A 71,753-nucleotide genomic window follows, 5' to 3' on the forward strand; every position below is an offset into this window, starting at 1 on the left:
ACTTGCAGACCAGAAAAGCAAAGCATCTAGCCAGTGGTTCTTACCTTGACCTCAGTCTGAAAACAGTGATCCTGCCCGCAGAAAACCTCAGCATGAAACCGAGACAGAACTGTCTCCTCCAGCTGTGTAATCCTCTCGAGTTCTGAGATTAAGGGCATGGACCACTACCACCTGGTTGCTATGGCAAGCTAGTGATGTGGCTGCTGGGATTGAAGGTGTGTGTCATTGCTGCATGGTCTGTAAGGCTGGCTAGTGTTGCTGTGTTACTTTTCTGATCCTCAGGCAAGCTTTAGTTATTAAAATACAAATGAAATACCGCTGCAGAAAGCCAATGGTACCTCAAGGAGCTTGGAAGGACACAGAAAAGCTGGGGTAGAGAGAAAAGCGCTTCTGGTTTCAACCACTCAGACCACCGACCTGACACCAGCCATACATTCTGCTAACAAACAACAGAGGACTTGTGTGGGTCAGGCTTGTGCATGGCATGAGACTGTGAGGAGAGAAGATGGCTGCCTCCCTGACAGGCATTGTGTAGCTCTCTTTCCTCCAAATTAAAACATTCCCTCCTTGAGGAAGGAAGGAGGCTCCTTAAGATGCAGGAAGTAAATGAAACATAAAAGTTCCAGAAAGCTCCTAAAACTTACAAGATCCACAAGGCCCCTCCCCAGGATTACACAAACAGTAATAATTGTTGAGGCCCGGCACCACTAACCCGATGGCAGAGCTGCTTGCTAGTCCTTCGGGGATTTCTGGAGACACACCCTTCCTGAGTCATTAACCATGCCCTGGTGGGCTTTTCAGCTGTTTTGGAGTCTCCCATGTTCTTGTAAGTAACTCTCTGGTTCACTAAGCAAGCTTGGGAGGGATTAGTTATTCCTTTGCTCTAAAGTTGATGCCTTATCTAGGCTGGATAGATTTCTGTGGCCATCTTCCCAGGAAAAGTCAATCGAGAGGCCCTCAGATGGTGAGGCTGTCTGGGACATTCAGGGACACAGAGCCTTGTGATGCACAGTCTTCCTGCGATGAGCTTCACCTTCCCGTGTCCCTCTGCCATGACATGTCCAGATACACCCGAGGCTGCCCCACAGCTAAAGGTGTGAGCAGGAGCCCATCCGTAGGAGTGACCTTCCTCATCGGGTCCACTTGTCTGTGCTGGTCACTGTGGAAATGTTATTGTCTCTAACCACACAATCAGACTTCAGCTCCTATAGTCCCCCCCCCCCCCCGCCCCGTTCCTCTCAGATCCATCAGTCCCGGATGAGGGCTGCATGGCTTTCCACCTTCTTGCCACCCTCCTTCTCTGATAAATCATCCCTTGTCTCTCTTCCTGCTTCTCCTAGGATGGCCAGCCTTCGTTCTATAAATGTCCACTGTCAAGTGGGGAAAGTGGTAGCTGGACATGTAGATGCTATCTGAAGATGCACCTGGCCTTCAGGTGTCCACTGTTGTCACAGGGAGACAGAAGGCAGCATTGGCCCTGGCCGGTTCATGGCAGGCTATTTTGGATGGAAAGGAAAGACAATCAGGTGATAGTCCTCAAATCTGTAACATGCACCTTTCTGGAGAACAAGGCATCAAAATATAAGAGAAAGAAAAATAATAAGGGAAAGTAGTTTGTGACTCATGTGTGTGTATGTACATGCACAGGTGCATATGTGTCTGTCAGTGTGCACATACAAGCATGCATGTGTGCATAGAGGTCACACGTCAATGTTGGGTGTGTCTTCCTCAGCTGCTCTTTAACTTACAGTCGCTGATGCAGCTGGTTGGTGAGGCCAGGGTCCCCCTTTCGTACCCTCAGTGCCAGGATTGCCATGTGTCAGATTTTTATGAGATTGTTGGGATCTGGAGTCACGTGTTCAAGCCTGCACAGCAAGCCTTTTACCCACCGAGCCAGCCCCCCAACCCCTCAAGTGACCATTTAAACAAATGACCTGCCACACTGTCAGAGTCCAGAGGAGAAGAGGGGCTGCATCAGAGCTGGAACAGGAGGTCCCAGAACCTCCCATCTGTCATCTGACAAATCCTCAAATCACCTAGACCGGAATAAGGCTTTAGCTCCCACAGAGGCCAGAGGAAGCGTCTCACCATCCAGGGAGTTTATCAGCTTCACCATCTCCTCCTGGGAGCGAATTATTAATGACTCAGATTCATTCCGGTGATGCCAGCCCTGAGTCCCTCTGCCGCTCCCACGCTTATGCTAAGGCACAGTGGATAAACAGCTCCCCGCCTGGAGAGGAAGACAGTGTCTGCATCCCTCAGACGGAAGATCTCCAGATAGGCGCCCACGTAGTTATTACCACGCTCCATTAGGTAAAGAGAGTCGAAACCGTTCAGAGCCCTCGGGACTGTGATCCTGCCGCAGTGGCGACAGAGATAAAGCCTTTCTTCTTGTTTGTTTCTTTCTCTCTTCAAACTTAGCTTACCTGCTATGGCCTGCACTAAAGTTTCTTGCTACAGGATGGATCCAAACTGCACGCATTGACTCGCCAGCCACCCTAGGATTACCTTTCTCCCTGCTACCCAATCACCCTGGCATTGCTTGCCCTCAGGACCATGGGCTTCTCCGTCCTCTGGACTCCAATCTTCTGCTACTACCCTTGTCCAGATGCAGTAGAGGAATATAGGTATTTTTTAAATTGTCACCCCTCAGAATGATTAGCTAAGGACTTCCTGGGGGCTTCAGTATCACATCCCCACAGGCCACGTACTGAGCTCCACAGACACCCTCCCAACATTATGTAGATATTTAGTGGTGTCTAAGTAGCTAAATGGATGCAGGCATGGATGGATAGATGGGAACTTCACTACCGCTGACATTATCCCACCATCATACCGTTATCCTCAGTAGTCCCACCATCATCTCCACTGTCACTGCCAGCATCACCACCACCACCATCACCATCATCCCTACTCTTCCCATCTTTACTGTCATCCCTATCATCACCCATAGCCACCACCATCACCACCATAGCTGCCACCATCACCACCACCACCATCACCATCATCCCTACTCTTCCCATCTTTACTGTCATCCCTATCATCACCCATAGCCACCACCATTACCACCATAGCTGTCACCATCATTACCATCATCATCACCACCACCATCACTATCATCCCTACTCTTCCCATCATTACTATCATCATCACCACCATCACCACCACCATCACCACCATAGCTGCCACCATCATTACCATCATCATCATCACCACCATCACCACCACCATCGGCACCACCATTCACAACTGCCATCACCATCATCACCTCCTTCTCAGAGGACTGACCTAATTCAGCCCTGATGAGGTGAAGGCACTATCTGGTTGTGTGGTTGAGATGGAGGGGAGAGTGTCATAGGCTCAGGGAAATCAGTGGGCTAAGGGAAAAGTGACTGGTAGAAGCAGCAGCCACATGACTCAAATCAAATCACATGACCCCAAAGTCAGAGGAGTATGGGGAACAATGGGAGAAAGCCATCAGAGGAGACACACTCATGCATAGGTTTATGTATGGCTCTAGAACCTCCTCCCCAGCCGGCCAGGCTCTGTGGATAAATCTGAAGAAGTTCTCAATCTCCCATGGAGGAAATGAGGACACAGGCAGCTATTTAGCACCCAGCAGCTCTTCCCAGGGATGACAACATCCGACATCAGTGCAGGACCACACACAGGGCTTCCACAAGGCTTTGCTTCCAGACAACAAAGTGTTTACATGATTTATGTCATCAAATAGCCTTCTTTCAATTTGTGTTCCAACCTCAGTGGCTCATCACAGAGCTGGTGTTTTATCTGAAGGCCATCAAGAGCCTGAAGTGGGATTTAGGAGCACCAAGCCCATCAGGCCTCAGATACTTGCCTCTCTGGCTCTAATGCTGCCTGGATTAGAACCTCTTTACCCCAGATCTTCTCTTTGGATTTGAACCCTGAGGATGTAAATAATGTCTAAGTCTCCTGGTAAGTTCCCAATGACAAGCCAACATTTTTTCCATAAAGCTCATCCTGGGGAGGTAGAGAGTTTACAGGGCTTGTGTGAGGGAGGGGCTGCCTACAGGAGCATGGAAGAGCCTAAAGCAGCTGGACTGCAAAGTCTTCATCACGCATAGAATCAAACCTCTTCAGTGGACCTTCCCCAGGCCATGGGCAGTTAGGGTAGAGCTTCATTCAGAAATATGAGAGGAGCAGCCTCAGTCTTGGGTGATGATCCATGCCCCCCCCCAATTCTCTCTGTCTCTCTCTCTCTCTCTCTCTCTCTCTCTCTCTCTCTCTCTATCAACATTCAACAAGCCCAATCAATCATGATGGACTCTTGCAAACAGGCACAGCTGATCTTATGAGGAAAGAGGCTGTTTTGCTTGGAGGACCACGTTCCACAATGCATGGACTAATAGCAGAAGAGGCTCAGAGTGTGTCTGGGGGGGGGGTCTCTCTGCTTTGGAGTGTACCATCCAGCAGGGATCCTGGCTGCTGCCCTGTCACTTTGCCACTTGACTCATCTCCCTTAGAAAAGGCTCTAGGTGGGTCATCATTTGGTGGGCTCTGGAATCCAATGGGCTTGCCCCCACATCTGGAAGCTATCACCCTACAGTTGTCCCTCACCCAATCTGACCTCATTCATCTTGGAACAACAAGGGCGGGGAGACCATCTGCCCCAGGAAGGTTTACATTGGAAGTTAATTATCAAAGGCAACTTTTCTGATCACCAAAGGGTGTATCATAAGTCAGACAAGGGCTGAGGGAGACTCACATCTCCTCTGGTCCAGGGCCCCCGCCTCAGACATCACCAGTCACAGAACACTGTTACTAACGCCCCTGTGAAGAGCTAGCACTATAGGGTGCCCATGTCTGTCTACAGAGTGGCAGGTGTGTGATGGTGGTGTCAGCATGCCCTTTCTTTTGAACCCACATCTTAGACTCAGCCATCACCCCATAGCAAGAGCCCTAGATCCTAGGACAAAGCCCTCATCCTGGCCACAAATCTACCTCTTTGCTCTTCCACATTGGTGTTGCACCCTGACAACCTTCTGTTGCCTGGCTCAACATCCCTGTCTTCTGCACCCCTCGGGCCCTAGGCAGAAGCCTCCAACAATTCCCACACCTCTGCTTCTAGGACCCCTGGAGCATAACTGCTACCGACTGGCTGGTCACATCTCCAGAAACTCTTCTCAAATCCCCAGCACCTCCTGGCCACAAGGCCTTGGCGTGAGTTCTTGCTGCTTTTGGCCACCTCTTCCTCTTTGTTTCCAGTCACAAGGATAAGGACCGTCTCCCCTCCACTAGATTCTCATGATGTCACATCTTCAAGTGCAAACCTTATCACAATGATTGTGGTATTTGAAGTTGGAATACCCACCCCAAAAGTGATGGCACCTCTGGTGGCAGCCCAGATAAAAGACGTTAAAGGCAAAACCCCTTGCTTCTTGCCTGCTTGTGCTCACTCTCACTGGCAAGTCCGTCTACTCTGCTGCTGTGGTCTCCTCCGCTGGTGTTCGAACTATTCTTAGGGATTCCAGTGTAGAATGAAGACCAGTAGCTCTCTAGGAATCTTCCAGGCCTCCAGCACCAGACTGAAATTGCTGAGACATCCAGCCTCATGGACTCAACCACACCTCAGCCTGTGGGACCACATCCTGTAAGTGAACAAAATAAATCTCATTTTGCTATGGGTGTTAGTCTACGGCTGTGTGGAGATGCCATGACCATGGCAACTTATAAAAGTATTGATGGAGCGGTGGGCTGTGTTCTGCCCAGCTCCCAGCCGCCAGGCTAGCTTGTGCCCTGAAATAATTACACGGAAACTGTATTCTTTTAAACACTGCTTGGCCCATTAGCTCTAGCCTCTTACTGGCTAATTCTTACATCTTGATTAACCCATTTCTAATAATCTGTGTTAGCACCACAAGGTGGTAGCTTACCGGAAAGGATCTTAACCTGCGTCCATCTTGGAGAGGAGAACTATGGCGACTGCTTGGAGAGGAGAGCCATGGCGTCTGGCTCACTGCCTTCTTCCTCCCAGCATTCTGTTCTGTTTACTCCACATACCTAATTTTCTGTCCTATCAAAGGCCAAGCAGTTTCTTTATTAATTAACAAATGAAAGCAACAGATAGATAAAGACATTCCCACATCATAAAAGAAAACATTTCATTGGGCCCTTGCTTACAGCTTCAAAGGATGGGTCCACGACCATCTGGGCAAGGAGTATGGCAACAGACAGGCAGGCCTATGGTCTTGCAGAAGTAGCTGAGAGCTTCTACAAACTGGAGGCAGAGGAAGAGTGACTGGGCCTGGTGTGGATTTTTGAAGCCTCAAAGCCCACTGCCAGTGATGTACCTCCTCCAGCAAGGCCACACCTCCTAATTCTTTTAATCCTTTCTAAGAGTGCCACTCCCTGGTGACTAAGGACTCAAATCTATGGGTCTATGGGAGCCATTCTTATTCAAACTACTACACTGGGTGAGGAACCTAACCCCTGAGTGACAGCCTCTGTGTTTAGCCTAGAGCTGAGGTTTCTGGGGGCCTTGAGGTCTTCACAGACACCAGAGTCCCACCAAATGGGCTTTGCTGCCGTTCCAGTCAGAGCTGCTTTTGGACTCACTGTCTCTCTCTTCTCTCACATTGCTGAAGCCCAATCTGTCTCCAGGAGCCAGGAGCTCCCGTGAGGTGCTAAGACACAGTCTATGTGGCAGACATGTCTAAATGTTCTCTTGCTGCTCAGCTTAGGAACTCAGAAGAGGCTCTGGCCACACAGTCAGAACCAGAAACTTCTTCGTCTCCTATTTTAAGGCTGCTACCCTGGCTGCAGCATCACGGGGATTGGGTCCATGAGAATCAGGATCTACGTGCAGGCTTTTACACTGGTAAAATGAGAGGACTTCTGGCCACAAGGAATGGACACAGTGGCACAGATCCACACCATTCCTCCAGGGGAGCCTGGAGAAAAGCTCTCTCTTCCTTCCTGACCTCCATTCAGGCAAAATGGGGATTTGTGGCCGCACTACTGAAAACAATTTTAGGATGAGACAGGACAAGTGTTCTGGAGTTTATTGAAGACAGTTTTTAAACACAGAGGATAAGATGAAGAAAGGCATTCAGGAAAAGAAGTAGTGCCCACTGTGGAGGTGGGCTTCTCAAGGAAGAGTGACAATCAGGCGCTTTTACACAGAGGGGATTAATGTGACTTCGGTGGCCTCTCAACTTCCATCTTTTAGGGCTGCTAAGACCCGCCAAGACTACTTTAACATTGCTCAGAGAATGCAGATTGCAGCAAGGTTTTTAGAAGTTAAAGAGCTGTTTCTGAGCCGTTTATGTATTTATGAAGGGAGCTGTTGGGTTTCAGGGACAACAGGTATAGGGTAGAAACTCAGTCACATCGTTTTGGCCCCAAGTAAGTGCGCTTTAGTTACCATCACTGACAAAGATGTCTCTTGTCTCCATGGGTGACAGTGGACTCGGCAGTCATGTCTGAAGATTTTTGATTCTGTCAGGAGGTCATACAAGTCAGACCCCCTTTATCATGGCTTCTCTTATGTCCCCATAACTTCTCCTGTCTTTCTATCTCACCTTACTCTGAGCCCACTTGTTGTGTACCAGCCAGCATTTGCTGGGTAACAAACATGTCCATATGGCTTATGAACCAAGCACCTATTGTCCATGAGGCTACACAGGTCAGCAGGCTTGCAGATCTCTAGATCTGCTCATTAGTCAGTGGCCAGCTGCAGTTTGGAAGAAAGGCTCTGATAGACTTCACCATCTTACATGTGTGGGATTTGGCTGGTTATTGGATGGCTGTCAGCTGACTGTGGTAGCCTTGCTGGGACTGCTGTGCTCTCCATGGGGCTCCTTGTCCTTTGCAGGTAAGGCCAGGCTAGTTCTCAGGGCAATGGGGAAGACCTTTTGCTTCCTGGGATGCCAGGATGACCAGTAATATATTCTGACTTATTCTATTGACCAGCGTCACAGGCTCGCTAGCACTCAAGGGTAAGGAACAGTTGGGAGAAGCCACACAGTCTCATTGCTATTGTGAGAGCAGGAGAAGGCACGCAGCCAAAAGTAACCAGATGGTATAGAATGATGTTTATCCTCTGGCAGAATATTTTCACCTCATTGCCATCTTGGGGTAGAAAATTCGTTGGCTGGGTAACCACGATACTAATTAGCAAAGCAATACAGTGGTCTGTGGTAATGATAACAATAACAGAGCTATCCATACTCCCTGACAGAAAGAAGGAAGGGGGCTATTAGTTCTTTCTGCCCCAACCCCCACTCCACCTCCCACCCTGTGCAAGTGAACTCAGGAAACACTAGGGTAGATAGCAAGCCTGAAGACTAACAAGCAGGGGTCCATGACGCAACTCTATGAGGTGCCATCTATGATGGGGTGGGACTCGGCAGTGATGTAGCTGCTTGGGGTCACCCACCCTCCTATAAATAACCCCTCCCCATGTGCTCTAAGCAAATCCAATAAACTCATGGCTCCCCAAGCTGAATTTTAGCAGAATGATGGCTTTGTTCTCTTGCTGGTGTCCTATCTGAAATGAATTGATGTTTGTTGATAGCACCTCAAGAAACTATGGCTCTGGATATCATTACACCTGTGGAAGTCTTTGCTCTCCCCTGTAACCGTATTGGAGAATTCCCTTTATGTATTCATAACACCATTAAATAGTTCCACTAAAAGTCTTGGTAGCCCCTGGCCTAGAAACTGACCCGTGACCACTGTGGTGGTTTGAAAGAAAAAGCTCCCAAAGGGAGTGACACTACTAAGAGGGGTGGGCTTGTTAGAGGAAGTGTGTCACTGTGGAGGAGGACATTGGTTTCTCATATATGCTCAAGCCATGCCCAGCGATACAGACCACTTCCTGCGAGTCAAGATAAAAGGACTCTCAACTCCTTCTCCAGCACCTGTACTGCTTGCAATGCCACCATGTCGCTCCGTGATGAAAATGGGCTAAACCTCTGAAAATGTAAGTCAATTAAATGTTTTTCTTCTTTATGAGACTTGCTGTGGGCATGGTGTCTCTTCACAGCAATAGAAACCCTATCTAAGATGACCACATGGCAAACTAAGGGTAGCGTTAGAGAGCCTGGCTGGACCGTGTATCCTCTGACCTCATCAGCAGCTCTCTCATCCCATTGCCATTGCTTGCTGCTTCCCACAGCCAGACTTAGGGGGAAGTTTCCTTGCTCTGGGGTGCCCTGTCTGGGGTGAGTATGTGTTCCCAGAAATCCATACAGCAGTCCTCCAGGTCAGGAGCAGGCTGGAGAACCCAAGAAACTGCATGCAGACACTATATGTCATAAAACCCAGCATGCCAATGCACAGCTGTAATTCTAGCCCTCGGAAGGAGGCAGCAGGAGGATGGACGTTCAAGGGATGCTCAGCTAGACAGCAAGCTTGAGGCCAGTTTGAGATGTGAGACTCCCTCTCAAGACAAAGCATACGGGGAAGAAGTATCTTTCCTGAGCTCCCTTGCCTCTGCCTGTGTTAGACAAGTTCGCTTTTTCCTTTAAAACATTTTCCAGAACCTAAGACATGTTTAAGAAATGTGTTCATGACTATGGCCCCAGGTGACTGGTAGAAGGCTTGTCAGGCATGCACAAGGTCCTACGTTTGACTCTTGTCTCTGAAAAGCAAAAAGAAATAAAATCGAAAAAGTGTATGTGTGGTTACATTAATTCCTGCCTCCACACAAAATCAAGTGTCTTGAAGGCAGGGAGCAGGGAGCCTTGTTCCTGTGAATAGCAGTGGGGAATGACTCCTGGTCAGTGTTTTGATGACACCATGGTGGTATGGATGAGAATGGCCCCACAGGCTCATCTATTTGAATGCTTTAGTTTGAAGTCAGCAGAATTATTTTTGGGAAAGATGAGGAGGTGTGGCCTTGTTGGAGGAGGTGTGTACTGGGAGTGGATCTTGAGGCTTTAAAAGGCCCACACCAGACCCAGTCCCTCTCCCTCTGCCTTCAACTTGTAGAAGCTCTAAGCTACGTCTCCAGCACCATAGCCCTCCTGTGTGTTACCATACTCCTTGCTGTGATGGCTGTGGACTCACACTCTGAAACGGTAAGCAAGGCCCCCATTAAATGCTGTCTTTAGAAGTCTTGGTGTCTCCTCGTGGCCACATCGAAGGAACTAAGACATACAGTGTTTTCAACAGTTTTTTGAACATATTCAATAACTCATATTTTCTGGCACTGGGATGTTTTGATGTTATGACAAAAGGCACTGAGAGAGGCTATAGATGTGGCTCTGTGGGAAGAATATTGTCCTCGCAGGCACAGGGCCCTAGGCTCAATTCCCAGCACTGCTGTGGGAGCATATTCTGCTCCTTCAGCCAATAGCCTTTAAGATACCAGCCTGCTTGGGTGTGGTCTCTTATACTGTAAAAGCAGTGGTAACCATGCACCTGCTCCGCTCTCTTGCTTCTAGCTCCCACTTCCAGCTGCTAGACTCTGTTCCTGTTTGTGCAGAGGACTGTTGTCTAGGACAGTGATCTGTAAGTTTTCCCCTTAAATAAATAACTCTTTTATTATTCATAATTCTGAACTGGTGTGGGATTGTTTTGTGAGTTACATCATCATCTGGCACTCAACACATTCTGCCCCTTCAGCCCAGCACTGCTCAAACAGGATGTGATGGTATGCACCTGTAACCAGAGTACTCTGAGAGTAGAGGTAGAGTGATCAGAGGTTCAAGGTCCAATCTGGCTACACAAGTCGTTCAAGGCCAGCCCAGGTGTGGTGGTTTAAAAGAAAATGATTCCCAAAAGGAGTGGCACTCTTAGGAGGTGTGGCTTTGCTGGAGAAGTTGTGGCTCTCTTGAAAGAAGTGTCTCGTGGTGTGTGTGTGGGGGGTGGGCTTTAAGGTCTCCTTTGCTCAAACTATGCTCAGTGTGGTAGACAGTTCACTTCCTGTCGCCTACAGATCAAGATGTAGAACTTTCAGCTCCTTCTTCAGCCCCATATCTGCCTGAATGCCTCCAAGTCTGCCGTGTTGATGGACTAAACCTCTGAAATTGTAACCCACCCAATTAGAGGTTTTCCTTCATAAGAGTTGCCATGGTCATGGTGTCTCCTCACAGCAATAGAAACTCTAACTAAGATGCTGGGCTACATGAGACCCTCCTTAAATGAAAGAATGAAAAGAAGAGAATAAATTGTGCTGCTTGTTCCTCACCTGGGATGCTTTAACTCGGACTTCAGATTCCTATCATCCAGGAAGTGGAAATCCAGAGTCATGGAGCAGGTTGAGCTGCTTCCTCCTATGGGTCCTTAGGAATAGACCCTCTTGTCAGCCACGTCTCTCTCCACTCCAGGGCCTGCAGCACCCTTCAGTCTGTACCCTCCCCTCTCAACACATCATCACTCCAGTCTGCCTCCAACCTTGTGTCTGCAACATGTCCCTGCCTTTTCTGCTAAGAACACGCATCCTTCAATGGAATTGGATACCTTTGTCTTTTAACGGTGACCCATGCTATGGAGTCTACCCAGCTCTTGATCTCCCCCCTGCCGCCATGCCTGAGTTCCCTACCCCAAACACTCAAAGCCCCTGGACCTTGGTTAATCTCTCCACCTGAATATGACCCAAGGTTTGGGACAAGGGCATACAAAGGTGTTGGAAACTTGTTTAAACACCTTTCCCAAGCTCGCTTAGGCAGAAATGGAACAAAACCCAAGTCAGATGGACTCAGATAGGAAGACGAGTCAGTTTCCAGGTGACCTTTGCTTCCAATTTGGCCCTGGCAGGTAACAGAGTCTGAGAGCATGTTTTCAGGACATTCATGTCTGATGATAGGCTTAGACAAAAGAGGTAAGCCAGAATATTTCTGAGTTTCTCCCTAAGGCGCCATGGACGTTGCCTCAAAGGGGATATCTGGCAATATCAGGAGCAAGTTTTGGATGTAACAATTGGCCAAGGATGCTGCTTACCAACCTGAAATACATAGGCTGGCCACACAGTCTCCTGGGTCAGCAATGATGGTCTAGAGCACTCGGGAGGACAGAGCAGTGAAGGGCCAAGCTTGTGTTCTAAAGACACACATGCATCCTTCCCTTCCACCGTCAGACTACTGAGACAATGGACCTCTCACACACACCCCCACCAAAACTGTAATTTCCCCAGGAATCTCATGCTGGTAGAAGGAAAAGACTGAAGACTGGGACAGACCTGAGGAGCTTATTTCCCAGCGAGAGATTCCACCCAGTGCCCATAACTTGTCAGACCCATTTGCAGGGGGAACTGGAGCCCAGACAGTGATGGGCGGGATCTGAGACAATGATGGGTCGGTGATGGACAGGACCACACCCTGCCCAGGACTGTAGCAGCTTTGGCCTCCAAGAACTAGATGCTTCATGTCAAGACTGTGGAGTCAGACTTGGTGGGGCGCCATCTGACCTCTTCATCTGCTCATCTTTGTTACGTGTCCCTTTTCTCTGCTTTTCACCTTGACTTAACTCTGCAGTTGAGCTATTAAGGACAGACAGATGATCGAGAGCAGCTTGGGTGGCTGCAGGAGACTCTGACTCTGAAACTCAGGCAGAATGAAGTCAAAGGTCTTAAGGTCAAAGGCAACCTGAGATGTCCTTCAGGATTCCCTCCCTGTCCCGGGTTTCTTCACCCATGGTATGTCAGCCGGAGGAGAGTCACTCAAACCAACAACGTCTGAGCAGTCAGGGGTTGGTCTATAGATCAATCTCCAAGCCCACACCCTACAGTCTGCTGCCCATATGCAAGGCCAGCTCTTGTCAGAGATGACAACTGGCCAACACAAAGCAGATGCTGATGCCACTGCCACTGTCACCCTGATGACACACCCAAAGCCCCTTGTCCTCATTTTTCTTTCTCCATGGTGCAGCCATATGTTGGGAGTGGGGGAGGGGGGGCTGAATTGGCCCAGATGAGAGAAGGTCACATGACAGAACCCAGGGCCATCTGTAGGGATGTCTGCCGCTTCCTCTAAATCACAGCTTCTCTGTCAGATGATGGGCTCATTGTCTTCATGAATGCCCCAGCGGCACTTCATATAACAGAAGACCGTGGGGGCTCTGCTTGACAAGGCCCTAGAGCCTTCTTGGACAGACCGTACTCTGCATACACCCAAGCTCAGTGACAGCCAGTGTTGCCCTACAGAGTCAAGAGAGTGGCCACCAGCCAGACGTCTCTCCTGAGGAGGCTTTCTGTCCTAGCAAGCTGAGTAGCCTGGAGGCCTAGTGGGGCAGCCTCCTCCAGTTTTCACAAGGTCACCTCCTGTCTGTCTAGGCTATTGTCTTGCAACTCTGGGGACTCTGCATTAACCCACCCACACCCTAACACTTCCTGGAGTGTTAACCTAGTTGTCTCCTTCCCTCTGTATGCCCATTGCTTTGAAACTAGGCTTGACTTTAAATCCCATGACTTGTTAGAAAAGCCTGAAACCTTCACCTGTACTCCATGTGGTCACAGTTGCCTGTCCCTTTTGTACACATCCAGACAGACAGACAGACAGGCAGGCACACATGCACACACCTCTCCATCCTCAAGTTCTAGGAGCACTGGCCTACATGTCTGCTTTCCCTCGCTCCCTCCCTTTCCTGTGTGAATTCCCTCCTCTATTTAGACACACCAGTTTATCTTTTGAGTTTTCAGTCAAGATTTCCTTCTCCAGAGAAGCCTTCCCACTTGATGCCTGAACACCAAGGCTGAATAATGGTACCAAGGAGGCAGTGGCTGCATTACCTCAGAAAAACCACACACAAGAATACCAGAGCGCCAGGAGGTTGAATAACCTGCCTTGACCATCAGGCACTCAGTGCAGAGCCAGGGTTTGTTTCTGACCATACTTTCCCTGGCCTAGCAGGCTCCAGAATAGCTTGCCATGCTAGGGCACCATCGTGCTTCGATGCCTCTCAGAGCTCTGATGCCCTGCAATGGGCTTTCTAGACACGTCTACCCATAGAGCCAGATTCTAGGAGCGCTGTCTTCAGAGCCCTGGCCCAACCCTAGGTCTGGCACCCGGTGTGTTTTACATAATTGTGGACAGGAGGTCCTTTTGGCTCCAGGGTCTGTCGAGCTGTCTGAAGGATTGCCTGGAAGACTTTCTTTTCATCAGCTTCCATCTCTCCAACCACTCTCTGGCAGACGCCCCGGGCCGCCATGCTGAGTACAGATGTCCTCCGCTGCCGGCAAAGCTTTTCCCTCACAGCAGATGTGCTCTAACCAGACAGTCGTTAACGTGGGTTCACGGCTCGCGCTCTGCAGATGCAACCGCTTTGGGATGCCTGGCCTAACCTGGGGGCGTTCCCAAAACCCAGAGAGCAACGTGAAACCAGACCTCTTTCCTACAGGGTGTTAGGAAAGGCCTTCTTTCCTTCGCATCTGTTCATCTTGTTTCTCCCGATGACTCCTGCTTCACGGTGCCTGGCCAAGCACTCAGATGCCTTATTTTGTTTAGATGGCATCACTAGACCATGCAAAAGGGTCACTGTCATCTAGCATCACACGATAGGAAACCGAGTCAGAGAGTGGACAATCCTCCAACCCCACAGCTTTGCCATTCAGACTTCCCGGGTGTCTTGGACTGCAGAGGGGCCAGCATTCGCCTAGGACTAAACTCTTTCTGTAACACTCACTTATGGAATGTCCTTCTAAGGCCACCACCCAAGAAGATGGTGCTTGCCTACCTGCCTGCCTGCCTGCCTGCCTGCCTCCCTCCCTCCCTCCCTCCCTCCTTCCTTCCTTCCCTCCCTCCTTTCTTTCTCTTTCCTTCCATGTCAGGTGAACCTTCATGGCCGATCATCACAGTATGCCTGGCTTCTAGCTGGAGAAGTCAGAGGAGGCTGTCAGATTATTGCTGTTACTTCAGCAATGCTTGCTCCTAGGTATTTTACATTATTAAGTAACTTGGCTGATATCTTTGTAATCAAAAGTTGGAGTTTGAGAATTTTTGAGTACTTCAATCATTTTGGCAAACTGTTTCCATACGGATCCTTTCAGCTTGCATTTCTGCCCATACAACGTGAGAGCGACAGCTCCCTCTGTGCTGTGCTGGGGTTAAAAATGCCAAAATAAATTTTAGTACTAAAAAAAAAAAGATGTGTTTTTCATCAGAGAAGGAAGGATGAAGCATACAGGAGACAGATGTCTCTCATGTTATGACGAACAGGGTCCTTTTGATTTAGAATTGCCAGTTAAAAACACAGGCCACCATTAAATTTGAATTTCAGACAGTGAGTGATTACTCAGTATATGTCCCAATTACTGCATGAAACATACTGATACTTCAATTTTACTTATTCTTCATCTGAAATTTAAATTTTTGGATTCGCTCTACTTTATTTGTTAAATATGAAACCATTTTGTGAATATGTGTCTACATTTTAAAAAAAAACCCAAAACTCCAGAAATGTATTTTCTCACAATTTGGAAGGCTGGGGCATTTAGGACCAAGCCCAGTAGGGATGGTTTAAGGTGAAGGTTTTCTTTTTGCCTTTCTATTTGTTTGTTTATTTACTTATTTTTTTAACCAACAGAAAAGGGATAACATTGTTCATATTCATGGGTTATCATATGGTTTTTTAAATTAAACTTTAAAAACTTATTCTATGTGTAGGTTGTTTTGCTAGCATGTATGTCTGGGCACCACGTGTGCCTGGTATAAGCTGAGGTCAGAGGGGGGTATCAGATTCCCAGGAAATGGCGTTCTGGGCACCACGTGTGCCTGGTATAAGCTGAGGTCAGAGGGGGGTATCAGATTCCCAGGAAATGGCGTTCTGGGCACCACGTGTGCCTGGTATAAGCTGAGGTCAGAGGGGGTATCAGATTCCCAGGAAATGGAGTTCCAGACAGTTGTCAGCTGCCACATGGGTGCTGAGAATTGAACCCAGGTCCTCTGGAAGAGCAGCAATTGTCTCAACCACTGAGTCATTTTCCAACCCCCACCCTGCTGTGGGAGCTCCTTCAGCTCCTTCAGCCAATAGCCTTTACGATACCAGCCCACTTGGTCTCTTATACTATATTTATACTATCAATGCAGCTGTAAAGTGTGTGCTCACTCCTGGCTCTTGCTTCCAGAGCACATTCCACCCCTTCAGCCTGCCCCCACGCAATTTAAATGCATATGTTTATATCTATGTATCTATGTCTATATTCATATCTATATCCATCCATCTATCTATGTACTGCCATGTCAAAATCAAGGTAGACTGATCCATTCCAACTAACGTTAAATTGCTATTTCTGATGAAAACATTTAGGACTTAATTACTTGGTTCGTTTTGAGACAGGCTGGCTCTGAAGTCCATCACTCAGCTTTCTGAGTCCTAGGATTACAGGCTCGTGTCTTCACGCGCAGTGAAGTGTCCCTCACTTCATGCCCTTCCCTTTCCTTTTGAGCACGAGCAGGTGTGTGTGACCCAGGCCCTCCAGGATGGGCCTTCATCCTGTGCCACAGCCGTCTAGGCTTCCTCCTGCCTTGGCTTGTTTATCTTCCTGACCCTGTGTGCAGCGATTGGACTTTCAGTAACAATATGTGATCTTAAACATCTGTCTTCTGATATCATGAGGACTTACCCAGGAAGGTCTAGATTGGGATCCTTCATCGTCTTGTGATCTCTAGATACCTTCATCTTCATATTGGTGCTACCTTTTGGCAAGAGGTCTATAGTCCCTTAGCTTCCCCCATTTTACATGTTAAAAGATGGAAGTGAGCCCCTCAACTCCTCCTCAGCCTGCATATGAGTGGGAAGGATTTTGTGGTAGGGATGCACTGTGGGTAGTCATTGCTGGGGCTTTACATACGGTATCATCATCAGCGTTGCTGTTATTTGTGTGAGGTGTGTGTACATTTTCGTGTGGGTCCATGCACACGCACATGCTGTGGAGGACAGAGGCTAATGTTTGGTGTCTTCCTTGTGGAGGACAGAGGCTAATGTTTGGTGTCTTCCTTGTGGAGGACAGAGGCTAATGTTTGGTGTCTTCCTTGATTGCTCTCCATATAATTTTGGGAGCAGGGTCTCTCATTGAACCTGAATCCCCAAGGCTGGATGACTGCCAAGCTTCAGGGATCCGCTTGTCTCCAGCCCACCAACGCTGGCCTCTTCTATTCCCAGCACCCTGCCTGGATTTAGGTGGGTGATGAAGACAAGAACTAGGATCCTTATTGCTGTGCAGTAGGCATTTTACCAGCTGAGCCATTTCCCCCAACCCCTAGGTATGGGTTCAAAATCAGCACGAAGAGAATGCTGCCCGCCAGAGGACTCTCCGGCAATTACCTTATTCCTTCATGACAGAGCAACAGAAGCCCTGGATGGCAGCGGGAGAGTTTGTTCCTCTAAGTGGGCCTGTCCCATGCAAGCAGGATTAGGTTCTTAATTGGTTTTTCATACATAATTTAAAAAGATAATCCTGTCCACACTCTGTCAGAATAATTACAAACTCTGACTTTGGAGTCCACACCACGCAGGTGCAGAGGGTGACATCAGAGGAGGCTCCATCAGGACACATTCTGCTTTTCTGGCCCTGGACTGTCAACCCTGATTTCAGGACGAATGCCCGTCTTAATCCTTTCAGCAAATGGTCTTTGTCAGTACTTCCCTCACCCCCCCCCCCGGAAGGGGGTAAAGGCCTCCGTGATGGGAGTGGGGGAAACTTGGTAAGCAGCGCAGGGGCCTCCTCCTGTGATTGGTTCCAGTTCCAGCCCCACAGCTGTTGCTCAGTGTGAAGACCCAAATTTCAAGTTTTTCTGAGGATTTTCCCACCATCTGGGCTCAGAAATTCCATGAACAGAATCTCCTTCCTAGGCCAAAGTGTCCTGTTTCAGATACCCCAGTGTCCTCAGAGACTCCACTCACAGTCCAGCTAGTCCCTGAGACACTTTAATCCTTGTCCACCGAGGTCCTGCCTCCTTCCACACTTCCATCTTACCTCTGGAAGGGGGCTCAGCGCAGATCCTTTTTCAAGCATCGGTTAGAATGCCTATGGAGTCCTCCAGGCACCTCCAGCACCCTTGGGTGTCTACATGGCATAATGCTCTAACAGGGAAAGGGGTGTTTTGAAGTTCTAAGGAAACTTGTCCTTCCATTGTCTTGGGTTACTCCCTTATTCATAGTGTCACAGCCTGGGCATTTGACACCAGAAAGGGATTACAGGGTAATTTTACAGCAGGGGCAGCGTCTGCACACCGACCCCACACAACCGGAGGTGAGAGGCCATTCCAGCCCAGGCACATCTTGCACCCTTGCCCTAAGGTCAAGGTGGCAGTGACGATGTTGGAAGGAGCAAACCCAATCTGAGCAGAGTCGTAGTTCACAGTGGGGCTAAACACCCCCTTGAACAGGACACACACTGTACATTTTCTACTAGGCTATGCCAAACACAGATAAGTTTAATCGCAGTTCCTCTCTTTCTCCATGCTTTTCCTCTTATCATGTGATTGTGCAGCTCCTGCTATTAGGAGGTACTTTCTTGCCGTGCTTCTTGATTGGGGGTGCCTTGGCGCTTCCGTTGACTAATTCAAGGTGGAAGGATGTGATATCTGCAGCCCATTTGTCCTTCTACTCTCCTTTGCCCCCTGCCTCAGCCATAAGGACAAGCCTGGGCAAGCCTCCTGGAAGATGAGCGACTCCAGAAAGCAGGGCCGAGTCACCCCAGTCAAGACCACATGGGATCACCCAGCAAGCCACCCATTGGCTACAGACACCCAGCAAGTCCAGCAGAGAGCACCCGAGCATGGCTCAGCTCAGCAGAACAGCCCAGGGCCTAGTCTTGGGGGAGAGGAACATAAAGGATGTGCAGCTGTGTTTTCTTCCTGCCTGTGATCGACAATGGCTTCGAATCAGAATACCTACAGTCAGTGAGACGTGACCTTTACCAGATGAAGAGGGAGGGGAGAGGCTCACAGGCAAGTCAATCACCAAAAGACCTTCCCAAGGCCACGCCTTTCCCTGACCTAAGAGAAACTCTTGGGCGATGTAGTTTTCCCTTGGTTGTCATTGCTGCAGTAGGTTGGGACTCACAGCTGATCAGAAGTCATCAATACTTCTGTAAGCAACCCCAATAAACGCATTGTTTCACCAGGATGGTCTTGGATGGAGCCCAATCTATGTTGGAATGGACAGATATTTTGTTAAGTCACCCAAGGGTTTAGTTGGTAACTTTGTCCTTTTTTTTTTCTTTTTAAAGTTGGGCAAGGGCTTCCTTTCTATTAAATGTATTCATTTCCTTTTATTTTCTAAGTGAGTGTTTCAGCTGCATGTATGTGCACCATATGCATGTTTGGTGCCCATAGAAGTCAGAGGAGTCAGAGATGGTTATGAGACACCATGTGGGTCCTGGGAATTGAATCTGGGTCTTCTGCAAGAGCAGCCAAGGCTCTAAACCACTGAGCCATTTCTCCAGCCCCAAGTTGCCCAAGGAAAAGTCACATGACAATTAAAGCCGAGCTCCTAAAGTGTGGGATGCCCTACAGTAAATCAGCACATGACTGACAGAGCAACAGCCGAAACATGAAGCGCTTTGCTTCATCTTCCAAATCTGACCAAGTGCACTGAGGCAACATGTGAACACCAAGCAACAATACTGGCCACCCAGAGCCCCTGCACCCTTGGGCATGTCCTTGAAGGTAAGTCACCATGGCCTAGGAGTCTCTGGAGGTCTGAAATAAATGGAGACTATTGACTCTGAAGTTCAAAACAAAGCAAAGGATAGCAAAAAAAACAACCTTGCATAACAAAATTGAGAAATTCTTCATCAAGTCCCTTGAAAATATAGCATTAAGGCAGCGAGAAAGCTGTAACTCTATTAATATGCAATCATACGACTTGAATAAAATTTAATGCGTATAAGCCAAATGAATAATTCCTCCCTAATAAAATCCAAAATTAAAAGAAATCATGAGGAAATTCAAATTATTATCTTTGCCACTCGTACTGTGCCAAACTCCACTCACAGTTACAAAGAAAAATAATCTACTTTTCAAAGAATTTTATGCCCCTTCCCAGTAGCTGCTCAGCGTGGGTTGTGTGTGCCCTTTCATCCTCTCAATGTGCCCTGGCTGCTGACAACAGGCAGCCCTGCAGACGGCAGTCCCTGGGGCCTCTGGGAATCTTACGAGAAGCCCCTGGGAAAAGTCTTTGGTCCTCACGTGGGAACACTACAAACTTGGGCTGAGGGGAGATAGCTCAATTTGTAGAGGATTCAGCTTGAGCCTCAAAAGTAGGTAAAAGTGTTAGGTGTGGGGGCTCATGCTATGACTCCAGACTACAGCGTGGAAGCTGGAGGATCCCTGGGATCACACGGCCATTCTGCCTAGTCAACGAGAGACTCGATTTCAACAAACATGAAATGGCTCTTGAGGAACAACAATTGAAGGTGACCATCTCTGGCCTTCACAGGCATATACAAACATATGTGTGTATACAAAGCCACCTCACCCCTCACACACACACCCACAGAGCTACACACCCATGCACATACACAGACACAGGCAGACACACAACATTCACTTCAGGTATGAAGGAAGAGGCTTGTGCTGACATTAAGGGTAATTGACCAAGGCCAGCAAGGGGTCTCATCAGGGGACAGGTTCTGTTCTGTACCTGTCAGCTAAGAAACCTTCCTTCATCCTTGGTGCAGAATAGCCTATCAATCACCGAGCCACTGGGCAATGCTCTTTTTGCTTGCTTCCTTTCCCTGTAGACTCCAAGTCCCTCGAGGCAAGGGCTACGCGGGGCTCATCTTTATGTCTTCATTTACTCAACAGATGTTCACTGTGAGCAACCAAGTACCAGGTTCTTATCTAAGCAGCAAACAGAGCACACATCAGCTCCATCCTCAGCAAACAGGGAGGATGAGAAATAGACTAAAATGACAAGTACGTTTGCTCAGGGGCTATGGGTGAATTAGCAAAGGGATCTCTGTCCTCAACTGACACCTTGCTCTCCCCTGTCCAGGGAGAACGACCCTTCATGTCCACCCTGTCGAGGCTACTGTGGTAGAATTGGGCCACTGGCTGAAGACGAGGAGCCCTGTGGAGAGGCGAAGCGCTGTAGGATGTTGGGCATGAAGATAAGAGTGCTGGGGAGATGTGCAAGCTGCTGCAAGGTACCTGAAGTGGATCGAGGAAATAGCGGCAGAATTTCTTCCATGGCTGACCCGTGAACCTCTCTCTCTGCTGGGCATTTGGGAAACCATGGTTGCTGGACAGAGCTGTCTTTGATCCCCGCACTGCTTCAGATACGGTTTGTTATGAGACCGGAATACATAGGTGGTATTGTCACATGAATAACCGTGATGAAGGCTGTTGGGACATAAACCCACAACGCTTTGACCTGGTTGGGTAGGGATGGAATAAATGTGGTCTGGGCAGAGTGGAGCTGGAGGAAGAGGAGAATATTCTAGAAAAGAAACAGTCTGAGACTTAAGTGAAGGTCATGAGATCAGTAGAAATTCAAGACATTGTAAGGAAGGGGGAAATGAAGCTGGGGGAACAGATTGCATTGGACTAAAGCCACCCAGAAGTATGAAGCTGGGAGGGGGGGTGGATTGCATTGGACCTTACAGTCACTCTGAAGTATGAAGCTGGGGGGTGGATTGCGCTGGAACTTACAGCCACCCACAAGTTCCAAACATTCTTTGACTCAAGAATACCCAGGAAAGAGGGGAGTTAAGGATGGCTTTGATTTTTAAATACTGACTTGATACCAAGTGAAGAAATCAAACCCGTCAGACTTCACCCCCACCCTGTTTTCATCCAATGGGATGCATCTCTGTCACCACCAAATATCTTTAAAGAATATTCAGTGACACATCTGGGCTTCTAGATCCTAAGCCTCAAAGTAAATCATTCACTTATTTGGGAAGTATTTCCCCCGGTGTTTGAATGCTAATGAAATCAATCCTTAAGACAGTGAAGTTTTGAAACCCAAGACACTCTGATCCCAGGGGTGACTGGGACCTAACTGTAGATAAAAGGGTTTGGGGTATTGTTGGAGCCCACCATTTTGAATCCATTCCATCTTGACTAAAATTCCGAGGGCTCATCACTAACCTATTCAGGATCCTCAAGGACAAATAACAGGCGCGATATCTGGCCAAAAGTGTGTCTACTGGATGTCTTGCTACTCAAAGACCAGACAAGAGAATGTTTGACTGGAGACGTGGTTACTGGGTATTTGGAGATGTAAGGAGGTAATTAGGCTTGTCTGTTCCTTGCATCATGAGAGGCAGTCTTTGCCCCTCCCCTTTTGATTGGTGTGTATAAGGGCTATGAATAATAAAATTGAAGCTGTTACAGTGTTCACTGGAAGCCCTCCCAACTCTCTCTTCTGTCTCTTGTTTATTTCTTTCCTCAATCTCCTCTCCCCTTTTCTGGAACGTTCAAACAAGTCAGGCTGGATCCAACAGGGTATCCCCCTGGCAGCAGTATCATTGGCCCCCAACTGAAGGTTATCATATGACTGGGGGAGGGGCTGCCTCTTTTATCACAGTGTGAGTTTCCCTGTTGAATATCCCCCCTCCACACACACACACCCCGGTTCTTAAATCATGGGGTGAGGGGAGAAATAAAGATGTTTTGAATCTCTAGAAACCTTGAAAAGACACGCTTGAAGGAAGAGTCTGAATAAGCCTGTCAGGGCACATTTCCTATTGGTAGTCTGGAAATTGATGAAAACCACGGCTTTTATTTTTTTAAGAAGCACTCCACTTAACTCAAGACAGGAATGATGTCTTAATCAAGGCTCTTGTGTTGCTAAGCACCTTCAGTGGGCTCTTGGTGGTCATTTCTGCCTGTCACTTATTTTCTTCTCTGGGAAAAGCATCTTTTGGGCCCAAAGACTGGATATCAGCCCCACACCCTCTCACCTATAGTGACTTCCTAGGCCAGCGAGCAGTTGGACACATGACCCGTCTGATCCAATTACAGTGGAGCCAGAATTCTTTAGAGGCAGCTAAGAGCGATGCTTTCTCTTTGCCCTTGGAAGTGGAGCAACGAGAGCCGTAATTAGTGGGCTCTCTGGTGACTTAGAAGAGGATGCCCACTGGGTTGTTAGCCAGCTACTGGAGAAGAGGGGTCTGGAAGGGCTTCCACATGGGGAAACTCTATTGCTGCAATGAAACCCAAGTATGAAGTAGAGCCCGTCTTGCAGGGCGGTGAACCAGAGGTGAAATGTCACCAAGGACCATGGAGTTTCCTTTCTTTCCTTCCTCCAATACCCCTATCTCTTCCACATGTGTGGATTCTGATGCCCCTTCCTGGTGTTGGAGGTCCTTCTGTCTTTGTGTTGCTTTCATTGGTTAATAAAAAAACTGCTTTGGGCCTGTTGATGGGGCAGAACTTAGGTAGACAGGGAAGACAGAACTGAATGCTGGGAGAAAGAAGGGCGGAATCAGAGAGATGCCATGGATCCACCAGAGAGAGACGCTGGGAATTTTACCCAGTAAGCCACTGCCACATGGCGAACCACAGATGAACAGAAATGGGTTATATTAAGATGCAAAAATTAGCCAATAAGAAACTAGAGCTAATGGCCCAAGCTGTGATTTAATTAATACAGTTTCCATGTGGTTATTTGAGGGCTAAGCTGGCCCGGCAGCTGGGATGAACAAGCAGCTCCTCTTTACAACACCTTCCACTGTGTGCAACGCCAAAGAGAACTAGCTGACTCATGCCTCTACTAAACTCCAAAGAGAGAGAGTTTTGAAGTATCCAGCTTTGGTCCGATTAGATAAACCACAGCAGTAATAACATATAGTATATCCTTTGTCACCTTGTAATGAAGATTCAACCTAGGGGTGGAGTGGCTGGAGAGGAGGGGTAAATTTGGGGGATGTTTGGGATAACACTCGGCATGTTTGATGTCCTTGGATAGGGACCTGGTCGTCTGTGTTCTTGATGAGGAACAGATGTTCTTGGTGAAAAACTGCAAAGGTGTGTGTGTGTGTGTGTGTGTGTGTGTGTGTGTGTGTGCACGTGTGCATTTGTGTGTATGTGTGAGAGAGAGAGGCTGTATAAGTAACTCTGGTTAAATTGGGAATTTACTGTTTAGACGAGAGTTAACCCCTTGCCTTTAGGTCCACAGATTTCACATGAGGTACAAAAGCTGATCCTGAGACGTGGGCTGGTGAGCTGGTTAGTTTGTGTCACTCTGACACAGGCTAGAGCCATCTGGATCACCTCACCTGAGAAAATGCCTCTATCAGATCGACCTGTAGGCAAGTCTATAGCGCACTTTCTTTATTAGTGATGAATATGGAAGGGCCCAGCTAGCTCTCTTCTGGGCAGGTAGTCCCAGATGGTACAAGAAAGCAGCCTGAGGAAGCCACGGGGGAGCAAACCAGGAAGCAGCACTCCTTCATGGCCTCTGTTTCAGTTCCTGCTTCTAGGTTCCTGCTTTGAGTTCCTGTCCTGACTTCGCTCAGGGAGGGACTGTGACCCTGGGGATAAGATAGAATAAACCCTTTCTCCCTCATGGTATCTGTCAATTACAGCAGTAGAAACCTGACTAGGACAAGAATCTTCCTTGCTTCTGAAATTAGCTGCTGTCCTAGACACCCAAACTAGGGAGTCCACTCTGAAAGGTACCTGGTGCGAGATGGGTCCATGCCACAGTGGGGATAAGGATACTTGCCATGCAAGTCTAGTGACCTGGGTTGAATCCCTGGGACCCACATCAAAGTGGAAGGAAATAACTGACTCCACAATGTTGCCCTCTGACTGCCATGCAGGCACCATGTATGTGTGGTATGCAACTCCTATCCTCCTCCACAAATAATAAATAGGACTTAAAATCAAAAATTAAATTTAAACAATTTCACCTCGCTTTAACCCAAAAGCATTTCCTATTCTGCCTCCTCCGTTCCCCGCACGTCCTTCATAATTATCTGCCTCTTTCAACTTACTCTTTACTTAAACCGCTTTGGGGAAAATATCTCACCTTTTGAGCCTCTGGCAGATAACTTACTACAGATAAAGGATGGCAGCGGAGCACTGGTGAGTCTGACAAAGTCTATCTAAAGTGCAGGTGACGTTACCTTTTGATCCATCAGTCTCACTGCTGGGCACAGTCTTCAGAGAGACCCTCACATGCAGAATGGTAGCTCAGGCTTAGTCTCTGCCATATTAATTGCTATGACAACATATGGAGAACAACCCCGTTGGCCACCTCTGGATACCCATAGCAAAACCATTAAGCCAAACCAGAACAGTCTTTTTTTTTTAAATATTTATTTATTTATTATGTATACAATATTCTGTCTGTGTGTGCCTGCAGGCCAGAAGAGGGCACCAGACCTCATTACAGATGGTTGTGAGCCACCATGTGGTTGCTGGGAATTGAACTCAGGACCTTTGGAAGAGCAGGCAATGCGCGCAGGCAATGCTGTTAACCTCTGAGCCATCTCTCCAGCCCCAGAACAGTCTTTTTTTAAAGTATGTATCATGATATAATGTTTAAAAATTCATATTTTAAGTATTTGAGGCACTCACTGTTTGTTGCAGAGAAGCCTGAGTTCAGCTCACATCACCCATGTCCAGCCGTTCACAACGGCTTGTGCCAGAACTTCAGTCCCAAGGGTAGTCAATGTCTTCTTCTAGTCTCTGTGCACACATGTGGACCACATACAGACACACACGCATAACATATACACATAAAAGAAAAACTATATCTTACAAAAAATGTTTATTTTTGTTTCCTGGTTCCTAGCAAGGGCTCCTGAACCACTGAAAGTTTTCAGCCCTTGGTTCGCTAAGGAAAGAACTAATGGTGTAAGATACAGATTTTTGACAAACAGTTCCTCAGAAAGGCCTTGGGTGCAGGGCTGAAACTTTCTGTTCCCATGAACTGACCTGCGAGGTTGAGTTCAATAATCGATAGTTAACGGTGAACCTTTGATGGAGGAAGGTCATTGGTTAAAAAAATAAAGAAACTGCTTGGCTGGCCCTCATAGGTTAGAACACAGGTGGGTGGAGAAAACAGAACAGAATGCTGGGAGGAAGAGGAAGTGACTCGACAGCTCTCCTCTCGGGAGCAGACACCTCAGAAGAGACGCCATGCCCCGCTCCCGGGCAGACACACGCGATGAAGCTCCGACCCAGGATGGACGTAGGCTAGAATCTTCCCGGTAAGACCGGTGCTCACAGATTATTAGAGATGGGTTGATCCGGATATCAGAATTAGCCAGTAAGGGCTAGAGCTAAAGGGCCAAGCAGTGTTTAAAAGAATACAATTTGTGTGTTGTTATTTCGGGTAAAGCTAGCTGTGCAGGCAGCCAGGGTGCTGGGGATGCAGCCTGGCCGCTCCTATCACTACATACCTTGAGGAACCCTTAAACATTGTGTTCAAAGTGCTGCCATGTTGGTGAATGTATCAGGGTATGCCAGAAAGTTCTATGCCATCCTGCCATACCTCATCTCAGAACTCTTACCTGTGTTTATTTCCGAGCTGTCTCCTTTCTAAACAAGCATACTGCAGCCACACCAGCTGGAATGTGCCCAGCCTTGTCCAACAAAACTGAAGCCATAGGCAGTCACTTTCTAGAGGTCTTGCGTTTGAGTGAATTATCAGACATGTAGGGAGGCCTCAAGGAGCTAGGCAGAAACGTGGGTCACATGGAGACTCCACTCGTGGCTGATGTCTGCAGCAGGAAGAGCCTTGTTTTGAGACTTCAGCTGGTGGAATGAGGTGCGACTTCTGGGTAGACAACATCAGAATTGAATTGAGTTGCTGGACACCCAGCGGTGGTGGAGAATTGGTGAAGTTGCTGGACACCCAGCGGTGGTGGAGAATTGGTAAAGCTGCTGGACACCCAGCGATGATGGAAAATTGGTGAGGCTGCTGGACACCCAGCAGTGCTGGAAAATTGGTGAGGTTGTTGGACACCTAGCGGTGTTGGAGAATTGGTGAAGAAGAACAGCATGTATTTGATATCAGGAAATTAAAAAAGGCAGAAGGGAAACATCACGTTGTTAACTTTTCTGTAGTGAGAAACAAGACCAGCTGCCACATCACTTTGTCACTCAGGCAGGGCACCCCAGCAACAGACCAAAGACACCATTCTATCCAAGTCTGGCTTGAGGGATGTACCGGGACATGAATAAGTGGTTACTTACAGGAGCACAGGGGACCCCCAAACAGCTGCATCACTGCAAATTCTCACTCTAGATGACCGTACCCCCCAAAAACCTGCATAGATGGCATACCTCTGCCATCTATGCCTTCAATGGCTGGTCAGGAGAACAGAAAATAATGAACGACTGGAATCTATAGTAAAGCTCGCCAATGAGCATCTATTAACAGACCTCATCTTGCAAGGGTCTCCTGAGTGTGGACAAATGCACTCTAATCTCAAGATAGGTGTGGCCATGCCATGCCCAGAAGACAGAGTTCTCTGAGCCCTGGCACTTGTTCATACCTAGATGATGAGATGGAGATGGTAGACCAGACAGTCATATGATGATGTCTAGAGGTAGCAGGGGCAGGGCTGGGCTCACAACTTCTCTCAGTAGACTTTTAGAGTGGCCGCAATGTTTGAATCATGTAAGGGTTTTCACTGAGTTACTTTGGCTGGCACCATCTCCACAGAACCAAGAGCAGCCTTAATCCCTCATGGTCACTTCACCAGCTAATTAGTTAGTTCACAGAGGAGTGAACACTATGTATACAGGTGAGACAGTCCGTGGTGGGAGCTGTTTGTCCATGGGGGAGTCGCCCTTAGAGCCCCCAGCTTTTGTGATTATTTCTAAAAATAGAGCCATAGCAGCCCTTAGATCATGGAATTATACAGACGGGCTATTGACAAGATAATGTATACTTTGAATAAGTAAGCGACTTAATATGTGGTGAGCTCCTCCCACGCACATGAGAAGACTTAAGAACATCTATGGATTGAAAGATGGGCAGTTTGATAAAAAAAAATGCCCCCAGATGAATGCCTACTTAAGACAACCTTGCATTTTTAAAAGCTTATTTACATTGTGTGTGTGTGTGTGTGTGTGTGTGTGTATGGGCATGTGTAGAGACACATGCATGAGGCCAGAAGAGGATGTCAGATTCCCCGGAAATGGAGTTAAAGGCAGTTGTCAGCCATTCCACAGGTCCTCCAAAAGCATAGCAACTGCCAGAAACTGTTTAACCTTCTATCCAGTTAGTGAATTTCTAATGCTAAATTCAAACTCAAGGAAAAGAAGACAGACAAACAAGAGAGAAATGGGGGGGGGGGGCATGCACTTTCAGTGAAATTCATTTAATGGGCGGTGAGAGAGTGGCAGAGTAACAACGCTGGGTGGCAGAGCCTAGAGTTTCCCAGGGACAGAAGGGCAGGGCTCCCTTCAACTGCAAAGTCATCCCAGGTGTTTGTTGGCATAGACGGAATGATACCACACAAAAGCGCTGCCTGGTCACTTTCTAGTGCACGACAGCAAGAAGAATGATATTTAAAGACACACAGAGAAAATACTCAACCCACTAATGTAGAACATTTCTCAGTGTTGCCCAAAAAGAACAGACCAGCCTCCTCTAACAAGAGCTCTCTCTGTTGCCAAGTTACAATTCTATCACCAGCTAAACTGTCACACACACTGCTCAACATAAAGACATATGCAGGCTGATGAAGGTGCAGAAGTTCAGGTCCCTTAGAGTACTTACTGTATTGGTCCACTAGCCACTTGGTCCACTGATTAATTTCAGTCAGAAAAATAGAACACTATTTTATAGACCAGGCCCATTCATTCACAATGGCTGCTTATGAGTCTCCAGGGCAGAGTGGTTGCAATAGACACCGTGTGACCCCCCACGGAGAATACTTACCTTGTACAAAAGCAATAAAGGAGCTACTAACAACAATTGTTCATTTTATTAGTGACTTTTCTCATTGCTGTGCCTGAACACTCATCAGGAAGCAATGTACAGAGGATACGTTGCTGTGGTTCATGGCTTAGGAATACACAGTCCATGGTGGCTGAGAAAGCGCGGGAAGCTCACAGCCGTAGGAGTGCTGGGCTGACAGAGATGGACAGGAAGTTGGGCTGTGGAGCTTCCTCTAGTGTCTCCCTTCCTCCAGCAGGCACCACCTCCTAGGGGCTCCTGTGCCTCCCTAAACAGTATCACTAGCAGTGTAACCAGTCTGTAAACACATAGGCGTGTGCTGGACACACTGGTACATACTCACCTCTATTTCTCTGTCCCCTTTCCAGGCCCATGCACATCTGAAACCAGGACAATGGCTGGTGAAATAGTGCAGTAGGTAGAGTGCTTCCTTATCCGGAACCCATGGGGGGTGAGGTGCACTTACCTGTAGTAATAAGGGCGGAGGGGCTGCGTCCCCAGCACCCCGGCTGCCTGGCTAGCTTATGCCCGAAATAACAACACACAAACTGTATTCATTTAATCACTGCTTGGCCCATTTCTATCTAGCCTCTTCTAGGCTAATTCTCACATATTAATTTAGCCCATTTCTAATCATCTGTGTAGCGCCCCTAGGTGCGCTTACCAGGAAGATTCTAGCCTATGTACATCCTGGGTCGGAGCCTCATCGCGTGCATCTGCCTGGGAGCTGGGAGCATGGTGTCTCTCTGAGGCGTCTGCTCCCGAGAGGAGAGATGTGGAGTCTGAGTCCACTTCTTCTTCCACTTCTTCTTCCTCCCAGCGTTCTGTTCTGTTTACTCCTCCCACCTATCTTCTAACCGATGAGGGCCAAGCAGTTTCTTTTTATTTAACCAATGACCTTCCTCCATCACTTACCATCAGAGAGCTGGAGAGGCAGAGATGGTTTAAATGAAAGTGGCCCCTTTTGGCCCATAGAGAGTAGCACTATAAGTAGGTGTGGCCTTGTTGGAGTAGGTGTGGCTTTGCGGGAGGAAGTGTGTCCCTGGGAGTGGACTTGGAGATTCCAGATGCTCAAGCCAAGTCCGAAAACTCGCTAGGACCAAGGACTCTCTCTCCCAGCTGTCTGCAGTTCAGAATGTAGCTTTCAGCTACTCTCCAGCACCACATAAACCTGCTTCCCATCACGGCTCGGAACCGTAAGCTGGCCCCAACATTTCCATATTCGAGTTGCCGTGCTCATTCTATTGGCAGCAATAACACACTGACTGAGACAGCAGAGAGAAGATCCTAGATTTCAATGGCCGTCCAGCCTAGCCTAATCAGTGGCCAGTTAGAGATCCTATCTGGAGCAAAAGGGAGGTGCAGGGGACACATCCTGAGGAATAACACCCATGGTTACCCTGTGCCTCCATGTGCATGTGAGCATACAGGCATGTGCACACTTACACACACTAAAAAGGCAAATAAATAGCCAAAGGGGCCATTCGCCGTGACGTCCAGAGCGGAGGAGGAGGCAGGGTCGAAGGTTGCCATGGCCGACGTGGGAGAAATATGTGAAGGAGACACAAGAGTCCTGCAAGGATCATCAGCCCCCGTGTGGCTTACGGAAGCCTCAGTGCTGAGAGCAAAGTTAACCCTGGTGTTTCTTTCTGATGGATCGGCTCAAGTAAGACACCAAAGGAAAGGCAGGGGGAGAGGGGAAGACGAAGGTGGAGCGGGGAGTGAAATTCATGGTCCTCGGCCAGCCTCCCTGTCCCACAGCTCTGGACCGCTGGGAGGACTAACGAGACACACCTCGCCCAAGGACCTGTGTTCACAGTCACTTAGTCTTACGGCATTCCTGCACGGAGCCCCACTCAGACCACGGAAGGCAGTCCAAGCCTTCCTGCCAGCCAGGGAGAGAACCAGATGCTCGGTGAGGGAGAGGCCCTGGCAGGCTTGTGTAGCTCCGAACGGCAGGTGGCTTGGTGCACACAAGCTTTAAGGCACTCGAGCATGCACAGCAAACAGTTCAGGAATCTGGAGAACTTCTCTCCTCCAGGGGTGGAGTGGGTGGGGATCGGTGATCCTGACAATACCAAAAGGAATTCTGCTAGGTGAAGGTACATTCTAAACTCAAGGTATATTTCCATGAGAAATTTCTCATTTAAAACAAAGCATAGCAAAGCAAAGCAAAAGCTGCCAGGAGCTCAGTTGGGTATAGCATCTGTTGTGCAAGCACAGGAAGCTGAGTTCAAATTCCAGTTCTCACAGTGGTGCGCACATAAAACCTGGTGCCAAGGAGGTGGCAGCAGCAGGATCCCTCGGACTCGCTGACCCGCTAGCTTAGCCCAGCCAGTCAGCTCCAGGCTCAGTGAGTGACTCTGCCTCAATAAAGAAGGAGGAGGTGACTGAAGACACGTGCCGTCAACCTCTACCCTCCACGGGGATGGATACCCATGTGCACACCCAGCTGTTTGTGCGTGTACACACATACAACACATGTGTGTGGGGGCGCAGCGGGTGAAGGCAGCTCGGGAAAGCTGTGAATTAGGCAGGACAGACAATACATCTATTCTGGAAGTAAGGGAACAGAAGCTACAGTTGTTTGTGGTGAGTCCTGCTCCCTGGACTCGAGGCCACAGGGGCCGGCTTGGCTTATGGCTCTGCTGTGGCCATCTTAAAATCCTTCTCCCTCATGAACAGGGGGGGGGGGGGGTGTCCGTGGTTTCTGCAGCCGGCCCTGCTTGCCCTCCTTGAGAATGGCTCCTCTGCCGCTCTTCCCAGATGCTGGGAACGGTCGTTATTCAGGTCCAAGCTGTCCCAGGAAGCTCCTAGACCGTCTGGCCTGCTTGCTCTTGTGCCATGCGGCCTCTCCAAGGGTTGAAGGATGCCAGGCCCCATCAGCACTTCCCAAGAACACCAGGGTCCTGCTGTGCACGGCTGCACATCCTGCTGAATAAATTAGCGCTCAACTCTCTCAATTCATCAGGGTCAAAACTCTCTAGAATGAGTTTAATTAAAACAAGAGGTGCTTGGGTTTTCTCAGATTAGATAGGGATCCAACCCACTCTGAACACTGGTTTTCTGGATGTGTGTGTGTCTGTGTTTGGGGTGCTCCATGTCTTTGTCTTGGTCCAGTTCTCTTCCTCTGCAGTCTCGAAGAGTGTGGGATTGGATTCAAAACTGAGCCAGAGACAGGGAAGAGAGTCCTTATAACCAGACTCTATCGATGCTTTAGAATTCTTTGTTGCTGTTGTTGCTGGTTGGCGGCTTATTTGGTTGGTTGGTTGTTTTTTTTCAAGACAGGGTTTCTCTCTCTAACAGCCCTAGCTGTCCTGGAACTCTCTTTCAAGACCAGGTTGGCCTCGAACTCACAGAGATCCGCCTGCCTCTGCCTCCCAAATGCCAGGATTAAAGGCGTGCGCCACCACCGCCCTGCAAGAATCTTTATAAAAAGTTTATTAGAATGCATGATAGATAGTAGTGGCTTTTTCAATGGCTCTTGCAACCCTTCCGCCCTCCTCTGCTCCGCCCTCCTCTGCTCCGCCCTCCTCTGCTCCGCCCTCCTCTGCTCCGCCCTCCTCTGCTCCGCCCTCCTCTGCTCCGCCCTCCTCTGCTCCGCCCTCCTCTGCTCCGCCCTCCTCTGCTCCGCCCTCCTCTGCTCCGCCCTCCTCTGCTCCGCCCTCCTCTGCTCCGCCCTCCTCTGCTCCGCCCTCCTTCTGCCAAACAGCCTTCCTCGCTCCCACTTTTATGCCCTCTGGGGTTTTGCTACTGTGGCCTCTGCTCCGCCCTCCTTCTGCCAAACAGCCTTCCTCGCTCCCACTTTTATGCCCTCTGGGGTTTTGCTACTGTGGTCACTTGGGATCATTGACAAACACTGTAAGCGACAGGCCTGTGAGTGTCACCCTGTGAGCAAAGGCTGTGTGGGTGTCAGGGGAAGGGCAAGGGTACCAGGGAAGATGCCGACTTCCTCCCAACCTGCTTTCCAGCTTCCTTGATGTTTATATTCCAACACCCCACCCCACCCATGTCTTGTTCTACACTTTCCCAAACTGCGGCTCCCTCCCACTCTCTCCAGATGGATATGCAACTGTGTACGCAAGGCAAGGAAAAGCCACAAACCAGAGCGAACGTCTAGATTTTTTTTTTAATTATTATGGATTTGATGTATCTTCTGAGTGTTGTTACAAAGAGTAGATTTGTCTTTGAGATACAATCTGGCCACTGGGCCAAAAGAGTGCATATGTGATTTAAACATGCTAGCTAGAGCTCTAAGGAGTATGAGTTTGGATCCTGAACATGATTTAAATTCTATCTGTCTGTCTAGCTACGTATCTACAGTGCCTTTACTTTTAAGAGATCCCATAAAGGAGTTAAGTAGAAAATAGTTCCCCAATAAATAATTACTTCTCTAAACTGTACACCCCCCCCCCAACAAACCATCACTCTCACCCTCCCCTCCCCAACAGACGGGCACAATCACACCTGGAATAACTTAGGAGGCACTCTGCCCAAGTTCAACATCTGGTTAAGGCCCCACTTCACACACTGGCTAAAGTGTCTCCGCATGGTACCCTTGGCACATGCCCAAAGACAGGTCCTCATTGCTGTGAAGCCTGGTGGGGAGGTGGGCAGACTGTCCCCAGCTGGGCCCGCATAGCCGAGTTTACATGGGAACTCACGATCCACTCCCCAGCGCACACTCTCCATGAACACAGCAGAAAGAGTTCAACTAAAAGATTTTAAAGCATCAGGAGTTACAATTCCCAGTTGTTGCCAATTATATAGATAAACAGGAATTTACATAATGTACAAGGAGTTTGTGTTTCCAGCTTATTTCGCAGTCACTCCCTAAAGATCCACATTTATTCATGAAAGCAGATATTTAGCCTAATAGCCTTGAGCTGGACTCTCCTCGGGGCAACTCCCTGCAAGGCAGCTTGGGAGCTCTGACACGAGGCCATCCTGCAGAACCCACAGCTCTTTGCTGGGTGCCCTGGAGTTCAAAACCATCAAGAATGTGTTTTCTCTTGTTTGTCTCACAAACGTCGAGGTCACTTGTCTTCCTTTTCTTCCCACTTTTGAGATCCACTCTTTTGGTGAGTACCAAGCACAGCTAGACATTTCTATATCCCACAAACTGCAAGTTTACAGACTACAGCTCAGCTAGGACTGGGGTCTCGAGCAGACAGAGGTCTTGCACCCTCTAACTCGGGCAGGCCTGGCAGGCTGCAGAGCAGGGCTGCTCCGGCCACATGGGTGTCCTGCATCTTCTAGGAGATGGCTGTGTGTTTACTTTTGTAAAGAGCCAGTCTGGTGTCCACTTACTCTCCAAGAGGAGTCATGTCAGAAGCTAGTCAGTAGCTTTCAGAGTTAACATACCTCCCAAACAATTCCCCGTGAAACCGGAGCTGCAGGCATCTGGCCCCCGGGGCACATCTGGGATCATTTTTCCCATTAGGAAGCTGGGATCTTTTGGACTTGGGCATTCTTGGGGTAGGGGTGTACTGGAAAGTGGGGGCTCTTTGGGTGGGTCTTTCTTTCTTTCTTTCTTTCTCTCCCCCCCCCCCCCCTCAGGTCAATTTCCTCCTTGTCCCTAAAGAGGAAATTTGAACTGTGTAAGTAAGCACAAAGTCTCTTTCCTGGAAGGCAGTTGGCAGGCAGGGAGAGGAGGGTGAAGTTCTCCGCAGGAAGCATTGGTAGGGGACTGCTACAGCCGGTGGCCTTTATCTGTCCTTGACTTCAATCTATTTCAAGGAAAGAGAACAAAAGAAAAAAGAGGGGTGTCACTACAGCACAGGCTCTTCCGACTTGAGGGGGTAATTTCTGGCCACACCTCTAGCTCTGTCCTGCCTGGAAGTTCCCCTTCCCAGGGCTGAGAGACTTCAGAGGCTGCACACAAAGGTGTGAAAAGAATAATAGCAGTGGGTGTGGCCACTGGGAGGCCTTCCTTGGCTGTTCAGTCTTCAGTGTGACTCTGGCCATTATTAAGTCTCACAGAGAAGCAGGGAGGCTGGCTGAATCAAAGACGTTTCTCTGGCAGAAACTGTCTTCTAAGAACTTTATATGACTTAGAAGGTTCCAGAAGGCTCCAGTGGGACTCCTGCTACCAAATTCAACCTCATTTTTGACTGAGTGTGTGGATGGGGTGAGGGGGAGATCACTTCAGGTGTCGTCCCTCAGGACCCCTTTTTTGGAAACAGGGTCTCCCTCACGGGGACCTGGAGCTGTTTGCTTAGGCTGGGCTAGCTGTCCAGAGAGCCTCAGTGAACGGTTTCTCTGCCACCCCAGCCGTCACTCTCAGGTTTGCACAATGAGGGCTTGACTGGTCGGATTGTCTCTCCAGCATCTTGATCTCAGCCTTTGATCACGTGACAGAACAGGCATAACAGCATCACGTGACACACAGGCATACCAGCATCATGTGTTTTCTGCACACAGCTCTTATGATGGCTGTTCTTTGGACAAGTCCCAGAACATCCGTCCCTCAGTTCCCCTGTCTGAAACACCCCTCCCTCCCGTATCCTGTATCCGTGTAGTTCCTTCCTCACCTCCTACTTCTGTGCTAAGGTCACCTGGCTGGTGAGATGGCTCCTGTCTACCCAATCACAAACCACAGCCCCCCCCCCCCCGGAACTTTCTATCCTGTTTTCCTGTACTCCAGTTCGTAGTGTCTATATTTGTCTGCTGTCAGCTTTCACCACTAACAAACTAAAGAAGACCCATTGCCCCATTCTCTGCATGTCCAGGATAGTGAGGACCCAGCATGTAGCAGGTGCATGACAGGTCTCGGCTGAATGAATGCATGCAGAAATGAATAAATGATTCGATGGATCGATAGCTTTAATCACACTGTGCTCTCACCAACAGAAGTTTGGTTGGGGTAGAAAAAAAGTGATAAAGAGAGAAAGGAAAGAAAGAAAGGAAGGAAGGAAAGAAAGGGAGGGAGGGAGGGAGGGAGGGAGAGAGAGAGGGAGGGAGGGAGGAAGGAAAGAAGAGGAGGAGGCTGAGTGGGGACCAGCTGGAATCTGGCACATTCTCTCTGAGGACCTGCTATCTCCAGGACCTCTCTGCTTCCTTCCATTTTCTCTAGACCACTGGAAGTCATCTCGTGAATTTGGGAAACTCCTGTGTGCAGGCCTTGTTCTGATCTCCCCTTGGTTATTCCCTGTTAGATCCGAAGCCTCCTCCAGGTTATTATTATAAAAATAAATTACCATCCCATTGCAGATGTGTGGCTGAGCCATTATTGATAATGATTTCTGATTGATAGAATTGTCAAATAAGCCCAGCCTGGTTGCAGGAAGCCCTCAGGAGTGCTTAACCAAAAAAAAACAAAAAACAAAAAAACAAAAAAAAAAAAACCAACTCAAAAAAAAAAAAACCCAAAACAGCACACAACAAACAAACAAATAGAAGCAGGTATTAAAACAATAACAAAATGAGCTGGAAATGGGGGTGGGGTCTACTGCCCATGTGTGGAGAAATAATTTAACAGGGATCACTCTGTTAGAGAAGCAGAGGCCAAGATGGGGTTGACCATCTCAGCCCAGAGAGCTGTAAGAGTGGCAGGTAGCTGACTTGGCTGTAGCCGCCCTGAAACGAAGAGGTGCACAAGGTGCCCCAAAAGCACAGAGGGTTTACTGAGGACCGGAGAGGGGACAATAGCCACATGCATCAAGAGCTGACAGACCAAAAGGCGCCAGTGTCTATTGGTGGGGACCCCTGGAGCTCTGGAGCCCCAATTGTCACTTATTGAGACCAGATGCCACCTCTCTTCACCCACCCTGTGCCCCTGAACGAATGCACCCCATCTTCACCTCTGACGTGCGCCTCTGATCTCCCCCTTCTCTTCTGCAGCTGGTCTCCAGGAATCACTGTGGGGACACAGCAGTTTTTCAGAAATTAGTATTTTCATGTGGTTGGTTTTGGGGTGTCAAATTACGACTTCCTCTTCCCCACCAACAAGCACATTAGTACATTCTCCAAGAACTGAGTTCCAAGCACCTACTGTAGGACTGAGGACTCAGTGGGTGGACATCTGAGTACCAACACACTCCTCACTGGATTCATAAAACCCCAGTTGGGAGAACAAAAGAGCAGCAAGCACCAGGCTTTCCAGATGGCAGAGCCCAGCCCTGTGGATACCACGCCCGCCCGCTCAACTTTGGGTTCTCTCTACTCAGATTGTTGGGCTCATAAAGGAGGATACAGGAGTCTCATGGCCAAACCATTCCACCCTTCCTTCAGGTTGATGATAGGCTGTTCTGCCTGTGGGGGCTTCATGAGTCTTCGCTCAGTGTGAAGGGAGAGAGGAGCCAAAAGCTTTCTGTTATCTAAGGAACAGTGGTCCAGGTGGCCACCCCAGGGCAAGTATGGTGGCTTCCACTCAAAAATGGATCTATGTGCTTCTCTGTACAGCTGAGAAGACCATGCAGTTTCAGACTCGAAGAGGAGATTCAGGGGTTATAGAGAAATCAAATGGGTAACCCAGGTCAAGGGGTCCTTTGAGTGAGGTGTTGAGAATATCAACTCTACTGATTGCTGTTTGTAAAGAAACTCAAATACACATGGAGATGGGTGGCGTCTTCACTCTTTAAATGTTTCCAACTCATTCTGGCTCTTTGTGGAGCTCCAGGATGCAGAAGTTCTGGTCTCTGCTCTGAAAGGTAAGGGCAGTTGAGAACCTGGCCAAGCCACCCTTCACCCACTGTGTGAAGCCCCAGGTTTAGCTTTGCCCGCCGGTGACCTGCACCAAGACATGAGTAGGATAGCGGGTGTGCCATACCTGTTGATATCTGCAGTGTGCGCACAGAAGAGTGCACAGGCCTTGTCATCTCTTCCCATACAAGCACAGCGTAAGCGTGTCCGTGAAGAAGGCTGGGAGCTGTTTGGAAATGGCCCGGAGGACCTCTTTCCTCGAAGGCTTCCTCTGTAGTTGGACAGTCCATAGGGCACAGTCTGTCTGCAGAGCATGGAGAGACATGAGGGGAGTCTGTCCTGCCACTTCAGGGCAAAGTATCCCACTGTCGTATGCTAGATGCGAACCATCTGGAGGGAACCAGCATCCAAATGTTTGGCAGAGATGGAGAGACATACAGGAGGCCCAGGGAAGAACTGATTGCCCCTATAGCCATACAGAATTGATACACCTCACTGAGGTGCCTGAAGCCAGGCTGCAAGCTCCTCCAGGTACACTGTTGGGTTTCACTCTGCTGTGGGATGATACTCTTGTACACCGTAAAGATTTGTCACTTGTATTAGTTTAATTAAACATTGCTTGGCCAGTAGCCAGGCAGGAAGTATAGGTGGGGCAATCAGACTAGGAGAATTCTGGGAAGAGGAAAGGCAGAGACGCCATTACCAGCCAGTCACAGAGGAAGCAAGATGAGAATGCCTTACTGAGAAAAGGCACCAAGGCACGTGGCTAAACCCAGACAAGAACTGTGGGTTAGTTTAAGTTGTAAGAGCTTGTTAGTAATAAGCTTGAACAATATAGGCCAAACAGTTTATAATTAATATAAGCCTCTCAGAGTTTCTTTGGGACTGAATGGCTGCGGAACCAGGTGGAACAGAAATTTCTGTCTATATCTCTCTTTTCCAGATCAAACTATGCAGACTCCTGCATAGCAGGTCCTAAGAACCAGCCCAGACCTCTAGCCCATCCCCAGTCCATTTCAGGTAAAATCCTTGCACACAAGGGCCTGAGTTAAGCTCTCAGAATGCACACGGAGCTGGCATGTGCTTAAACTTCCAATGCTAGGGAGGAGTTAGGACAGGAGGATCCTTGGGGCTTGGTGGCCAGTCAGTCTAACTGTTTAGGCCACTGAGAGAACTGTCCCATAGCAAGGTGGATGACTCCTGAGAGTGACACCTGAGGTTGACACCAGCCTCCTCATGCACACGTTCACAGACACACTTACCCATGAACCACTGGACTTTCCTGCCAAGAACCTGTCCTTCATTTACCCAGTGCTCCTGACAAAGAAATTCAACCTGACCCATGTGCTGGTCCTTGTCTGGGGCCTGACTCAGTGCCAGTAAGACCTTCCATACCTGAGGCTGACCCTAGCAACTTTAGTGCTCACTGAATGAACTCCAGGGCAGGCCTTGCAGCTGGCACTAGGGAAAATGGGGCAGATGCAATTACAGTTCTTAGAAATCCACCCTGGCCCCCAGATGCAGCTTCCTCAAAGAGACAAACACCAGCGGGTATACTCGATGCTCTCGGGGAGCCGTCACCACTACCTCGGTGGGGCGGCTGAGAACAGAATTCATGGTGGGAAGGTCTTATTGAGCAGCAAAAAGTGTCTGAAGTGACCAACCACTTCTGGTTACGGCCGGGATTGGGAGGCGTGTCATCTAGGGCAATAAATGTTTAAATCTGGTTTTAAGAGCGAGCACAGCCCAACCACGGCTCATTCTCCGGAGAAAAAAGACTTCTAGAGTTAAGTGAGAAAAAGTTAAAACCACATGCTTAATTCATTAACGTAACTGAACTTGGTCTGGGGGACACATTACTAAGAATCTGAGAAAACTTCTGGGGCCAAAGGCCCTTTTCCAGTAAGTCAAGGCCTTCTTGTTCATCCCCATTTCTCTGAGTCCCACAGAGTATCACCAATTATCCACCTCAAAGGGTGGCCTCGAATCCTCTCTGTGTTTTCAAAATAAAATCAAATTGAATTTCTTTTCCTTAGAAGCACGCAGCTATGAAGGCTTTTGGGGGTCTTGAGGAGAGCCAGGCTGGGTGGCCTGTGGGGATCAGATGCTCACACAGCAGCCTGCTTCCCTGCTGGCTTGGAGACCTAAGAGAACCTCACCCACTCCCTGCCCCTCTTGCTTTTGCCCCTCGCTACCAAGCACCCTAAGAAGCAGAAAAGCGAGGTCCCTGCCAACCCAGATAGGCCCAGCTGCTGAGCGCTGCGCAGGGAGAAGGAAGGTCTTATTGGAGCTTTACTCAGGAACAGGAGGTGGGGGCGGGGAGAAGAAGAATGTGGTCATTGTTGTGGGCCCAGATTTGGCTGAAGGTATATTTTTCCAGTAACAGGGTTACAGTAAATCTCTAAGTGTTGACATTAAAGCAGGTCCTCTGCTTCTTGGTGGAAATCACACATGAGGAACAGCCTGGCTCCCATTTCTCCATTGACATCGAGACTTGCAATCTTGAGATGGCTGTCAGTTGACTGTGCAATCGGTGGGCACAGAGTCACTCAGAGGAAGCCGAACGCTCCGCCTAAAGTGTTTTAAAAGTAAGGGAACCAGACGACTGCGTGTTTGTTAATAGAGATGTGTTAGCACTTCCCCAGCAGCCTCAAGAAGAGCCATGTACAAACGCCCCCGACAGCTTCAAAGAGTGTTTACAGAGCTGAGCCCCTCCCCAGGGGATGGAAGGCTCTTAGGAGCCAGCCAGAGCTCCTTGGCGTGCCCTCCCCAGTGAACATGTTATAGTGTTTGGAACAAAAGTTCAAACATGGAGGCCCACCTACTCCAGATCTAAATAGTAAAAGATTATTGGCCAATTTGATAAATGCTTCTAAGAGTCCTGTCCCCCAACCTGGAAAAATGACATTTATAATACCTCAGAATAGTCGTCTTGCAGTAGGGACCCAGGTATTCACTGGAGTTCTCAGATGAAATATGACAACCAAATCAGCACTGACAACCTTTCTTCCATCCGGCTCCATCCCACACCAAGGCTGCCTCAGCCATTCCCAGGCTGTATCCCAAGATCTGCTGCTCACAGCCTACCAGCACCTGTCCTGCAGGTTGAATATGTGTCTGGGCCCTTTGTACTCTGAAGTGTCAGACACTAGATAGTGTCCACACACCGCCCTAGAAGGGTCACAGCTCAGAAGATTCAGGTAGCAGTACCCCAGGACTCAGAATACAGGGAACGCTGTTTAGAAAGTGTGCTTTTTAGTTCAGAGTCTCCTTGCAATGGGTGGAAGATGCATGGCCAAAGGAGGGCCACGGGTGGGCCTCTACATCAGGTCTGGGACTTTTTTTTTTTTCTGCCCAGATATAAATTGCCAAAAACCTGCTCCTCACAAACAGAGAGCAGAGCTGGGCATGGGAGCTAGCACCTGTACTCCCAGCACTCAGGAGGTGGCGACAGGAGGATGGACGGTCAAGGCTAATCTTGATTACATAACAAGGTTGAGGCCCGGCTTGGGCTATACGACTGTCTGGAAATCAAAGTCAAAGTCAACAAAACAGAGCAGGGAGCTGGCTTTTTATTTCTTCTATACTAGTCCTGGACCTGACTCAAAGCAGAATAAGAACGAGGGAGGAGGATCACTTCCAGTAGACCTTAACCTCAGCTACACGGACCAGGGTGAGCTCCAGAATGAGATCTGGTCTCAAGAGAACAACTGCCATAAACACACACACACACACACACACACACACAGAGAAAGAGAGAGAGAGAGAGAGAGAGAGAGAGAGAGAGAGAGAAAGCAAGCAAATGAACGAAGACATTGATTGAGCCTTTGGTTGCTAATTGTGAAGTGATCCCAACTTAACAAGACCGGATTCTTTGCTGCTTAATGAGTTCAGTCACGGAAAACACATTTCAAAGAAACGTCACTGGCCAGGATTATTTCAAGTGTGAAATATAGATACATCCACGCCTGTAAGAATTCACATGATACTGGGAGATGAAAACTGATAAAAGAGAAATGTCAAGCATGTATGTTCAGGCATAGAAAGCATACAGAGGGCAGAGAGATTACCTGGTAATTCCATTGTTAAGTTGTAAAGTGTTTACACAACCAGCACCCCATCCTCTCAGTATACAAAAGGACTGTCAGGCATTTGCTGGAATGAGATACTGCACAGGAAAACGTTCAGCAAAGAGTTAGCAGTGGATGAAAATTAGGTCCTTTGATTATTTAATTGGTTTGAGAAGTTGTGCTTCATCTATAGAAAAATTCCACTCATCAGGCCTGCTGGGTTTGCGATGTGTGACTAAGCAATAAAGGAACCAGAAAACCACAGCAACACCATCCCCGCCTTCCCTCATTCTGGTAGGTAGGTCATGCACCACCGCCCACCTCACGAGAATCATTTGTGTTACCACCCTTTGTCACTATCCCCTGAATGAGCAATGTGAACTACTTCATAGTGGAACCCTGGAAGTGGAATTCAATTGGCGGAGAGCCCAACTCTGACAGCCTACAGTTGAGCAGGAGGGTGTGAGAAGGCAACTCCTCATAGACAGGCAGCCCTTGCTTCTGTTGATGTCAGTTGTACCACAGAGGCCCACACAAGAGAAGCAGATGAAGCGATGGATAAACAAAACATTCTCCATCATACCTACATATGCAGTATCCACTGCTCTGTGCGTTTGCGTAATAAATTATCTCTCAACTTATGTACTGAGAACACTCATCATTTAATCAGCGATGAAGATGCCAGAATCTTATTTACCACAGTGTCTTTATTTTTCAAGTTTTCCCAAATGTCATATATAAATGTTATTAAATATTAAACTCCCCAAACGCCTGCATTCAGTCTTCATCTGCAGTGCCACAGCAAACATCCTCCATTCATCTTGCCATGAGAAGTTTTCAAACAAGGAAAATGACCTTAAAACAAAACAAAAGTTTCTGGTTCTGGGTTTTTTCCTAGAGAAATGAGTGAGCTCTGCCCTTCTAATAGTGAAGCTGGCAGCTGCATGTGACGTGTAAGAATGGGCACAGATATAACAAGGGAACAGCTGGGAATCGGCAGATGGGCATCACCTGCTGAGTTCAAACCCATCAGGGAAGTGGATCAAACGGAAAGGAACAGCATTCTTCGCTTCCCCACTGAACAGCAGTTAGCAGCACGTGCTGGAGAAGGGTCTGGGCAAGCATATTAAAGCAGACAGAAGGGCCTGCATACGAAGCAAGGATTCACATTCAGGCTAGCATACTGGCATGGTCAGCGGCCTCCATCCAACAGTGTGCTGCTCACCTTCTCTTGCACAACTCGGGGTTATCTGGGAAGCAGCCCCACATGCCTTGAGCTGGTGCAGAAAAGCAACCCACTCAACCCGAGGCTGTAGTACTTGCGATAAGTTTCTGCTTGGTTATTGCAGATATGGCTATAGTGAGCATCTCCTGGGCTAGCGGCTTCTCTCAAAACATGAAGCCAGCCAGGCAGAGAGAAACACTGACAAAATTTGTGCCTATTATTATTTTGTTATATAAACAGAGTTGTTGTTTTACGTTAAGAAAAAAAAAAAGAAGAAGAAACCCAAGTTCTGGTTGAACGTCTCCTCAACAGTATAGAATGCTCATTCTACTCTCGGGAGATGTGTCAAATTCACGGTCTGTCTCCTTTGGTTCATGCATTCTCTTCTGAAACAGGCAAGAAAAGACAATGGGGTAACCCAGCATGCAGTTCCCAGTGCTTTGGGGAGCATGCTGGCACCAAAAGGAGAAATCAATGGTTCCCAGTAGCTGTGGGTGGTCAGGAGACAGAAGCATCACTTGCTTCCCAAGCTCCAGAGAAACCCCGTCTGAGGTCCTCATGTGCTGTGTAGCCATGGCTCAGTTTTGGATTCTAGCAAAGCCTTCTTTAGACGGAGCCACTTGCCCATCGTCTTAAACCTTCAGGCAAGGATGGTGGTGACTTCCAACTTGTTTACTAGCTCTGAAACACTAGTCAGTTAGAACTGTGTTCTCTTCAGTGTGGCAAGATGTGTGAGTGCCAGAGAGCAGCTCTCATTATGTAATAAACATCTATTAGATGCCTACTGTGTACAAAGGCATGGGATGGGGGAAGACAGCCTTGGAGAGAGGAGCCTTGCTACCAATGATGGGACGTAGAAACTTCTCCATCCAGAGCCTGGGGCTCATATCAGGGCTTCCTGCCTCCTTGAATCCAGTTTCGCATGTTCCTTTGGGGACTCATCCCTCCGGCTACCTGCCTCAGTTTCCCCTGCCGTTCCTCAGATGAGCCACCCAGTCTCTCTCCCAAAATTCCTAATGACGGGGTACAAGGTCAAAAGGCATTGTGGGGCTGCTCGGTGCCAGGTGGCTCTACCCAATGAGCTTGGACCCTATACTTAAGAGTTGGCAACCACACTCTCAGGTATGACAAGAAGGCCTCCAATTCTCCAGGCAGAGACGTTTTTCACTGCACCAATAAACTAAAGAATTAGGACAAAGGCAACAAATTGAGCTGGCTGAAGTCCTTTCTTTCCATCTGTGCCATGGTAAAATGGCAAGTTCAATGTGCCATCCTTGAGCAGGTGGAAGCAAACATATTACCTGCCTCCATCCCTCCGTCCAGAGCCCAGCTCCAGACAATTGGTTGAACCAATTGGGAGCCTTGAGGTTTTCTTGCCTCCTTCCTTGCTTGCTCGTCAAGCTTTTACAAAAGTCTGCTATGGGTCAGGCCTTACGCCAGACCACCTACAGGGTGGCCTTCCAACCTCTAAGGATAAAATGGCACAGGAAACCTACATTCCACATGTCCTCAGTCCCCAAGCAGGAAATACGCATGTGCAGTTGCTGGCTGCATAGGATCTCATCCATACCTTTTGTTTCATAAACATGGGGGCAGAAAAGTGGCCACCTGCAGCTTCCTTTGCTTCTGCTGCAGATCAACGTTGAAAAAGCCCATGGCAGAGTCCTTCAGCCCCCTGGAAGAGCTAAAGACTATGGAGATTGCAGAGCTATGAGACACCAAGGGTCCCATGCTGCGATTGATGGGTGACTTCTAAGACAATTCTAAACAATGGTTATCACTATTGAGCACTGACCCCTCACCATCAGTTCTGAGACTGGCAGACATATCTTCTTCTAGAGGTATGGTATCCTTGGGGACTAGCCTTGACACTATCTCCTGGGGTCAAAACAGCAGAACTTTGTCCAGCTGAGTCACTGACTGTGTCTGCCTGGTCACCTCTGCACACTATCATAACGTCTCAATAACAAGTATCTGCTCCGTGAAGAGGGTGATGTCTCCTCTCTGTCGCCTAACTGCACAGAATGCCTTCCTGGCTGAGTAGGTTTCTACTGTTTTGGCCCGACATCCACCCATTTTAGGAGATATGCTTAATCCCCCTCCCCATGTTGGGAATTGAACCTAGGGCCTCATGCAACTAGAAAAATGCTCTACCACTGAGCCAACTCTTCCACCATGGCTCTATGCTTTCTTTTCCCTATTATTACTAAGTTGCCTACTCTGGCCTTCAACTCATTGGATCACTTTTAATTTCCAATCCTCTCATCTCAGCTCCCCAAGAAGCTGAGATGACTGCCATGCAATGCCAAGATGTGGTAATTAATCTTAATTGTCAACTTTATTGGATTGCAAAACCCTAGGGGATTAGTGGTCAGAAGGCTCTGACCTAATCAAAGGATTAAGCTCTGGCTGGAGTCATAGCATGATGGCGTCCCTGAGAGTAGATATAAAGGATTAGAAGTATGTCACTGAGCCCTGCAGGGGCGGCTGAGGCGGGTAATCCCAGCACTCAGGAGGCAGAGGCAAGTGGATCTCCAAGTTCCAGGCCAGCCTGGTCTACAGAGTGAGTTCCAGGACGGTCGAGGCTACACAGAAAAACCCTGTCTTGAAAAAACAAAACAAAACAAAACAAAAAGAAGGAGGGGAGGAGAAGGAACAGGAGGAGGAGGAAGGTTACTGCAGAGAGGTGTGTCCCTTCCCATGAACAAAGCCAATCTCTCCTCCTCATGTTAGTGATTGTTCTTCTTGATGTGTTCCAACAGTGGACAAGAGCCAGGTAAGGAAGGAGACGTTGGTTTAGGGTCACCATTCGGGAGCACAGACTATCACAGCAGGCAGGGCTCTGCAGCAGGAGCAGGCGGCAGGGCTCCGCAGCGGGAGCAGGCGGCAGCTGGCACATCGCGCTTGCAGGCAGGAAGCAGTGAGGGATGAACACTGCTGCTCAGCTCATTTTCCCTTTTCATATTCAGCCCAGGACCCCAGCCCACGGGTTGGTGCTGCTCACATTTAGGGAGCGTCTACCCTCCTGCAAACTCCCTCAGACATGCGACAACTTTCTCCACTAGACTAGCTGCTTCTGGACCATCCAGTTGACAGATAATATGAAAAGTTGTTTTAGATGGTTGCTATGGCGACGGGAAGGCAAACCATTAGTGATAAGAGGGGTCTCCTTGGGAGAAGTGTGGTCTTCAGATTGCTCCACCTCAGGGTAACTAGAGGGATGAGGCATGAGCCTGACTGGAAGTGGCCCTCAGTAGGGAGGCTCCAGGCAATCTGATGACTCTCTGAGATCCTAGGTGAGTTTCTTCACTGCTGGAGGACCTGAGAAGAGGCATGTTGTTTGGCTCCCTAGAAAGGCCACCCAGCTCCACATCCCACCTGGGTCTTTTCACGAACCCTTGCCGCTACACAAGTATCATCAATAGAACCATCTCCAGAGAAAGCCCTAGAACGTGACTCCAAAGCAACCACAACTCAGCATCATCCACCCCCCCCTACAGCCCCACCACTCTGAGACATTCCCAGGATCTTACCAACCATGTTTAGAAAGCTTTTACCCAATTGGGCCTTAGAAAAGCAAATAAGAAAAACCCAAAGCCACAGAAACCATCAGCTCCCAGCTCAGTGGGACACAGAACCAGCTCTCGCTTCTTCACACAGAGGGTCTGAGGAATAGAGGAGATAGGAACACACTCTGGCATGTTTATGGGGAAACTTAAGAGTTAAGGCTTTGTTCTGCCCTGAAAAGTCAAGAGAAATAAGGTATGTAGAAAATAAGACGTCTAAAGAGGCCTGGAGCAGCCAGCTTCCCCGCCACTGTATGAACAAAGGCATTAAAGGAGCTAGAGTTTCTCCAGCCCCGCCACCCCAATTGACCATGGCTATCTCCAAGTCAGATGTAGGCACGAGACCTGGCTTCATTACAATTTTATGCAAAGCTGTAGACAGATGGGGCTCAAACTAGCTGCCAGACGTGGAGCCAGGGGAGGTAAAACGGAGCAGGTATTGGAAGGAGAGGTCCCCGTAGATGGGGTTTTCAAAAACGCTGACACTGTCACTTCTCCCTTTAAACCACCCACGGAATGTGAATGGCGCCCACCCAGCCGCTTTCCAGGAGAGTCCATGTCAGGAGGAAAAGGTGACCCAGCTTGCTTAACAACATCTCATTATGACAAGGTCTTGCTTGTGGCCTGTCCCAGTGCCATTATGCGGTGCCAATAAATCCAATACTTCCCTCAAACTAAAAATATCTGGGTCCCTGTTAGAGACAGACAAGAGGCACACAGAGAAATCAGGTCTGTGTTCTCAGTCGCTTCTGTCTTTCAGCAAAACAATTTTCCATCCCCTATCCTCCATAGGCCATTTGTCCTTCTGGCCATCCTGTCTCTGGGCATCTGGAGCAGACTAGGAAACAAATCTGTCTCTGGTTTTTAGCTTACTGGGTCAGGATACAGGACTCTGAGCCGAAGAGCCTGTCCCAGTCATGGCTTATTAAAGCCTCTTGCTAAGTCAGCCTCAGAAGGCTGTAAAGAAGGGCAGGCTGAGTACTGCCAAGTTCTACAAGAACTCTTGGCTTTTAGAGGCTGTGCCAGGGCTGAGGCAGATGTAGCAGGACAGTCCTGCCCTGATAGTTTATGCTAGGAAGACCTGGGAACTGCTGGGAATTTAACCTCCTCAACTGTGCCTAGGTAAGCAACCTGTTCCTACAGCAACCATCACTCATCACATCTGGCCATTCTGCAAACCAGTTCTCCTTTTGAGCACAGCTGAGGGGCATAGGTGTTTGCACCCATGTAGGTATGTTGAGTGTGCACGCATGCACATGTGAGTTTTTGCATGGATATGTTTCTCATAGATGTGTTTCACACCCATGGTACTCACAGGGATCAGGAGTGGGTCATTTTCTCAAGTGCCATAGAACTGAGTAGGGGCTCCGCAGGGGCTCCTGCAGTATGGAATGGACCCTCTAACAGCTCCCCAGCAGATGTGCTGAGAGCCAAGGGTGCAGCTGGGACTGAGAGCTGGAATGTTGAAGTCAGGCGGGTCCCAGCCACTGCAGTGGAACCTCCTTGAAGAAAGCATTGTTTACCTCCCAGCTTCCTTTGTTTTAATTCTTGTAGGAATAAGCCACACCAGAGATGTCAGGGACTTGCAAAGGCCTTCAGATTTAAGGCCAAGTTCCTAGATGCAACGCCCCTTTCATCTAGCAGAAATCCAAAAGCTCCCTTGGGGTCACACAGGGTCACAACCTCTTACCAGTCTTTCTTGCTTCAAATCAAGCTGTCTATGCGTTTCAGGCAGGGTTCAGCGGCATTCCAGCCTGGCCTGACTTTGCTTCCAGGCATCTCTCATCCTCCTTGACTCAGGGGCTTTCAGTCAGTGGGAACTCAAGGAAAGGTCACCTTGAGGGGCAGACCTTTGCAACCTACTTGGAAACTGAAACCCAAGGTTCTCAAGAAAGGCGTATTTCTGTCAATGATCTAAGAACTAAGTTATTCAAACTCACACTGACATGCAAGGTGTTAGACTCCCGAGGAGGAGGTGGAAACAGATGCGTGGAAAAACACAAGCTCAGGAGTGGGGGTAACTGGGAGTAGTCAGAACCTTGATCCTGGCCTCACTGCATCTGGTTGGCATCATTTTCTCCACATCCCTCTTGAAAGCACACCATGGAGTCATTTCGGAGCAGCCCCATGTACATAACCTTCTCTGCATTACTTCTGGTGACCCCTGGTCCCTTGTACCTGCTTCAGGGCCTGGGTCTGGAGTGAAATTGAGAACCGAGTTCTCAACCCTGGGGGTTGTCAGCTACAAATCCCTTCTTGGGAGTCCACTAGACTCTCCCAGATAAGAAGGCAGGCCTATCTTCCTTTCAACTCCCCATGAGATTTAATGGAGAGACTCCAAACACAGCCTTTACCTTGCACTGGGCAAGGTGCCACCTACTGTGCCAAGGGAGCCTGTCCTGGGGACCTCAGGGAGCACTGTGCCCCAGTCCCCAAGCCTTCTGATTATTTACCAAGAACAAAGAGGAGCAACAGGAAATAACAGGAGAGGGTGGAACAAAAATCCCTTCCCACCTGCAACAACCTTTGGCCACAGGTGTCTTTATGGTGCCTGCTTATCAGCCACTGAGACAGCCAGACACGCCTTCTCCCAAGGTCTGCAAACCTTTCTGCTAACTGGACAGCAGTTAGCAGACTGGGAGCAAAGCCTCCGGAAGTGCTGCAGGTCTGAGAGAGACAGAGGGTAGGCACTTACTGGTAGGTACTCTGGGCCAAGAGAAAGATCAAAGTTAGATGGTCCAAGAAGTCAACTGCTCTAGCACTTGAGAAAGAATTTTCTAGTCATTGATGCCTTCCAAGCATGGGATGGGAACTAGCAAGACAGCCATTCCATGGAGAAGTGTGTCTGTACTGATGTGACGGCTACATTTTCAAGACCTTGCATGTGATGAGCTCAATGCATGGTGCTGACCAGTCCCCAGATACTTGTACTGGTCATTTCATAAACTTTTCACTCTCTAAATGCCATGAGTCTTTCACCCAAAGTTCATGAGAATCTGGACATCAAGGAGGGATGGATTCAAGCAAACCCACTCTCTTCTCTGCAGACCCTTAGTGAAAGCAGCAGGCAGTGAGGAGTGGGTCAGGGCATGGCCTTAGAGAGTAAATGTACATGAAGCAACAGTTGGAAAAAAGAAAATCCCACTCAGAGGATAGAGCCAGTGGGCTATCCCAGCATCTCCATCATCAGATTTAACCTCCCGGTATGGCAGGCATGCATAGTACCATCTCTGAGGGCCCACTCGGGGCTCTTGAAGGTTAACAGGGAGTCATGTTCTTCTCAAGTCAACACTCTGCTTCCAAAATAAAATGGAGGGCATGGGATGGACCCACGATTTGTGTTTTTGCTTATACATTTCTTCATATCTACAATAATAATCCTGCAAAGAGCCAGATGTGTTATCCCAAAGAGTCATGTATGTGGATCAATATCACTGTTGCAAAGAACAAAAGCAGAGAGATGAAAGCCTTGTCCCAGAGCCCACCCCACTGCCATGGTGACATGGCACCCATAAAAGCGTTTCTTGGGAAGGGGAGATGGCTCAGTCAGTGAAGCAACACATGCCTGAAGTTCTGATCCATGCCTGGATCTCTTGTACCTACAGAAAAAGTTGGGAATAGTGGTATTGTGTCCATAATTTCAGTGTTGAGAAGATAAAGACAGGGGGACCCATGGAAGCTTTTGGGTGGGCACCCTAACTTAATCTGTGAGCCCCAGGCCCAGTGAGAGACTCTGTCTCAAAAACTAATGTGGAGAATGCCTGAATACAACACACAATGTTGACCTTTGGCCTCCACTTTCATGACACATGTAGGCATACACATATGAACACACACACACACACACACACACACACACACACACACACACACGTCAAATGCATGGACGAAAGGGTTCGTTACAGCCCAGAAGGGAGGCCTGTGCTGGGAAAGGTGAACGGAGGGAGTCCAGGAGGGCAGATCCAGAAGCCACACACCTGCGCTGAGTGTCCCTGTAACTTCAGGAAATGACCCAGCCTCCTGCAAACTCTGGAGGATGCACACTTACACGGAGTCAGGTAGCTCTCACAAAGTGATGTGTGACCAATCCACACTGCCACTGTCATCAGGACTAGTCGGTTACTCATTCCACGTTCCTAACACCAGAGAGGCCATTCTGTCTCAGATAAATGCATCTCCAGGACCAATCCCACCAGGGCTGGCTCACAGAATAGGGGGACTTCTATTGGGATCCCCAGAACTCATGAGGGGAAATACAGCTGGCTCCAGTTTGCAGGAAACTGTGACCCCCGGCCCACAGGCTCCATTAGGATCTTCTAACAGTCGGGCAGACTCTATGAGAAGCCTGCTAAAATGCCTTTCTTGAAGAACAGAGATGGTAAAAGTGGGGTGTGTGCTTCTCTGTGGTAGAAGACTTTCAAATGCAAGTTCAACTGCGGCACTGACTGTTATTATTATCAGTCTACCCTTTGCTTCTTAGGGGAGGGAAAGAACCCAAAACAAATGTCATTCCTGTGGGATTAAGTCAGCATGGCATGCTTTGGCAAAGGTTGGGCGGCAGGCTAGATGTCTTTAGGAGAAGTTAGTTGGAGTAACTCAGAGAGACCCCCTTGGTCACTGCCCCACCGCTGGAAGCAGAATCTGCACCCTACAGAGAGGAAACAGAGAGCTGATGGCCCCTCCTACCATACAGAGACAGGCCAGGACTCAAGGGCAGGGCTCTGGGCTGCTGGAGTCTGCCCGCGAGCGAGTGAGCGGGAGATCAGAGTTACCAGTCTTTCCACGACAGCAGTCACGATTCCCAACGACTTGCCCCACTCTTTCCATAAATACATTCCTGGTGTCAGCCATGTGGCTCAGATTTTTGTTTGGGAAACATGGTAGCCATCACAGCCTCACAGGGCCTCCGTCAGATGTCCCCAGGGGATTAACAGATGGTAGGTCCCCTGGCACAGAGTTGGGGAAGCACACATTGGGCTCTTCGCTGGGTGTCTTTGACTGCTCTGTTGCTATTTGTAGGACTGGTTTACAGTCAGCTATCCACCTCAGAAGGAAACTGCCTCATAGATCCAATGTCTCAAGAGGGTTAATTGTGTCTCAATGCCCAGTTGCTGAGTCAAGTGCCGGTCTAGAAGCTGATGTGAAGGTCCTTTTCAGATGTCATTATCACTTTCATAGTACCCTCTGAGGCAGCAGATTGCCTCCCACAACCTAGATAGGCCTCATCTCACCAGTTAGCAGCGCAAGAGTCAAGATGGAGGTTCCCTACCAAGGATGGAAGTTTGAGTCTAGGTTCCCTTTGGTCTCCAGTCTGTGTCACTACCTCTCACTGGAATTTTCAGCAATGGGTAGCCTTCAGCTGGGATCACCTAAGAGTATTTTCCCTGTGTCTACATGGTGACACATGCAAACCCTACGGCTTCCGTCTCTCTGGTGAGACCTGAATGGTCCAATCCCCCCGGTCTTGAAGATAGGATATATGTACTTTAAGTACACATGTGCAGGGAAGCCCCAAGCATGCAAGTGTGTACACGCGTGACATCCCATGCATTCCCCTCCCCACTTCCCATATAAGGCTTTTGAAATTTCCAGGACAAGATGGGATGGGTTTTCCTTGGTTTGAATCTTGTCTCTGTCTTTGTTGGCAACATTCGAATTGCTTGTAGCTTGTGGGGAGTTGGGGTTCCTCACACGGCCAAGACAAGTTTTAGGAGGATGTTACTGTGCCATCTGTTAGTTATGATCTCAGATGCCAAAAAGTGCAGCTGCGAAAGGGAGAATGCACTTCTCTTTGGGGCGGTGGGCTTTGCCGGAGAGCACAGGAGAGTTACGTGTAAGGAAGGCACTGGGAAAGACAGGCACCTCCACAGTGCAGTGACGTGCAGGGTCTCTGAAGAGGGCCACACACACTAGACAAAGAGACCTCCTGGGAGAGAGAAAGCCCTTCAGACCACAGTCACAGCAACAGTTAAGGGGAGGAAACACAACCGGGTTCAGGGTTTATCTAAAAGTCAGCCAACATGGATGGAGCATCTATGCTGAGAGCTGCCGGAAGAGGCTGATTGGGCTCAGGGTGTGAGAAACATGGAAGAACCAGAGAATCTCAGATCTTCTTGGGAGAGTAAAGGTCCCTTGGGCCTAAACTAGCAGTTAACTTTCCATGAAGACGTGGAATGGGGCTCGATGGCCACTTCGAACATCACTCCTTCAGAGTGTCGGATGTAGAACCAAGCCTAGGCTCAACATGATCCTCATGGTCCTCACTGGTGCCTTTCAAAGACAAAGGCAGAGGGTGGACTTGATCTCTATGCAATGGAGCGGGCAAGAAGAGGAAGACCACAAAGAAGCAGAAATACCCAAAGTCTAAGTCCTTAGTTTAGGAGCAAGGAACAAGGCTCCTCCTCTAACCTGAGCAGTCAGCCACAAGGACCAAGAGCAACCACATCCTGCTGGGGCATCTGGAGAATGAGATGAGGTCTGCTTAGGACAGAGCTAATGTGAGAGGGAGGGCTGAGGCTAGGGGATGGGGAATAGATATGTGTGTGCCATTCGGTACCTTTTCAGATGCTCCCATTCCACTGGAGGCCCGCCGAGCTCTTTTTCTCTCATAGAAACCTTAGTCCAAGCATTTTAAAGAGAGAAAATGGATCTACTTAATGGGAGTAAGGAGAGAAGGATGGGATTGAAGAGAGAGAAAGGGAGGGAGGGAGAGAGGGAAGGAAGGAGAGAGAGAGAGAGAGAGAGAGAGAGAGAGAGAGAGAGAGAGAACACACATGCAGGAAACATCTCCCTGCTAACATATGTATCTTGTTTGAATTTCTAAACTCTCAAGTCTGGCAACTATCATTTTTCTTTCCCCAGAGGTTGAATGGGACACCAGGACACTGGGTTCACCCCTTTTCCCCACTGCTTAAAGTAAAACAAGGTGGGAGAAGAACGGGAGAGATCAACCAGACACCCAGAAACACTCCTCAGGTGGCTGTCCTAGCAAAGACAGAAGACCCAGGCTTCGTTTCTCACCTCACAGGATAGTTCACAATTCCAACACGGGACCTTAAATATCTCTGGTGTTTACAGAGCCTCTGGACATGTCCCAGTTCCCACTTCCTGCCCAAGGAGTGCTCAGGGGTCTTGAAGACAGGCAGAAATCTAAGGTGTTTTCCAATTTCTGACTCCATCTTGTCTGTCCCTTATTGCTCAGTTTCTTCATTCTCCTATGGGACTCCAGCTAAGACCAGAACCCAGGGCTGCTATTGATTGCCAAGTGTCCCCATTTCTTTGGTGCTGATTGCCCAGTGTCCCTTTCTGTGGTGCTCATTTGGTGGAACCATGATGGCAGATGGTTAGGAGTCAAGGAAAACAATGGTCAGGGGACTAGTAGTTCTAAGAAGGGAGGAGTCTGAGGCTCGGAGAACCGAAATCAATCTATAACTGCCCAAGATGCATCCTTGTTAGCCTCCCATCTCCCCATGGTGGGCTGACAGTTTGTCCAAGGGCCTCATCAGACACAAACGGAGAGTAAATGATGCATTGGGGTCATCTACAGAAGTAGTGGGACCCAGGAAGCTCTCGGTCCAGCAAAGGACAACGGGATTCAATAGAGCAGCAGCCATGATTAGACAAACCCAGGGTTCACCTGAGCCCAGGACCTATGCAGGGTGGCTAAACCAACTCTGTCCGCCACTCAAAGTGGGGGAGATTTTAGACCTACCTGGATGTGGTTAGACATCTTGCCACCAGGTTCAAAAGACACTGAACCCCACAGGGACCCTCTCTCCTGTACACAGCATCAATGGAATGTCTAGGTGGGTGAGTGGCTCCTCAAGGCCACTCCCCACAGATCTCTGAGAGGATGGGGCTTCGGAGAAAGGGAGCCACAAAGAAGAATAGTCGGTGATCTTTCTAGGCTGAGGGTTTGCACCTAGTCATCCCCCAGCTCCCAGACTAGAATCCTTAGGCAGGTTTGAGTAGAAGTCCCTGGAAATGCAGAGAACACCCAAGGAACTGACTTTAGCAGCATCCAGACCAAGTCTAAGATGCAAACAATGCAAGAGACGAAGCCTGGAGATGGTGGCCGGAGCAAGGTCAGGCCACTTACCTGCTTACATGGTGCATCTTAGTGTAGCATGATCCCAGAGGTTCAGTGCGAGTGGAAGACAAGATGGCCAGGCCCTCCCTGTGCCCCCCAACCCCCGCGGAAAAGGTGCTCCTCACCAAAGGCTGGCCCTAGACTGCATCAGCACCCTACTCCTGGGTCCTTGTAGAGTTTAGGAGATTTTAAGAGTGGACAGAGGGGCCCTCTGTGGCCATGGCTGTTGACTCTAGGGTCAGCCCTGGAGAAGGGCAGTCCTGTGAGGCTCTTGTGTCACTCTGGCTTGACTTCCAAGACCAGCAGGGAAGGAAGAAACCATTTCACAGGATGGATGCCATCCGGGTCTGCCAAGCCCACCTTCCTGCTCTCCCCTGTGCCCCAGGCTGTTCTCAGAGAATTCCAAGGAGGGTTAAGAGCAAGACTCAGTCCACTTAGCCACCCCAGGACTGGAACTCAGACAGTTCTCAGGCATCTAAAGCCCACCACACCTCAAACCCAGGATTGAGTTTCTCTGGGGCTAGGTCCTCAGAGGAAAGGTGAGTCACCCCTGACCTGTGATAGGACCTATGGTGGCTGGAAACACTGCAAGATTTGACCTCTATATCACGGCAGATTCAGGGGTCTGACTAAGGTGGGCTGAGGGCCATGCAAAGAACCTGACGCCTCAGGTCTGGCACAGAGCCATGCTCCTACCCCCCAGGCCAACTCACTCAGGGGTGTTGATCCAGATGATGTCCAGGTGGCAGTAGTAGACGCACTCCTTGTCCTTATATGTGAAGCATGTGCACCGCCGGGGTCGGGGGTGTGCAGGAACCCCCTGAGCCTCCTGCTCCCCAGACCTGCCCAGTCCCCGTTCCGGACCAGCACTTCCAGGACTTGCAGGCTGTGCAACTGTTGGGGCCACAGTCTCTTCACAGTTCCCCTCTGAGCCAGCTTCAGAGGGGCCCTGGGACACGCTGGTTCTGCCAGAGCCCCCAGGCTGGGGGCAAGGCACAAATCCTGCAGGAGGCAGATTGAAGGGTTCCTAAATTGCTTAGCATCCACTACCCCCACGATCCCCCTTCGCACCCCACAAACCGGAATGAGAATCAACCAAACTTCTGCAAAGTCTGGGGCTGGTTGCATTTCCCCTGCAGCCTCCAAACTAAATCAAATGCCTAGAAAAGTTTACAAAGCTCTCTGCAAACTCAGAAAGAAACAAAAAACTTGAGTTATTTTCAGTCCCTGTGAAGTCTGAAAACTACTTGCTCTTGCTGGTGAAAACACGATTTATTTATTTATTTTGTGTAGTCTCTGAAAAGTGCCCAAAGTGTCCCAGACTGAAAGCCCCAGACTCAGTGGACGTGATCATTGTGTCTTCAGGCCCCTCTGCCCGTCCCAGGGAGACTTGAGGGTGAAGAGTCAGGCTCACTTAGCTTTCCCGCAGCACAGACCCGCGCCTGGCTTCCTTTTGTGTGCACTCCCGCGTGGAGAGGCGCGCCGCCCCGCCCCTCCCGCTTACCTGCAGCGGAGGTCACTGTGAGCCCGAGAAGGAGCCACAGCCCCGGCTCCATGAACCCTGGTCAGGCGCCGGAGCACCGGGCCTGGAGGGTGGCCGCTCTCGAAAGGGCACTGGGATCGGGTATAGCTTTCGAGTCCTGCCTCTGCCTGAGCTGCGCGTCCCGGCAAAGAGTTAGTTGCCTGCGGCGGTCACGAACTTTCAGAGCGCGCTGCCCATCCCTGCGCAGGGCTGGCCGGCTGTGGCTCGGCTTTTTCTGGCTCCCGCACCACCCCCTTCGCCTCCCCGCCCCTCCGAGGGGCTGGAGCTGCCGCGTCGGGCCTTTGAACCCGGGGCGCACGGGGGTCGTTTTCCAAGCGCAGAGGGGGGAGCCGACCAGAGGCGCATTTGCCCCAGGCGCACCCAGAGCCAGCAAGAGGCGGGGACGCCGCGCTCCCCGTGGGTGGAGTAGGGTGGGGGCCCCCGAACAGCTGCACGAAGGCCACCCTCTGCCCCTGCGCACCCTGGTCACTTACACTCAGATTCACACGTGCAACACCCTCCCCAGCCCAAAGCAACCCTACCCCACACCAGGAGTTCCAAGAGCATGAAAGAGCTGCACAGAAGGGCTACAGGCTTTTTGTTTGTTTGAAATCAGTCTGTGGGAAAGACCTGTTCACCAGTGGCTTACCCTTGCTGAGGCCTACTCGCCAAGGCTTTGAGTGTACTTTACACTCCTGATTCATGGGTGCTCAGCCAGCTCCCTGGCGGCTGAAAGTTCCGGTGGCAGATGGGGCAGTGGGACCAGAGCAAAGTTAGGAAGATTCCATTGAGCCTGAGGTAGCATCCCAAGGAGTTGCATTTCCTCACTACCCATTCAGTGAGGAGGGGCAGGTGCTCCTACCTAGAGACACTCTCATGCCTCAACTGCCCCACAGGTGGCTAACTTCTCAGGATACTCTGGTGGTTTAATAGGTCTGCAAACCTTTAAAGGTAGATTTCAACGTCATTCCTGCCCCTCTACCCCCCACTTTCCAAACGTCTGGCATTCTAAAAAGTAGAATCCTCAGAAATGACCAGGTAGCTCTCGAGGCAAGCCATGAACCGGGTATAATTTTCACGAACTGGCTCAGTCTCTGAGGACATTTGCCTGCTGAACACAGCTACCACGCTACCACGCCACCACGCCACCATGCCACCGCGCCACCGCGCCACCGCGCCACCACGCCACCACGCCACCACGCCAGGGAGAGGCCCAAACCAGCCAAGCAGAGAAGTGCCAAGGGGGATTCTACCTAAAGGGACGCTGAAGCCTCACAGCCAATGCCAGCTATTGGCATGGCGTGAGTAGGGTGACCGAAGTCCCTGCCTTCAAGGATGCCAGCAGGGGTGGTCAGCTGATTTGGGCTGCTTTCTGTCCCAAGTCCCTTCGACTGAGGGTACATGAAAACCAGAGATGCACCACTCCCAATTCCGAGGCCTTGGAAGTCCCAGCATGCCCTCTGTCTACCGTGGGTTCTCTTTCTTGCTCGTGGATGGTTCTGCTTTAATGGTGATTTGTGGTGGGAGGCACAGGTGCTCCCCGGGATCTTATTTATCAGGTCACGAGCCCTATTCGTGAAGGCTCTCCCCTCATGACCCCGTCACCTCCAAGGCGCCACCTCCTAACACAGTCATCTTGGATGTTAGGGTTTCAGCAGGTCAAGGGACATGTCTGCTATTGTTTCTTCCCCTGAAGTTAAACTATCCATCTGTAGCTGTGGGCCCTGACAGGCCTGTCGTCTTCCCTGGCATCTGTGGGCGAGGCCAAAGCAAAGCAGTGCCTGGATCAATGTGTGCCCTGGGTCTTCACTCCAGCTGAGATAAGAAAGGTTAAAGGTGGAGAAGCAGGGTTAAGTACAACAGGGCGGGCAGAGCCAAGGCAGCTGGCCCTCAGAGGAGGCGGCGCATTGCAGTGACCTGGACACCACCATTGGAGGGATTCACGAAGGCCTCTCCGTTCCTGTTCTGATCTTGCTGCCGTCCCAGGAAAATAGTGGGCATCTCCTCAACAACTTTCCAGCCAGCACTCCGCTCTCCGTGCCCAAGGGAGAGCAGGCAGTGGGTGGACGCTGGGCAGGACTGGAGCCCAGCTGGGCTTTAGTGATGTTCTACACTGCTCTTTCGTGCGCTCATTTTTATTTATGGCCACCAATGCTGGCATTCCTTGTGTCATAGAGTTAGAACATTCCTTTCTAAGTTCATTTCATTAAATTAAAGGGAAGAAATCTGGATAGGAACACACTGTAACTCACGGCTCAGACGGTTTGGTGGGGTGCAAAATAGCACGAAGCTGCTTTGCCTGCCACCAACTCCTGGAAAGCTGGACTCTATCGGGAGGGAATCTCAAAACCAGGTGAGGGGGACAGAAGGGAGATCTGAGGGCCAGTCGATGGCAGTGTCCCTGAGACAGCAGTGTTTACCACCAGGGAATTGGTATTTGACAAATTGGTATGAAGGAACTCCACTACCTAGTGGTCCATTTCTGGTAACTGACTGACCTAGGGAAGCTTTGGGCAACCAAAGACTTTATCCCCATTGTGTTGAGCTTTGACCAACCTGGAGGACAGTCACAAGGAAGGCAGACAAGTCCATCTTCCCTCCATCTGCTGGACCATTCTTTGCCCACAATATCAACAGTTAGCACATCCACAGAGTTATTCACAGTCACCTTGAAGGCCACAACAGTGAGCCTTGTTTACTGTCTACCTCCAGCATCTTCTCTCTATCTCTTATCTAGAGATCCAGACTCCCCGTTAACACTCTGCCCACCATTTGGTTCAGAGAGGTCCTCTACCTCCTGAGTCTGAAATTTTAAGATAAGAACCCAACCGACGCAATCCATCTGTCTGGCTACAAGTTCAAGTCTGGCTTAGGTACGTGTCCGTGTTGGGCGAATCAGAGTCAGTGGTGTTATAGAGAAGAAAGGACTCACAACCACAGCTTCTGCGAGGCACCTTGACCCAAGCCGGCCTGAGGATGAACAACCCTAACCTGGAAGAAATGGGATTCAAGCGATGGAGACACTGAGTTTAAGCTTTGATGCATCATTTAAGCCCCTGGATCCAGTTGCACTTAAAATCCACACTGCCTGTGACTTATTTACAGCAGGCCATGATTCTTTTTGCACAACTTCTGTGGGATGTCATCCCTTCCAACCAGAGAAATCCTGGCTGGAACATGCCCCGCTCTACAGGACTCCAGCCTCAGCAAGGTGTAAAGGAATCATGTGACTTAGACGGCTCCGCTGTAAACTGGCAATGAGGGTTTTATTTAGTTCAAAATGTTTAGACTCCCTGGCCTGGCATCCCAACACTGCTAATTATCAGAGTCCAGTTCGAATTCAGTGCTATCTCCTTCCGGGGCAGAGTTCATACCCATTAAGCTGTGCTGACTCTTGAACTCATGCCCCGAGTTGAGACTTGACTCCATTCTGTCCAGTGTGTCCCTGGCGAGCTGTGGGCTCTGCATCTCTTGAATTTCCTGGTCCCCATATTCTCTCTTGAGAAGTCAAGCTGAGGAATGATGACCCTGTGTCTACGACAGAGGACACCAGTAAATGATCCTCTCCCCTCTGAGGTCCACCAGCGTCCCTTGATCTTCCTTGAGTGCCTCTGCCATCAAATGTGTCCCAAGAGGAATCGTCTGTCAGGACAGTACCGAGCCTCCGCCAAGGGCATGCCTCTGCCGCTCTGGTTCTCATCTGCTTCCTCTCGGCCGGCAGATGTGTGGCCGTTGCTTTGACACTGTACTTCTTACGGGTTGATTCAAAACCCCAGAGTTGAGAACATTGCAGTTTATCTCAGCTAAATGTCCCTCCAGTTGCCCTGCCTGTACTTTATGACTCTTTTGAAGATTGTTTTCCCTTAAATTTAGGGGATGCAAGAGACAGGAACAAAATACATTTTGTAGTTTTCCATTATCATAAACTTTCTTCCCCCTACCCCACCCATCCTGACAAGTGGGGGATGCCTGGGACTTGCGCAGAAGTCAGCTAATTAAGTTCTTCTCCATGCTCTACAGTAGCTGAGTATCCTGTAGCCATGATCGTTCATCCTAAGACTCCAGATCTCTGGCTTTAAAAACAATTTACATCACAATTACGATTCTGTGAAATAAACCCATCACAACAAGCCAGACTCACTGGGGCTGCAGCCCATCAGCCCAGCTACTTACTTACTCAAGATGCTGAATGAGGCAGGAGAATCAGTTCAAGGCAGGCTGTCTAACTCAAGGAGACCCTAATTTTTATCTATTTATTTTTAAGACTGGGAATGTATCTCAGTGGTAAATCACTTGCTTAGTATGTGTGAGTCCTCAAATTCTATTCCCCAAACCACAGACACAGACAGACAGGCACACATACACGCACACAGAGAGACAGAGACAGAGAGAATCACAGTGAACTTTAAACTTTGTTCAAGTCCATGCATTCAAGGCTTAAAAGAAAACAGGTGATTTCTATGAGAAATCGGACAACTCCAGCCAGAATCGTTCCCGAGAACTGCCTGATTAGCCCCACGAGCTCTCAGTGGCTCTCAGTGGCCCTCAGTGGCCCTCAGTGGCTCTCAGTGGCTCTCAGTGGCTCTCAGTGGCCCTCAGTGGCTCTCAGTGGCCCTCGGTGGCCCTCAGTGGCTCTCAGTGGCCCTCAGTGGCTCTCAGTGGCTCTCAGTGGCTCTCAGTGGCCCTCAGTGGCCCTCAGTGGCTCTCAGTGGCTCTCAGTGGCTCTCAGTGGCTCTCAGTGGCCCTCAGTGGCTCTCAGTGGCCCTCAGTGGCCCTCAGTGGCTCTCAGTGGCTCTCAGTGGCTCTCAATGTCTCAGTGTCCCATTCCTGTGTCATTTCTCCCACTTCTGGATGGCACTGCAGGACCAGGCTTGAGACTCTGTACCCACCAATCCAAAATCCTTGTTCCCTTTGCCGCAAGCAGGATGGCAATTCCCCGAAGGTCTGTATCTTAGTTCCCAGAACCTGTGGTTATGTCAACTAAAATAGAAAGGGAACCCTGACACAGGAGGCACACAGGATTACCTGTGGATACCAACATGCTCATACATTCTTTGTATGTCAGAAGCTGGAGGCATTTGTATTGTTCTCAACCACTATTTGTGTGAACTGTAGAGCAACAAGACTCAACACAACCTACAAAGATCGTCCCGGGGATGCTCCCAAGAGCTGAGACCAGCAAGCCAGAGCCGAGATGATTCTGTGTCTCCATGGACAGCACCAGATGGAGCCTGAGGTTGCTGGTAGCCATGCATACCATATGTTGAGATGCAATCCCGTGAATGGAACCGGCAGAGAGAGTGAATGAGAGAGGAGAGAGAGAGAGAGAGAGGAGAGAGAGAGAGTGAGTGGGTGGGGGAGATACAGCAGGAAGGACAGAATAAGACATGAGTCCTTCGATCCAATATGGCTCCACAGAACTTATCCACTTAGCCAAGACCCTGCCTTTTTGCTTCCCCTACCCATTGGGTTACTTTCACTTTATCCAGAAGCATCTTACTGTGGTTACCCCACTCTGCGGTTGTTCTGGAACCCAAGGACCACAGGAAGGAAATGCAGCCATGGAAGTGCTCAGGAAGCAGGATGAGCACACAGGAGAGAGCAACACCTGCCACGAGTGGAGAATCTACAACCCACACCGGCCAGCAACACATGCACGCTCCTGCAAAACCCCTTCTTGTGGAGTCAACCGTATTCGGGGGAACCCTGAAGTTCATACCCTAGAGCTCCCAGGTGCAAAGCTGAACTAACCACAGACACCTCCTGGCACAAGTACCCATTCCTAGATGGGAATGTGTCTGTCTTCCCACAGATGAGCAAACAGCCTTGCGGGGAAAGCCTGCAAGGAGCAGCTCTGGCTTGGGAATTAGAGGCTTCTCCTCAGCCACATCACCAGCTTATATCTGATAGGGCTCCCAGGAAGCCCTATCAGACTTTATGCCTAGATGTGCTCATACACACACACACACACACACACACACACACACTCACACACACCACACACACACACACACACACTCACACATACACCACACACACACACTCACACACACACCACACACACACACACACTCACACACACACCACACACACACACACTCACACACACACTCACACACACACCACACACACACACACTCACACACACACCACACACACACCACACACACACACAGACACACACACAGACACACACACACACACACACACACACACACACACACCACAGCTCTTCTCAATAGACCTCAAACACTTGTGCATTCTTTCTGGCCCCTTTGGTGCCTCAGCTAGCGGTGAGAATTTCAGGCATTCCAGCAGATCCATGAGAGGATGCTTCTGTGTAAGTTAAGTCAACACAATACAAATACACCTGCCTGTTACACCACCTTGAAGCAGCATTGATTTTTAGCACAGGCATCTTTTTTGCTTTTTTTTTTTCACAAACTGCATTTTCCTGAAGCTGATATTCTGGGGAGTTCTGTGTTCTCTGAAAGAGACCAGTCGCTGGGTTTGGGAAACTTGATTCCAGCAGCTGTTGGATACCTTGATCTGTTTGCAGGTTAAAACCGCCCATGCGTGTGCTTCTTGCTTTTCACCTCATTGCATGAAACCCTACCCAAAGCCACTTCAAAGCCCACTTCTTGAAGTCCCCAATTCCCAGCTCTGAAACTCTCCCAGTCTGTTCCCTCATCTGTGGAACGGGATAAAGACAGAGTCCACTGAGAGGTTGTACATGTTCTAAGTGTACATGGGTGTGCACATTCGTGAGTGTGCATGGGTAAAGTTTGTAGTTTACACCCAGAAGAAATAAAACAAACACTTACTAAGAATCCCCAGCAGTGGCAGCAGGTGCAGCGACTGTAGTTGAGGGGATGCACTTCTCCCACGGGATGAGAAGCCCTTTGAAGGTGGCACATGAGTTGCTTCTTGTTCGTCTGATTGACTGATTTGGGAATCTTAGAATATTCCGTCTCTATACCAGGCTGGCCTCAAACCGGCTCTCCTTCTGCCTGTACCACCTGAGTGCTGGAATAGCATGTGTGTACCACCGCACCTGGTCCCGAGTGCTGGAATAGCATGTGTGTACCACTGCACCTGGTCTGAGTGCTGGAATAGCATGTGTGTACCACCGCACCTGGTCTGAGTGCTGGAATAGCATGTGTGTACCACTGCACCTGGTCCCGAGTGCTGGAATAGCATGTATGTACCACCGCACCTGGTCTGAGTGCTGGAATAGCATGTATGTACCACTGCACCTGGTCTGAGTGCTGGAATAGCATGTGTGTACCACCGCACCTGGTCTGAGTGCTGGAATAGCATGTATGTACCACTGCACCTGGTCTGAGTGCTGGAATAGCATGTATGTACCACTGCACCTGGTCCCGAGTGCTGGAATAGCATGTGTGTACCACTGCACCTGGTCTGAGTGCTGGAATAGCATGTTGTACCACTGCACCTGGTCCCGAGTGCTGGAATAGCATGTGTGTACCACCGCACCTGGTCTGAGTGCTGGAATAGCATGTGTGTACCACCGCACCTGGTCTGAGTGCTGGAATAGCATGTGTGTACCACCGCACCTGGTCTGAGTGCTGGAATAGCATGTGTGTACCACCGCACCTGGTCTGAGTGCTGGAATAGCATGTGTGTACCACTGCACCTGGTCCCGAGTGCTGGAATAGCATGTATGTACCACTGCACCTGGTCTGAGTGCTGGAATAGCATGTATGTACCACTGCACCTGGTCTGAGTGCTGGAATAGCATGTGTGTACCACCGCACCTGGTCCCGAGTGCTGGAATAGCATGTATGTACCACTGCACCTGGTCTGAGTGCTGGAATAGCATGTATGTACCACTGCACCTGGTCTGAGTGCTGGAATAGCATGTGTGTACCACCGCACCTGGTCTGAGTGCTGGAATAGCATGTGTGTACCACCGCACCTGGTCTGAGTGCTGGAATAGCGTGTGTGTACCACCACACCTGGTCCGAGTGCTGGAATAGCATGTGTGTACCACTGCACCTGGTCTGAGTGCTGGAATAGCATGTGTGTACCACCACACCTGGTCCGAGTGCTGGAATAGCATGTGTGTACCACCGCACCTGGTCTGAGTGCTGGAATAGCATGTGTGTACCACCGCACCTGGTCTGAGTGCTGGAATAGCGTGTGTGTACCACCACACCTGGTCCCGAGTGCTGGAATAGCATGTGTGTACCACTGCACCTGGTCCCGAGTGCTGGAATAGCATGTGTGTACCACCGCACCTGGTCTGAGTGCTGGAATAGCGTGTGTGTTACACTGCACCTGGTCCCGAGTGCTGGAATAGCATGTGTGTACCACCGCACCTGGTCTGAGTGCTGGAATAGCATGTGTGTACCACCGCACCTGGTCCCGAGTGCTGGAATAGCATGTGTGTACCACTGCACCTGGTCCCGAGTGCTGGAATAGCATGTGTGTACCACCGCACCTGGTCTGAGTGCTGGAATAGCATGTGTGTACCACCGCACCTGGTCCGAGTGCTGGAATAGCATGTGTGTACCACCGCACCTGGTCTGAGTGCTGGAATAGCATGTGTGTACCACCGCACCTGGTCTGAGTGCTGGAATAGCATGTGTGTACCACCGCACCTGGTCCTAGTTGTCTTTTGACACAATAATGGACATTGCAAATGTCCCCCAGTGTGGTACTGATGGTCAATAAGGCATCTGTCGTCTGAGTGGACTGGTGACACTGCAGAGCCCACTTGATCAGCTGCCGGAGGACACATTGTGTCCTTGAGAGAGACAAGAAAGATCCAGCTCTGTCACACGCACGTATCCCTCTTTCTCCACGGGCCACCCAGGAGTGTCCCTAACAGGCAGTAGAGACCAAAAAAGCTCAGTGAGCAAGCTATTTGCAAGTTCTCCTGGTGTCCATGCTTCTGACTGTCCGATAGCCAATCCCTAGTGGCGCAGAAAGACACACGTGGGAAACGATCATGTGACACAGGTGTTATGAAGACTGGGGCCACTTCCAACCAACCCTACCAGGAAATAATATCTAACAACGTGATGCTGAACTGGGGAAATCCATCGGCAAATAAACGTTGGATGAGTCAAGCAAGGGTTTGGGACCCACCCACACCTAACTCACCAATGTTAGACATCACAGTCAGCGGCTAAAAATAGAAGAATGTATAGGGTGTCGGTAACTCGTTGCCTTTGAAATGTATGTTTGGTGCCTCGTACTATGGCTAGTCATATACATTTCTTTTCTTTTCTTTTCTTTTTTTTTTTTGAATTTTCGAGACAGGGTTTCTCCGTAGCTTTTTTTGGTTCCTGTCCTGGAACTAGCTCTTGTAGACCAGTCTGGCCTCGAACTCACAGAGATCCACCTGCCTCTGCCTCCCGAGTGCTGGGATTAAAGGCATGCGCCACCACCGCCCAGCTACTTGTATTTGTATTTCTATAACCTTACCTCAGGCATTTGGTTCCAACGGGATAAGGAATGAGAGACTGGGATGCTCAGCACCAAGTGGTATACCTATATACACTCCCTCCTCCCAAGGCTCTGGGATAGCTGGGAAAGAGGGGACGTAAAGAGGGTAAGAGCCAGAGGCAGTGGGTGACAAGGAAACACTATCCTCTGAACACAGCAGGGCACTGCACGTAGGAACTCACTGCACTTGTGACAGAACGCCCAAGTTTCAAGTACGCTCAAGTCAGACAAGGGCCCAGCATGGAGTGCTGAGGTGGGCATGAATCGTACCCCCTCGCTGAAGAGTTATTGGCAATTGATGGCTCTTGGGAGACAGAAAGACAGTTCTGGTAAAGGGCATGACCTCTGTTGGTCAACCAGGCTCTGGTGGATGGCCACTTACCCAAGAGTATATGGGCAACCCTAAATGAACTTGATGAGGAAATCGGAAGAGCAGAGTTGTGTGGGTTAGGAATGGGGTCCATCAGAGAGGAACTGGGAGACAGGGTGGATATGATTAAAATACATTGCATGAACTTCCCAAAGAGGTAATAAAATCCTCTAATTCAAATGGGGGGGGCAGGGAGAGACCGAATTTGCCCACTGAGGTTTACCTTCCACCTTTTCAGGGTTTCAGAAGAAACCACTGGCAGGAAGGAAGAGGGAAGGGCTGAAGGCAAGACAGGATCCTGCATGGCTGCTGGTTCTGCAACTCCTAAGACTCAACTCAAGTCTCTTCTAAAGGCGTCTCAAGCTATGGGTCTGATGAGTTTCCTTTGGAAAGAAATTTCACAATTGTGTTTTTAATGAGCTCCACATTTTCTCGTGTGAAAACCATTTTCTTCCAAAAGACCAGAGCAATGGCCTCAGCAGGACAGCAGTTAAACAAAGGGATGATGCTCTTCAGCCTGGAAGTCATAACTCAAGTTCAGAAATCCATAAGAGGCTAAGGTTTACCCGGCTACCTTCTCAGAGCCTGGGAGTCTACCAGAGCCCTGGGAGGGGTGGGGAGGGGAGAGAGAAAGGGTTTGGTGTTATTTTCCTTAAAACCTTCAGCTTAAACTCTTAGTTTGCAGAACTGTCAACCGTAGTCACCGTGAAAACACATCGATCGGAAAGACATCTTCTGTGTTTGTTTCTTCGTTCACCCCGCTCTTCATTAAGTACCTTCAGGGAGTTGGCACTGCGTGGGGACAAGAAGTGTCTCTGTGCGAGAAAGACGGGGAGACAAAAACAAATAATTAACACGATGCCAGGGTTGGCGTCTTGGCTGTTCCTTGCTGTGATGGAGAACTGAGAAGAAAAGTTAAGAGAGAATGGATTTTGTTTTGTTCATGATCTTTGAGGGTTCAGGCCACCATCCCTAGGCTCTGGTGCTCCTGGGTCCATTGTGGTGTGCTGAGCATTGAGGGGTTGGGCATTAGCATTGGTGAAGAGACCAGAGTGAAGAGAGGGGCAGGAAGGGTACCCCAGGGTAGCATGCACCCCAAGGGACCCGAATGACTGCAGAGCTCCTTCCGATTTGCTCCAGGAAGCAGTGTGAAGTCGGCCTACCAGTGTCTCTCTGCAGATCACCCCTCTGTACCTCCCATCACAGAGAAAGAGCCACTTTCTGGGAAAGACTCTGTCAGCCCCTCCAACTGCACTGTGTTCCCCGTTATTGACATCCTTAGGAGGACCCAGGGCTTTTCCAGAGACCCTCTGCAGTGACCTGAATGTGAAATGCCCTCCTTCCAGGCTAATGTATGTGAACGCTGGTTCCCCAGCTAATGGTGTTCTTTCTGAAGGCTATAGAACCGAGCCTAGCTGGACACAGTGGGTCATTCAAGGTAGGCCTTGAGGTTTTATTATCTGATCCCACTTCACATCCCCTGTTTGCTTCCTGATTGCAGATCCAAAGTGATTAGCTGCCTCATGATACTGCCACCAAGCCTTTCCCACCAGAATGGATTGAATCCCATCAAACTGGAAACAAAAATAAAGACTTTCTCCCATAAGTTGCTTCTTTTTAAGTATTTAGTTATAGTGACCAGAGAAGTAAATGAGAAAGCCCTCTTTGGAATTGTCACAAAATGCCAGTTCCAGTGACAATTAGTGGGACCGTCTCCCTGTGATGTCATTAGGGGCCATGGGTCACACCTATCTGACCCCTGCTGCACCCCAAATCCCACCCCTAACTTGACTCAGCTTGCTCACACCGGTTGAGCAAGTGAGTGCCACTGCCTGCCCACTTGTCAGGTGAGAAGACTGAGGCTCAGGTGTTGGAGGAGGCCACTTGTTGGTTCCTGGCCATTTAGCCCCAAAATAATCACACAGAAACTGTATCTCTTTAAAGACTTTGATATATATATATATATATATATATATATATATATATATATATATATATTTAAAACCATTTACTTCTTCTATATTCTTTTTGTTCTCTCCCCAAGCCTATGTATATTTATCCAACACTGTGACCTATTTAGAGGTCTTTTATGTCCAAATCTGTCCTATTGTGTATCTGTAATTCTTTACTGTCCAGGAACACTTCTTAAAATGCTAAGCGCTTCTTAAAACTTAAGTTGTGCCATTGCTAGGGGAAATACAGCACTGCCTGCTTGCCCTGCCCAGCCCAGCATGGCAGAGCTGGTCACCACCTCCAAGAGCCATGTACGATGCCCATCTCTACACACATAGCCAGTCCATGTTGCCACCAAGCAAGCCATCGCACGTTGCTTACAAACTCCATTCCAATGCTCTGTCTCCTGAAAGAGCCAGAGGTCATGCTGGCCGCATGGCCCAGAAAGCCAGTATTTCAAAACGGTGTGGCTTTTTTTTTTCTGCTACTGCTGAATCAGGAAAACCTCTCTTAAGAGAGCTGCACCATGCTGCTAGCAATCAAAGCCCATTTGAGGGAAAAAATGGGGCTAAACTTTGTTTTTTAGTATCTAGAATTTCTTTTCAAGCCCTTTCAGGTTTTTAAGTGGATTTTAGTTGGCCACATGGGTGCCAAATTGTAATAAGGAGGCCACTTGTTTGTTCCTGGCAGCTTAGCCCTGAAATAATCACACAGAAATTGTATTAATTAAATAAATCACTGTTTGGACCATTAGCTCTAAATTCAGATTGGCTAACTCTTACATATTAATTTAACCCATTTCTGTTAATCTGTATATCACTGTGTGGCTTGCCAACTAAAGTTCTGCCGTCTGTCTCCAGTGGGGCTACATGTCTTCTCTCTGACTTCACCTTCCTTCTCCCAGGATTTTGTTTAGTTTGCCCTGCCTACCTCTGTTCCCCTATAGCTCTGCTATAGGCCCAAAGCAGTTCCTGTATTAACCAATATTCACAGCATACAGAGGGGAATCCCACATCACTCAGGAAGAGGCGAGCTGGCTGGAGGGGCCATGGATGATATATTAGATGTTACGAACTCCAAGGTTCAACAAACAGCCCTTACTCTCCAGACGGGTACATCAGCATTTGGAGCCATGGGCGTGTACCAGGAGGCATTGACTGGGTGTTCGGGAAGGAGAAATCAGTTCTCCAGCTGGGACCTAGGCTGAAGTGCAACAGAATACCGTGGGATTGAGAGCTGGAGAGCTGGAGACACAGTGGCACAGGTTCAGGACCCAGATCAAGCCTGACTTGAAACAGACACGCACCTGGACATGCCTATCTTTGTATCCTGAGCCAACTCCAAACTATGAAAACATTAACGCATTTATATTTTCCACCTCCTATACCTTGCTGGTTGGTCTTGGCCATTGCCATCATCACCACCAGTGTTATTTTTAGAGAAGAAACGGTGATACAAAGCGGGCTGAGACATTAGATATGTATTTTACCAAAAGTGCTTACACACTCAGGTGTCTAGAAGAAGTACCCCTGGTTCTTCACCTTTCTTCATCCTCTAGCTCCCTCAGAGCACCTTAGAGAACAGAGCCCCTCATCTCCTCTCCTAGCCTGGGCCCCACGACTCAAACCAAGCTTTTAAAGAGAGGGGGTGCCCGGTGACTCCAGTGATAAATTCCAACCCTGGTTCCTGCCTCTTCCTCAGTCTGTGAATAAATGATTGGTTTTATGCCAGATGTGGAGGCCAAGGTGCTGTCATGTGACTTCAGTTAGGCCCACCAGGGACGAATCTGTCAATCATCAGGATTCCTGAGCGTTGCGGTTGGTGCCCAGCAGCTTGTAGAGGCGTCACAGGCTCTGCACTTTAAAAGCACGTGATTTGCCAGAAAACTGAAGGAAGAGGCAGGGGATTGCCATTCAACAGTGGGAGACAGACACAGCTGGAAGCAAGTGGAGTCTGTCTGCGAAGGAGGCGTTCAGCAGAGGCAAGGCCAAATCCCCTGGGTCTGTCTTCCCAGAGCTTTGCTGTAACTGGGTGCTCTCCTGTCCCTGGCCACTTTGCATTTGTCTTTTGCCTTAAAAGAAAAACAATCCCCTCAAAATGTTTGCTTTAGAAAGAGATGGCATCAGTTGCACAAATGGAAAACCAGTCTCACGTGTAATCTACAGAAAGGGATTATAAAATTAAATACAATGAAAGCCCAAACCGTGACTATCAACGACCTAACCGGATATTATTGTTTACTGAAGATTAAGGTTTTAGTTGACCCTTTCCTGCGGCTTTTCAGGGGACTGCGGGCCAAGGCTTCAGCACTCCAGCTTGGGTTTGTTCAGGTGCCACCCTGAACATGGGCTCTGAGCCTTTGGCTCCGTTCCCCAAGCCTTAACTTCCTCCTAGGGAAGACAAAATGGTAGCAATGACATTGCCTCAGTGGCTCCCAACACAGTTGGGAAGATTGTAACTGGGATGGCACGTGTGTGACAATATGCTCCTCAGAATAACTCCACACATGGAGTCCATCGTCTTCTTGCTACAATGCCAATGCCAACGCTAGTCTTTGGAGACTCCCTGCCTCTGTTTGATGGTGGCGTGACAGACCTTGGCACCAACGCCACTCCTTGCTCATCTAGCAAACACGTAGCCATCCTTCTAAGAGTTAAGACTTTAGCAGGAGGGTGACTTTAGTCTGGGCAAAGTTCAGGTGTAGAGGTGACAGTGGTTGGAAGGCGAAGTCCAAAGTGCTAGATATACCCCAGCAAGTCAGTCTCTTCCGTGCAAGCAGAGAAGGCCCTAGAGAGACCCCAGCAAGTCAGTCTCTTCCATGCACGCAGAGAAGGGTCCAGCTCATTCCTCTGTGCTGAGACGGAAGGAGAACCAGGAAGAGGGAACATCCTGCATGCTAACGAGCAGGTACAGGCAGCCAACAGGAGAGCAGATCTAACAATCTGCTGTCCCAGTGTGGTTGCTTCCAGACAACTCTGACTTGAGTCCTGGGGATCTCCACCCAGTGCCCTCCACTCTGGGCGAAGGCCAGAGGGGCCTCCCAGATGAGGGTGTGTTCACTCAGGCCTGCTTGGCACTAGTTCCAAAGGGCTGCTGGGGTGTACCTCACAGCCACTTAGCAAAGTGTGGCCACAGCCTCTGTTCCTACCGGAGATCCAAGGATCCACGGCTGCCCACAGAGAGCTTGCTGATGACCAGATGACCACAGGTGATGGAAGCTGAGGTCAGGTACTACAAGACGATCTCTCTAAAGTTATCCCAGTTTGCATGGTGGTGGGGATCACCCCTTTTGCAAAATCTAAGCATGAACATCAACATTGAAAATGTTGATGGAAAGAATCTACTTCAAGGGGAGCGTGGGATCCCGTAGGCGGACTTCAGCACCCAACGTGCACCTGAGGTGAGAGCTTTGCCTAGCACCGCCAATGGGAAAGACTGCATCCCTTCCCCTGGTCAGGGTGGAACTGAAGGAAGGTTTTGCATCTTGTAGACGACTCCATCTGCTGAGCCAGCCTTTCACTCTGACGTCTACCTAGAACAGATGTTCATGAACATGTCTACTGCCAGGGAAACCCAACAACTATAAGACTCAGTGACTGGCCGTGGGTCGTAAAGCTAAGACGTGAGAAGCCGGGTCAGGAACTCAGATCTGTCTGCTGCCAGATTCCCATGTTCCCTCAGCTTTTCCCTCTCTGTGGTCACCTCTCCTCACCCTAGCGTGGCCCTTTGGTGTGGAAGTGCCGATTTGAGGGTCAGGTGAATACTGTTGTCATCTTGATGACCTCAGCCGTTGTCAGTATTGGGTAGCTCATCTGATAATTTTGCAGAGGTGAGCTGACCTCTGCGAAGGTGAATGAGGAGCGCTCAGGGATAAGATGAGCTCTGACACCTGAAGGGAACTGAGTGCCTCCCTTGAGGACCCTACAGGGGTCTCCTGGACTTGGGGGACCTTGTTCCTTTCCCCACTAGAAACTGATTCATTCCAAGCACTGTTCTAGGTGCAGAAGCTGGGGGACTCCCCACTACTACCTGACCTGGTTCACTTGC

General features: G+C 49.2%; 1 protein-coding gene across 1 annotated transcript; it reads right to left on the reverse strand.

The window, feature by feature from the left end:
- Window positions 1-32,905: 32,905 nt before the first annotated feature.
- Window positions 32,906-56,284, reverse strand: Edn3 (endothelin 3). The gene is made up of 5 exons (XM_041641783.1): window positions 55,892-56,284; window positions 55,101-55,389; window positions 37,565-37,741; window positions 36,597-36,653; window positions 32,906-34,523 (listed from the first exon to the last, which is right to left on the reverse strand). Exons 1-5 carry the CDS (start codon window positions 55,941-55,943, stop codon window positions 34,487-34,489), a joined length of 612 nt encoding a protein of 203 aa, XP_041497717.1. The 5' UTR covers window positions 55,944-56,284; the 3' UTR covers window positions 32,906-34,486.
- Window positions 56,285-71,753: the final 15,469 nt, after the last annotated feature.

The sequence above is a fragment of the Microtus oregoni genome, unplaced genomic scaffold (genome assembly GCF_018167655.1).
Source record: "Microtus oregoni isolate MIOR12 unplaced genomic scaffold, Mior012 000071F_ref0000514, whole genome shotgun sequence".
Lineage (NCBI taxonomy): Eukaryota > Metazoa > Chordata > Mammalia > Rodentia > Cricetidae > Microtus > Microtus oregoni.

Excerpts from the sequence above, each read along its gene's own strand:
- Edn3 (XM_041641783.1), bottom strand. The coding sequence starts at position 55,943 with ATGGAGCCGGGGCTGTGGCTCCTTCTCGGGCTCACAGTGACCTCCGCT. Across the intron at positions 37,742-55,100 it reads ATCTGGATCAACACCCCTGA|ACAGACTGTGCCCTATGGAC; the intron begins GTGAGTTGGCCT and ends CATGCTCTGCAG. Across the intron at positions 34,524-36,596 it reads ATCAGAGGCGCACGTCAGAG|ATTGAAGTCAAGGACAGATA; the intron begins GTGAAGATGGGG and ends TCCTTGAAATAG.